General features: G+C 37.4%; 1 protein-coding gene across 3 annotated transcripts; it reads left to right on the top strand.

Moving 5' to 3' along the window:
- Nucleotides 1–16,536: 16,536 nt before the first annotated feature.
- Nucleotides 16,537–52,154, top strand: VRK1 (VRK serine/threonine kinase 1). Of its 3 annotated transcripts, none has more exons than XM_086748699.1 (13): nucleotides 16,537–16,603; nucleotides 23,036–23,197; nucleotides 24,731–24,786; nucleotides 29,910–29,979; nucleotides 30,370–30,457; nucleotides 31,520–31,628; nucleotides 31,774–31,866; nucleotides 32,866–32,998; nucleotides 34,331–34,451; nucleotides 35,481–35,539; nucleotides 36,730–36,908; nucleotides 41,494–41,587; nucleotides 50,767–52,154. In XM_086748699.1, the coding sequence occupies exons 2-13, from the start codon at nucleotides 23,041–23,043 to the stop codon at nucleotides 50,847–50,849; spliced, it is 1,242 nt and encodes a 413-aa protein (XP_086604825.1). In that variant the 5' UTR covers nucleotides 16,537–16,603; nucleotides 23,036–23,040; the 3' UTR covers nucleotides 50,850–52,154. The 3 variants fall into 3 exon arrangements, with proteins under 3 accessions (XP_086604825.1, XP_086604824.1, XP_086604826.1); XM_086748698.1 differs by lacking the exon at nucleotides 16,537–16,603 and adding an exon at nucleotides 20,821–20,837; XM_086748700.1 differs by lacking the exons at nucleotides 16,537–16,603; nucleotides 24,731–24,786; nucleotides 29,910–29,979 and adding an exon at nucleotides 20,821–20,837.
- Nucleotides 52,155–72,089: the final 19,935 nt, after the last annotated feature.

Genomic DNA, 72,089 nt, shown 5'->3' with positions numbered 1-72,089 from the left:
GTGCAGCCCCTTCTGCCCCGTGGAAACTCTTGTCAGAAACCTTCCCCTGGTTCATAATACAGCCAGAAACTTCATTTGGAAGCAACTCTCTTATCTCAGCCCTCGGAAGCCCTCTCCTGCAGAGGCACAGGAGGACAACTCCCCTGCACAGTCATAGCCCTCCGGGTTATTTGTTCCAGCAGCCCCAACGCAGCTGCACCAGCCCTTGCAGAAGGCGGGTGCCTCAGCCCTCATCTCAGATGCTGCAGCCCCAAGGAACAGTTGCCGATCCATGAATCTCCTCTGTGCAGCCACCTCTCCCACTGCTGGCACTAGTATCTGCTCTTTGACATGAGCAGATACTCAACAACCTTTTCCAAAATTGTTCTTTCTCATGCTGGAGGGAACCGGAAACCCTCTGATGTTTCACTTTAGATTGACATGGTCCACAGCTAACATTACCCCAGCATACTGCATGCTTTTTCAGTGTAGTTCACTGCAATACTATGAGTAATGCTTGGATTACACTAAAATGTGAAGTGCAGTTATGAAACTTGGAGACTCACTCAGGCCAGTTACATTAAGGTATTTTGGTAGGGAGAGACATAGAGGATGAAGGAAAATTGTTCAGTGAGTGGGGCACTATCACAAACGTAACGGACACTACAGACTTCGGCCCCAACCTGATGGAGGAGCCCAGGCCTCAGTTCATTTCCCATCTATAAAATGGAGATGATTTTGTCAGTTGTTGAATGATATGAATTCCAAAGATTATTAAAATAGGGGGATATGTGTCTAAGATAGATGAAAGGACAGTTTGCAGAATGGTTTGCAGTCTCATCCTGCCCACCTGCTGCAGAACACAGCTAAGCCTACTACAACTCTGTTGAATTACTTGCAAAGTACAGAAACTGCTGGTCCAACAAGGCTCCAGTGAAAAATGCACTGATACCAGTAACGAAGTTAGCTCACATATTTGCACAACAATTCATATTTCCAAGTAGCTAACAATTATTTGAGAAAGCGATAGTTCCGTTTATTTTTTGGTAAACTCAGCTAGCATGGCTCTTGAAACCCTGATGTGCTCTATGCCACTGCTGTCCTCCAAACTCTAGTTGCCTTGGTAAGAAAAAAACAGACGTCAGGACTATACATTGTGGCACGGAGCACACCTGCTCCATCATCTGGACATTGAATTGACTTGCTGCAGTTGCTCTAGAAAGGGAAACACTGTCCAGAGATTAGTTTGTTCCCAGAACAGAACTGTTGACTTTTCTTTTGTGCTTTTCATTCTTTATAAAACCCTAAATTAGCTGGATTCTGCAATAATCTGTCTGACAATATTGCACCAGTAGGGAGTTCCATGAGGTCTACAATGGTTCTTACTGTCTTTGACGTCCAGAGTTTACAGTGTTGTATATAGTGTTCATAGTGCTTTCCTAGATAACCTACAAGTTCTGGTCAGACAAAGTAGACACTAATGTTACTCAAAATTAGCTTTTTAAGGTAAAAGGTTTCCTTAAAATTGCTTACCACTGTGTTTTACAAGAAAATGCCTCCTTTCCATTATTCTGAAATTAGGTTTACCTTTCATTTTTTGAAAAAAAAAACAAGAAGTCTTGGGAAGACTTAAATAACGTCTCCTCAGAACAAATAAGCCAATGTATTTCAGGTGAAGCCAGTTGTGCTCTGATACTCCCTTTTACGAATGGGTAGACAAGTAACACGTGTTGTTGAGTCAAGGTGGACAGGCTATTCTGTAACCAGAGCTTTATCTTCTTTTAGACAAATTTTACTAGAATAATAGATGACTGTCATTGCTTTTGTGATCAATGAAGCATTTCCTTATTAACCAGGGATACCAGAGACTTTCAGACCTGCCCTTTGCTTAATGCAAAATATTGTTGCTTCACATATATTTTATATAAAGCCTTGCTATTGCTTCCAGTGCATCAGTGATGAGTTAAATATTGATGTTAACATTGTTTACTTTTTTTAGATGGTTTGTTGGGTTGCTGGAACCAGGAATATAATTTCTGACTATTATTCTGTTGTTATTCTTTCCCCTCAAAATTTAGGAAGAGGAATGTTGTTACAAACTCATGTTTATCAGTGAAAGCTAATGCATGTTGATGCTATGAAAAGGAGCTGATTTTATTTAGGCATTCAGAAACTGATATCTAATTAAATTTTGAAATGAAATGTTAAAACCAGTGGGTGACAGACTGTCTGTAGGCGTGTCCCCTGAGGTGCTCCCTGTTTTATTTGTTAATGATCTTTCTTCTTTGCCCATGCTAAGCCAAGCTGTACCCACTACTGCTATAGCACCATTATTCAGCATTTAATTTGCTCACAATCTTTTAAAACAAAAAAACCCCACGCACACTATACTTAATTATTGACTCATTTGAGCCCTCAATGGTTGGATCGCTGCTTCTGTGTATAGGTACTTATCTCTTCCTAGGTCAAATACTGAAGTATTGTTTTGTAGTCACAAGACTTTAGCGTTCACAAAAGTGAGAAGATCTGGGATAAATTAACTTAAGTCAAACCATTATGACAAGAATTTGCAGGAGGTGAAAAACTGAATCTGATGTTAACCACTGCACATAGAAAAGTACGTATGTGCAAAGAGATGAGTTAAGGGCAGATGTGCAGAAGAAACACTGAATTTGAAACTTACTTTTTTCAAATTTTCTGTTGTTTTCTTTTTTCTTCACCGCTCTTCTCTCTTGAATCAATGTTGAGAGACCACTTCTCTCTGACCTTAAATGATTAGAAATGTTAATCAGCTTCAGTTCTGTCTGCAATAATCACTAAACAGATGTTTTATCGCTTTTTTTTTTGGTAGTCATTACTATATATCTCATATAAGGAAAGGGACTGTAGAAATGTATTAACAAGTACATGTAGTAGTTTGTTTCAGCCTGTGCCACTGGATGGCTCAATGTGTCATAAAAGAAGTCTCTGTTAGCAGTATAAGTTAAATTCACTCTGTGAGGAAACTATTCCTCAAGGAGGATCTCACCATATTCTCCTATAGGTATGAGAATCACAGTGGCCATGATGGTTGTCTGAGAATTGTGAGGTATTCTCTGGCTACAATTCTGTAACAGCACTTTCAAAGCCTCCTGTAAAAGATGGAAATAAATTCTTTCCAGTGGGGAGCAGAAAAGGCTTTGGGCAGCCGAGTTTGTTTCTTGATACTAAGGAATCGAGAACAGTAGGGAAACATTAACTTAGTCATTGCCAAAATTTGCTTGCTCGTGAACTTGTTAAGAAACAATTACACATTGTTGTGGCTACTTCTTACCATCAGCCTAAACAGACCAGGACCAAGGTAGGTGTATGCTGGAGAATGTGTCTCCGCATGAAACTGAACCAGAAAGTAGGTAGATGCTTCAGAATAGTTCTCTGCTTAAATAAGCTCTAAGCCTTTGCTGCTATTCAGTCTACAATGATGATGCCAAAACTGTACCATGTTTTTCTGTAGGAATTGCATTGAGATAACAAAACTATTTGCAGTTGCTTACATAAGTTGGCAACCATTGATTTCTTACTCGTCTTGATATAGGTCAATAGATCAAATCCAGCCTATGATTAGAAAGGAAAATTATCCATGCTTCAGGTCCCTGAGCTGTCCAGTCCTGTGTATTTTGGATAGTAATAATGACAGTAAAAAGAAACCAAGCTTCACCCTCTTGTGTCCTCCCACATGGACCTTGAAAAACATGATACAGCTTGCTAATAATGCAACCCTTTATTTAAGATGTATTTATGTGTACCCACCTGAAATTTCTACCTGCTCATTGAATGATGATATATCAAATTATCTGCATTATAAATATGCTTTTGGAGTTGCTCTGTTTTGTGTTGATTGCTGTGTTGGATTCTGAGTCATAAAGGTTATAAAACCAATATAATAGACTGTATTCTGCCACAGAGGTGGCATAGTTCAGCATGACTGAGTCACTGCTCTGAAGTAAGGCAGCACTGAAATTTTATACAAGTCAACCTTGAAGTCATTGTCAGAGCTGCACAGTAGCAGGCAAAAAGCTGCTCTTCAGTAAATATCTGATTTTACTTGTACAATTCACTTTTTGCAGATTCACTGTTTCATCATTCTACTCTACACATTGGGTGAAAATGTCCCAGGATCATTTCAGCCAGTGAAAAGAGAACTAGCAAAATTCTGAACCATTGCAAATGGTCAGCTTGGCAAGTGCCACATGTAGCATGTGTGGCCACGCTAAACAAACTTGGCTGGGAATCTGAAGTTGGCAAGTATCTTCTACCTGCTGCCTTCTCTGCTTCAGTTCCCTCCTTCCTCAGCTGGAAAATGCTTACTTACTAGAGTTGTGGAAGACCTTTGGGATAGATATGTCTTCTTTTTCCTCCTTCTCCCTCTGCTTGTTCTTTTCTTTCCTAATCAGAGCTGATTTGAAAAGATTTTCCAGTTGGCCAGGTCTTCTCTCCAGTAACTCCAGCTCAGTTCTCCTTGCCCTGTTCTGTCTGGACTCTCTGCCCTCCTTCTGCTTTACCTGCTTCCCAACAACTTTTGTGCCCAGAAACACCAGGTGCAATTCTTTTCTTTCTGCCACCAGACCAAACCCTTCAGCTGCCCACTCCTACCTGCTGTCATCTCTGTCACTCATCTGTTAAATCCCCAGGCTTCCTTTATTCCTAGGCAAATGTCCCTTCTGGTTCTTTCTTGGAACGTCTACTGTGGGGTTTGTGAATGCTTCTGTCGGTATATTTTTTGTGATGGTTTTGATTTTTTTCATGTTATTTCCTCTGTTTGTATACAGTAGGAAGCAAGACTATTTTAATATTCTGACTATTGTGTTTATTAGTACCCTGAAAGTTTTTGCAGCTTATTATTGATGTAAGATAGAAATTCAAAAGGAATCAAAGGTGAATAAAACACTACTAGATCACACCTTTAATGACTCATATTCACTCCAGGATCACATTGCGTTGGTAAAAATGACCACAAAATGGCAGACAGGTTGATTTTTACTATGCTATGTTGTTAATTTGAGAAAAACCATCTAAAAATGGTGTTTTGCAAAGAACTTTCCAGATGCTTTATAATAACCTGCATTCCTTATCTTATGTTTAGCTTTCCATTGAGGGAAAAATAAACCAACAACCTTGGGGCTGTGAATTAAATATGTCATTTTACTAAGAAAAGTCTCCATATGTCCTTGCTGTCTTTTATGCTTTCCATCTTTTGAGGTTTTGGTAACTACAGATTATTACACCTAACAAATTAGGATCTTGATAACTAATAAAACTTCAGATATTTCTACCCAAGTATGGCCTACCTGTTAGGTGGATTAATTGTTCACAACTTCTGGCTTTTTGAAAGACCAGGTAGAAATGTTGTTCAGCATATCCCTGGGAAGGTACACACACACTTCTTCCTTCCATGCACTTCTATGATTCTAAGATGTCACAATTGATTCAATATTTCCAACAGAAGCTCTGGCAGTCTACAGATGTGACAAACAACATTTGCAGGAAAAGGTTATGTATCTTATCTGACCAACTGCATACAGAACTGACAAACTTCCATGCATCTGAATTCTTCTTTTGATTCTTTTTATAAGAGAAAATTTTATTGCACCTCGCTGTGAGCATTCTCAAATGTAGCCCTTTTCTCTTTCATATGACACATAAAGTGGTCACTAAACAATTGCATTTAGAGCTTAATCCACACTCCAGCACAAAGATATCAGTACTGAAGTGGAGGAAAGTGTATCTGTAGCTGCTTATATAGGATATATTTTCACATTTAGGTTTTTTTTTTGTGGTTTTTTGGGCCTGGAGTGTGTGTGCTGGTCCTCCATGCTGAGTACCATGCTATGGGGTCTTGATTAAGAATTACAGACAATGTAGCATCTATTTTGAACAGGCACATAGTGATTGCTGACTAGAGGGAGGGAGCTTTTGATCCCAGAATGAATGCTTGAATAGCAGTCTGTACGAGGAAGAGAGAGTGCGCTGGCGTGTGCACTTCGGGCTAGTGCAGGTCTCTCTGCATGCAGGGTCGAGCAAACAGGCCCGATGATTGCATGCCTGAGCCAGGCAGAGCCGTCCCTCTGCCTAGAAGGCTGTCTTTTGCGCAAACAATGTAAATCCAAGTAAACAGCAAACGCTTAGGAAACATTTTCTACTTTAAAGAAATAACTTAATAAAAAGTGTAAAACACCTGATCAGGCAATCTAATCCTTTTGAAAGTACTTGTACCCTCTCGAGTTTTCTGAACTAGAAACGCAGGCAAAGCAAGCTCTATTTTGGGGCTCTGCAGATAAATTATGTATTAAAAATATGCTATTACTTTAATGATCATTCTCAAAAGACACTTTGAAAATGAAAGCAAAGTTTACATTGGTCAAGGAGACAGGACACAATTCTAAGAAATATTCAAGAATAAGTTATACAAAATTCATGAAACTGGAAGATCATCAATTTTGGCCCAGCTCAGTTACTTTCCTCAGAAGAGATGGAATGCTTTATACTTACAGCCTTTCTAGCAGTCAATGTAGCATTGACTGTATTGCAGCCAATGTAGCCAGTGTGGTGATGAGATACTGTAGTTTTCACAAGCTTTCATTAGGTTTGCTGTGAAATACCATATTCTCATATTAGTCATCCTCCCTGCTTTATATCTTAGAAAATGCATTTCAAACTGTTTTAAAGTACATTATTATTCAGCTGTTCACCAGAATAGACCAGTATACATTATAATATGTTTACGAGGTGGCAGTCTTACAATTCAACTATTTAAAACTTACATTCCATCTGAGATAGCTACAAAATTGTTTCAAATGGCTGTGCTTACTTTTTGGAGCAAGTAGTTCTAAATGAAAAGGTTGATGGATGCAATTTGATTATTAGCAAGTAAAAGAACACAGATAGATAGAAATATTGCAGTCAGTATGTTGATATTCCATAGAGAATGAAAAATGTTTAGTGGACAGTTTAGAATATTGTCGGTATATGGTGTCATAAAAATGCTGAACTCGCTTCTTTATTTATATCATTGAGGTGGATTTAATACCACTTAACTATCTTCAAAGCCATGTCTTTACTGAAAAAAATTAGCTGTTTCAACAACAGAGAGTAAATACTTGCCTCCTAGCATGCTTCAATTGACTATGAGCTATATGCAACTGGGGACAGACAAAGCTTGGCACCTCCTGTCAAAAGCAGCCAGTCTGCAGGGAATGCAGAACTCATCACCTCCACCATAAGGTGTGCAAGGTCGCCTTTGGTATTGTGGATGGAGCCAGATTCAAGTCTGTGAAGGGAAAGTAGGAAGTGATGGCATGGAAGGAAAAGGAATAAATTTAACCTGTTCCCCAAGAAAAAAAAAAAATCATAAAATTGAGAGCCCATCAGATTCTATTCATCTTCTCTCAGTGCACTGGTAAGTTCACTGTGGCAGAGGACAAAGCTGATTAATCGTGTTTCCTTAGTTGCTACTACTACATTAATTAATTTAGTGCTTTCCTTAGATGTCTGCATGAAAATACAGCAACTCAACTAGAAAAAAAACAGATCCCATAAACAGAGGTCTTAGAAGCTGAGATAATACTCAAGTAAAAGAGTAGTTCTCTGAATAACAGGGCCAGTACCAGCGATAAGGAAAATAAGCAAATGAGACCCTGAGGACAGAATGAAGATGGAGAGAAGGAGCACAGACACAGTGCATCTCCTCAGGCTGAGGGTGAAAAGTGCTGGGACTGTGTGTGAAACTACATGTGTGTTTCCGTAACTTCTTAAAAGCCTTGCCTATCTCTCCAGAGAAAAATGTGTTTGCAGTTTTCCTCACCTGCCATTGGAAAGAAAAATTAATTATGAATTTGCTATTGGACAAGAATTGTCTTAAGTTATCCAAACACATTTACATCAAGCTATTGTAGTAGAATACCTGTCTAGAAATATCCAAACAAGTGGCTTTGAAAGCAGAGAGCACTGGTGACACAGAAGATGCTTGAATTAATGATATTGCACACTGAAAACACAGCACTGTTAGTGGTATTGCAAACATCCCCTGTCTTCACCTGGCCCCTTGTAGCAAGGAGGACACTTTCCTGCCTCCCGTCCATTCATCCTGAGCCCGTGCTGCTGCCAGCATGTGTGACAACTATTGCCAATTGTGACAGTTGTTTCTGTGAAGGGGGACATCTGTCTACATAAAATCTGGCCGGGGTCTGAAAACTCATTCAAAGAGGCTATGAAATAGTCATCAGATGGTAAAATTTACCTTATTGGTTAAAAGACAAACTAGGGTCCCAAAAATTAAAGAGATCGTATCTGACTAACACTCACCTGTGCCAGGCTGAAGTTTGTATTATATTTGTTTGGGGGAACCCCTGTAATTGGTGGCAGATGAGTCTCCATCTAAAGCCTTTCACCTCTACATGCATCTCAAATGTTTTGCAGTGTTAACATAAAAAATACTCCCCCATGTCAATCACGAAAAAGCAGGAACATGAATTTTTTTAAAAAGATACCAATATGTACTGTGAGTGTCTCATCATGAGTGTTTGCAAACGCTAAGCAAACGGCCCAGTAGTTTTGTGGGGTTGTCTCGGAGGAGTTTCAACACGAGCCCAACTTTCTCCTTGGCATCCCATTTCTCCACTGATTGTTTCTCTAAATCTTTTTCTGTAAGCCTAAAAGCAAAAAAAAAGTCCTCCATATAGTTGGTTCTAGTTAATCAAATTAAGGCTATAGATTTTTAAACAAAAAGGACAACACTTAAGCATTTAAAGCATGACAAGAATGAGTATACTATTCAGTGAATGGCAGGCAGTTATACTAACTCTTGACATTCTACCTGATGCAACATACTTGCATGGTAAATGCATTCGTAGTTCACTGTTTTCTAATTTTTGCACAGAAGCATCAATTTTTTTTTGTCACATCACATTTTGTAACACAATATCAATCTTGCTATATCCACATTCTAGATGGGCTGCAGGGATTCTGCTGTAATATGTCAAAAAATGAAATATTTCAAAATCTGATTGATAGCTTGATTACAATAATGCATGTGAATAAGTTCAGGGTGTGCTGGTGTAACAAAGGGGGGAATGTCAGTGGTAATTAACTGTATTTTTGTTAAATTTTGCAGAGCATTTCTTGCTCTCAGGTTGGAGTATATTGAAACCAATGAGACACCTAGTGGTAGCATTTTTTTAGAAGTTCTTAATGCCATTTGGGACTTGGAGAAAACCAGTTCTTATGCAAATCATATATTTTGTTACGTGTCATGTAAATTTTATGTAGATTAGCATGGTCATGAACACCAAAACTGTGTGGTAGAGCAGCATGACAGGAAGGATCCCATGCTATGCTTGAGTACGGAAGAGCAGCAGTATTTTTCCCTCTCCAGACAGCTAGTTCTGGATAATAAAGCCTGCCAGAAGACAGAAAAGTGGTTTATTTTTAATTTTCATTGTATGTTATCTTCTCCTGAGGAAACAGTCGATGACTTCTGCCCTTTCTACTTCCTCAAAGAAAGTTTATATGAGACAATTAATCCACCAAAGACCTATTTATATGAACACAGATTAATTTTTGATATGAAAAATGATGTAATGTGTGTTGCTTTTCATTAGATTGGGTTTTTTTCTCTGAACAATAAGTTCCTTGGATAAAAACTGCTGTGTCCAATCTTATAAAAGATCTCAGGTATTTTAAGGTGTTGCTTGGAAATAAAAATGTTACCTAGATGATAAATTTTTAGTGCTCTCTCTCTGTAGTTCTGCTCTTCCTCGAAGCATTACTCAAACTGCTGGATAAAAGCAGAGATGAGGATCTATTATTTCCTAGATTCAAATAACTCAAGGTGCTTTGCCACACAATATAATAGAATCAAAACTGTATTCCTTCGCTGGTCTGCTGATATCTGCTAATCTTGATATTCTGCCTGCTATCTCTTCCATAAGTTTTACTGTCCTCTCAAATGTCTCCCTTACAACTGGAACATCCACTCCAGACCAGTACTCCTCCCCGACCCAGATTTTATTCCCTCTTAAAAGCCTGTAACTGCTGGCTTGTCAGAAACCAGGTTACCTATATTCTTTCTATTTTTGGGAGTGAGGGGACAGGGTAGAACAACTAAAAGAAAGCTTTGTAATTTATTTGGTATTTACTGACTATAATCTTTTTCAACAAATGTTATGTTTTCCTCTCTATCTGAGTAATACTCAGTAAACTTTGCTTCCTAGCAAGATATAGATGGTAAAAATACATAAATAAAATGCAGCATAATATAATAAAGTGAAATATAAATATATAAACCTGACATCCTAATTTATTTTCTGCAAAAGGAAACTCCAAAGAGATTGCTAGAGAAAATAACAAATAAATGGTGATTCTCTATTTTTCCCACCACATAAGCACAGTTTCATAAAGTGGGAGGAAAGATGTTTTTTTTGGCTATTTACAAGCAAAAGAGTTAATGCTGCATTGTTTAAAAATCCACTGTGGAAAACCTGCAGCAGCCTGGTGACCTTGGAAGTGATGATGAAGGGTTTTAGCAGAGGGAAACCTGGAATTGTAAATAGGGAGTAACTATACAAGGTCTTAGAAAGCATGGAGCTCTGCCTGTTTGTATCAAAAGGAGGTTTAAAAATATATAACCTCATTCTGCCTTGCATTTTGATAGAGCCTAATCACCTTAAGAAATCACTATTTGGTCAGTAAGTCTATTGCTAAGGCTAAGGTCACCTCATTCAAGAGATCTATATCCTGTGAGCTACAAAGGACAGTAAGTATATAGATTCCTGGTTTCTTATTTAAATAGCATGTAGTGATAACACCAATACTACTTAGCAGAGAAGTGTTTGGAGGTATGCTAATGACCACAAGAAAATTTTAAACCTCCATAATGTGCTTTAATCACCAGCTGGAGATCAAAAGCCACCATGTGATTTTATACAGCATGGGCAGCTTCCAGAACTGCCTTACATGGAGAGAGATCAATAGTAAAATTGGTAGATACAGCAAAGCTTTTGCAATAAAAGCATTTTATGTATCTTGTTCAAAGAATGTAAGTGCCTTTTAGATCACTGATTGAACCATAGACATTATAAAGTGGAACCTTTTAATACCAAAATAAATTTGCAGAGTAAAATTCCATTATAGGAAAAAGCATTGGACTGCAACAGGACAGATAATAATTCTTTCACATGTAATGGGATATGTGAAATGTTTGATGATAAACAGAAGTTCTTTGTATGATTATAGTTAGACTCCATGTACTGTTGTTTCTGTGTATGTGAATGTATCTACAGCATAGGATATACAGTGCTCCTCAGATAAAATGTATGCGTACCTACAAATATAGCTCCTAACTAAGATGGGTGAAGACACCTCACATCCAAGACGGTCCAGTCGTTTAAGCAGAAAAAACTGCCCATGCATATGAGTTTGGACCTTGACCAAAGAAAACATACAAACCCTTTAGAAACTCATGGAAGTCCTTTAATTTGGATTAATTTAATGCACTTCAAACAAACTCTAGTCTTAGAAGCTTCCAGTTATTTAAAATTATTCCCTTTAACAGCTTCAAATCACATGTCTGTCAGTATCACAAAACTTCCAGAAAAAGTGAAACTTCCAGTGGATCTGAATCTGTCGCTTTTGTTCCACAGCATTTTCATTAATTCTTCTAATACTCCATCTCCTTTCCATTAAATTATTGGGTACTCTATAGAGTTTGGACCCCTTCTTCCCCACATTCCATTCCTTCATCTAACTATTTAACTGCTTAACTTGGGAAATTAATACAGAGGATATTTTCAAAGAGCTGCAAGATTTACAAAAGACCTTTCCTGCTTCAGCATCTTAATTCTGAATTTATTGTTTTGAACAGTACAATTAATAATGGTTTTGCAATTCATAATATAGAAAAAGGAGTCAAGAAATCCAAGTCTTACTTTGACATTTATTACAAATTTCTTTAATCACATCAAGCTAAACAAACTTCACTCAGCATCTCTGTGTCTGATTCTTCATTTGTAAAAAGGGGTGAATATTTATTTGCTGAAGTGATTTTTTTTTATTAACTTCTTTAAGAACTTGATCCTATTATGAAACAATTTTACTCCCTCCTTTGATGAGAACTTAGATGACAGCCTTATCTCATGTAATTTTCTAGACAGATGTGCAATAACTTTATAGAGAAAAAAAATTGTCTCACTAAATGGACTGAATATTCAAAATAATATTTGATTCTCTCTAGTTTCTTATTCACTGCATTCTGAAACATTTAATAAACAAAAATTCAAATTCCTATCTAATCAAATACAAAAAATTAGTCTAAATTGTAAAGACACCTGGAAAGATCTTAAACACATGGCAAAACCAATTTTGTTCCTAGGTTCCTTTTAACAGCACTCAGATACAGCAGGATATTGTACTGGTCTCCTAAAATACACACAAGCTCTGAGGTTACCAGGCAGATCTTCTTAAATACTCTTAGAATGTATATTAATGGATGAACAAAGACAACTCCGGAGCACCATACTGCTATTTTTAGAGAATAGTGATTACCCTTTTAAAGTTTAATAAAAGTACACTAGAGGAAAAAACCCGCACTCTTCCTTTAATTTACACGTATCTTTCCACTGAGGAAAATAGTGTGAAATGTGAATGAGAGGAAAAAAAGAAAGCAAATCTGCAGTAACCACATTTTTTTCCTAGTGTCAGTATACCCACATTGCAGAAGGACACATAGATGTGATGGGAAGCATAATTCTTTGTACACCACAGTAGGTGCACTGTGGGCGGATGGTAATACAAGGCTACCGAGTAAAGAACTGATTCTTGGAATGTGAGCATACCACTGTTCCTTCTCAGAGTGTTTATGGCCTCTGACCACCAGGTTTTCAGCAAAACTATTTTGGTCCAGCACTTCAAGAGGACTGCAATTTGAAGCAAATACTGTGGTGATTTTTAGGAATAGTAATTTCTAATTTCTACTCCCATCTGTGGTCCTCAAACCCCAGTTAGGACAGCCGAGTGCAGTGCACATGTACTCTTTCATCAGGTATTTGTGGCGGCACAGTCTCCTCCTTCATTTTGGAATTGTCTGTTGATTTTTTAAATTTTTTTTAATTTTTTTTTCTTTTTCTTTTTTTTTTCTTTTTTAAAGCATTGTGTGCAGTATGGCAAGGTGTTTGTGAAATGTTTAAGGACTTTTCTAATTTCGCAAAGTAGAAAAATAAAAAAAAGACTGCAGGAAGAAAATACATGCTGGAGTTCTGAGCCATTTAATTCTATAATTTTTGGAACAGTGGAAATGTGAAGAATATCATGTGAAAATACCACTGCGTCATTTAAATCCAAACTTTTAAAATCCAAAGGTCATTTAATCTTTATAAAGAAATAAGTAACAATCTTGTGAAGTTTTATGGCTATAATTTTCTAGAGAAAAAAAAGCTTAAGGGAAATGTATTACTTTTACATTTCTAGATTGTTGCTTGCTTGCTTACATCTGTATGTGGAAAAGCATGTGTGCATCTTTTGCTCCAGTATTCCCTTCTCATATCTTGCAGCCCTTTAGTCCATGAATCACAGCCTGAAAAACACTATGCTAAAGCAGAAGTCAGCCCCACTAAAGTATAACAAAGAATCTCACTACCTGCAGACATTTGGCATTCTCCTATTTGGTATTTTTACTGGAACCCTTGCATTCATGTATTCTGGTGTTGCATTCTACCCAGCCTTGTGAGGAAACAAGTGAACCTGCTTAAGAGATTTGGGCTACATTTTTGATCTTGCCTAATAATCCCTGAAGACCTTAAGCAAATATTTTAATATATGCCTCAGTTTTCTTACTGTAGAATAAAATTGTGAGGCTAAATAATTTTGAACATTTCACTTTTTTCCTTTCTTTTTTTTTTTTTTCCCCCTGAGGTAGGAGGATTAAAATGTTCTTTGTGCTATTGCTATTTTGAGTCTTTTGATGAACATTCTTAATATTCTCCTAGTAATGAGGATGTAACTAACTTGCTTGTCTTCTGGAATTGATGAGTACATGTAGCTCTCCTGAAATAATACCTATTTGTGAAATGGCTATTCTCCACTTACTCTGAAGATTCACCAGTCTTCTGAAAATTTTCAAGGTTAATCTAGGTTATTTTATGAGATGCTGGTTTAGAAGAAACCATACTGTAGTTTGATGACTATTTCTTCAGGTGTTCCTATCAATCACAGCATTATAGAATCACTACAGTTGGAAAAGACCTCTAAGATCATCTCCAACCATCAAGCCACATTGAAAATATTGTACTTCTTATCCTCATTGCTAAATTGAAAGTATGTAATTGCTTTTATACTACAGTATAGTATATATTGCAGAGTTACTACTATTTAAAAGTAGCATTTTTACTCTTAACAGCTGTATCTGTAGCTCATACATAGATTGGATTGCCCATTTCATTTAAGATTAGAGAACTTTTAAGGAAAATGTATGAAGTCATTTCTCTGGAGATGAATCAAACACAATTATCAAATCTAAAATAAGTCTCAAGCATACTTGAAACTTGTAGTCAGCACATTCCAAGAATCCTTTTACAGTGGAGGAAGATAATGAGAAAGCTATCCTATGATTTTCATTGTTTGGTCATCAGTTGCTTTTCTGAGATCTAGTCAAACAATTGACAGTATATAGGGAACATCTAAGAAAAGTTGTGGCCACTTTGGATTTGGTTAACACTTGAAGAATCTCCAGCTGTAGCAGTATTAAAGCAAATGCATCCAGACAGGCTAAACAAAACCCCGGGCTTTTAGTGTATGGAAACATAATAGATAAAAGTCTCTACCCTGATACTTTATAGGCAGAATCTTATGTTTGTGTTAATAAGAAGTAGGATGGGTATATTGAAACTACACCTTTTGCTTAAACAGAACTGATTATTCTGGCTCAACAGAGGAAAATGAGAGGCAGAATGATATACAGGTTTCTCTCTTCACGCAAGAAAGATAATATTTTTGGCCAAACTTTTAGATAGGACGGCAGAATTTACTTTAGATCTCTATGGCCTCATTGTTATGACTGTTTTCAGACTGACAGCCTGAAGATCAGCTTTTCAGTAAAGGAATGAATGGAATATCTACTAAATTTTTCATTTTATTTTCTATAGCAGCACCTCAAAATGTTTTCATGATTCCAGACTGGATATTAAAGACAATGGTACTTCACGTGAAATGGTATCATGTGTGGTAGTGTGCTCCACTTCTTTCAGACAATCTTTTGGTCTTTCCTACGAGCTGTAATATTCTAGAACATTCAAAAGAGTTCAGATTGTTGAACATCTGTAGGAGCACCTAAGATTTCTATTATACATATCTATTATTCCTAATGTACCCCAAGTTTTCAAGGAAATAGTCTATATAAGTACTGTAATGATGAACATACCATGGAATGATAGTGCTTTGCTTTAAACTATTTAGTATCTAAAACTGCAGCATATGAAGATGGTGGCCATGAAAATAGAATGTTTTTTTTTTTTAAAGTTTAAAACCTCCAACAAATTAACCACACAAAAACATTGTCATTTTATTTTCCTGCCTCATCCCCTAAATTGTCTGTTTTGGCATGTCTTTAATCTTCCATGCCTGTCTCCCACTTCACAGCTCTGCAGAAGCAAGTGTGGGTGTGCATGCGTTTGTACCTGACAACAAAAGGAGGAGATGTAGTGATACCAGATGACAAATGGATCAGACCTGCTAGGTGAACCAATGCTCTATGATTTGACTTGGACCTGAAGAAAAGGAGATTGGGATAAGGAGGAAAGAGAATCAGAAGAGGAAAGAGGAAATGCTGACCCTTTGAAGGCATGGGTTCTTTTTCATAAAACTTTGCAATTATTATTAATTTTGCAAAATGTTCTTGTGCACTGAAAACAATTTAAGTATCACAGAACCTGTTTAAAAAAAAAACCCAAACCAGTCAGGACTAAATAAACACAGGCTTTGTCAAAGCAGAGATAAAAATCTTCCCTCGAGTAGTGAGAAGCTCTGTTGCACAACTATGAGAGAATATAGTAGGTAAAATCAGAAAGTGTCTGACAGTTAAGTTAGGAAAATATGTGATGAGGTAATGTGCAACTGCAGCCTCTGGTGCTGGGGGTGACTGGAGGGCTCTGGTTTGGCCCGGCTATCAGCCACACAAGATGGAGAACCACTGTCTCCCAGAAACCTGGTGGCCTCTGTCTTGCCCTGTCTCCTGGACAGGGGTTATTGCCACATAGCATCAGCCTGACAAAGGCCTTTCCAAACTTATTTTCGTTTAAACCACAGAGATTTCGTACAACTACCCTGTAAAATACTTCACCTCTTGCCCCATCGCGGGCGCGAGACCTGCTGGGAAGTGTAGTCCGTGACCTCCGCCGCGGAGGCCATGGACTACACTTCCCAGCAGGCCTCGCGCCCAAAAGGCGGGCCGAGGGCGGGCGGCACTGGCTCGGCGGCCCAATGGGCACGGGCGATGGTGGGAGGTGAGCGCCGGGGCGGGCGGGCCGCCTCGGGGCCTCTCGCAGTGCGGGAATTTCGGACGGGGCGGAAGGAGCGGCGGCCGGGCCTTGGCACGGAGGAGGTATTTGAAGCCGGCGTCTGTTTTTGGGGTGAAATACTTTTTTTTTTTTTTTAGGAGGCGAGTTTTGAGGCGCTGTTTCGCCTCTCCTTCGGCCTGCCGTGCGTCCCCGGCCCTTCTGGCGGGTTGCGGCTGGGTTTTCCCGCTTCTCTCGCTAGGGAAGGAGGCTGGTGCTACCGCCAGGCCCACTCGGGCCCTGTTCCTCCCTCTCGTCTGCTAATGAGGGTAGAGAGGGCACCTTCCCTGCTCCCACCCAGTTTCAGCCCGTGACATCTCCCTAGGCCGGCAGGGAGGGAGAGAATGGGGGGAGTCGTGAGTACGAGCTCCCTCAGGTTCACTCCTGGGGGTCTGCTGGACCCCTCCTTCCCCCACTTTCCTGGGCTATCGGCTCTAAAGCTGCCTTAGTGGCAGCGGTCTTAGGTCTAAGTTGCTTTCTTTTTTTAAAAAAATTTTTTTTTAAATTTTTTTTTTTAGCACTAAGGCGAGGCGGGGGGCGACTCTGCCACTTAGAGATTTGTCACCTTCAGGAACGTCCCGATGTGGCTAACAAAGTATCCCCTTGGTTGGAAGTCATTCTTAAGTTTTACTTTAACATAAACTTTTCTTTTTAAATACAAACCTACAAATCACAAATAAAAATCTGCAATTTTCGGAACAGGATAGGCCTGTTGTGCAAGAACTGGGCTGAGCTGGTTTCTGCCTGTCAGTGGTTGTGGTTTTTTCTTCACTTCTTATTTCTCACCATTTGCCTTCCTTGTTTAAGACTTACGCGATTGTAGGCAGGGTGAATCCTGTTGTTTTCTTTGGTTTTGAATTTGTGCTTAAGGCTTTTATTGATTCATAGGGAATCTATAGGCCGTTTATTAGCAAAAACATAAAAACTAGTGTGAAGCTTCCTGTAGCTGTTACTGTGTTGGAAGACTTGTACCTTTCTTTGTAAGAATAAGCTGCCCACTTAATTCTTGGGGATAATCCCCAAATGAGGTAGGATTCCTGATGAATTTCAGAGCTGTTGATTCTTGTACAGTGTGCCAAACTATCAAAAAGCCTTTAATTGAAGTGTCTCACTGACATGCATAGGTACTTGCTGTTGGTTTGGTGGTGAGGTGATTTGGAATGACAGATGATTTGGCACCTTATAAAGCTCACTGGGTTCTTTATTGCAGTAACTGCTGAGTGATGCTCAGGATTTTCAGGAGAACCTTAAATACTCTTCAAAAGAAGAAAATGTATTTTTTGAGAAGGCAATTTAAAATTAGTTAGCGACATGGCAATTCCTCTTGTAAATGACTGTTTCTTATCTCTGAACAAGCTGCATTCTGGAATTTTAGAAAGCCTGCCGCACAGCAGTGTGTTTTCAAAAAAAAAAAAAAAAGTGTTCAGTTTGCCCAGTGCGGTACTGGTGTGATGAAATGCTTCTTATTAATTATGGTCCACCAATGCACAGTTATTCATGTCAAAAGACATTTTCTTATTTCTTGGGGAAAGAACCATAGTACCTCTTCCTCCGTAAGTACCTCAGATGTTTTAATCATCGGGAAATGAGATTATAGCGGTACTGAAAAATGTAACACAATGATAGACCAGTCACAGAATGTCCAACTTATACAAGGAAGTCTTTATTCACTATTTAGCTCACTTTGCATTACAAGTCACTGATACTTCAAGTATCAGTGTTTTCTTTTTTTGGTAGTCCCTTCTGTAAAACTGTTCTGCAGTATTCAGAAGCTTTAAAGTGTTATGTTCTTTCCCTTCTAATCCTTGAGCAAAAACTTGTTTTTGTTTTTTGCTTGTCTTTATTTCCTTTTTTGCAGGCAGACTTAGATGTCTTGCGATGAATGATGAACAGTATTAATGACGCATGGATTTCAGGTCTTGTAGGGACTACCTATTCCTGAAGGGAAGCACAGGTCACCAGCATGCCTTCTCTGTGTTGAGAATGAAAATAGGTCCTACTGAGATAAACAACCATAAAAATGACAATTTCCAGATAATAAAAGAGGAGGTTCGGGAAGAAACCAGTCTGACTTGCTGCATAACAGAAATACTTACTTCAAAATAAATTTGATTTCTATTAATTTAGGTGTTTTATTGAGAATGGATGCCAACACAAGTTTGAGAAGTGGCTATTCATATTTATTCTAAGAGTTCAAGTATTGCTAGAGTAGCAACCATCGCAAACAACATTTGTGAAGATAACACCACTAATAGCACTATTGATGCAAAATTGTCTGCATATCTCAAGTACAGTGTATTCAGTTTCTTCCCAGATGTTTTATTAGGGGGAAGCAGGAGAAATAGCCTTTGTAGTAGGTAAGAGGCTTTTGGAGAGAGTTTAGACAAATAGACTTCTGTTATTCATACTTGTTAGTAGCAAAATCTTTGTTTTGAACATATTGTAGCCACATAAAATGCTGCTTGTTTACAATCACACACCTTGAAAATTGTTCTTGTCAGAAACCTTAGCTAAGTAGGGTCAAGTCTGTTAAGATACTTGAATGATAGTATAGTACTTGACATCTATGGCACTCTGTTTCCAAGGACTTCAGCATGGTTGCAGGCACTAATGAATTAAGCTTCACAATACCTGTGGGGGAGTAGATACTACCGTTTAGTGATGGGGAAAGGTAACTGAGGTGCAGGAAAGTTAAAGTGTTTTTTTTTTTTTTTTAAAGGTGATTTTAGGGAGAAGTAGGTGACTTTATTACAGTTGTGCAATGTACAGTAGGCAACTCTACATCGTGCTTGCTGTTTCATTAGTTTCCTGACAAGCCCCTCCTGTTAGCTATATAGTGAGTTGAAAAGCACATAGAATGGTAGAATTTGCGCTAAAATGTAATTATCTTTTTTTCATAATTTTTTATCTTCTTTTTTTTTTTTCCCCCAGTTCTGTATTTTCATGTAGAAAATTTTTGCAGTCTCCAGGTGGTTTTGGTTTCCATCAATAGAAGATCCTTGAATGGATTTATTCAAATAAATGTGAAAGCATGTGCAGCCATTGCTTAAATATTTCCATGGATAACAGCTTTTTCGTAAAGGAGTGAGTGCTTAGTATTGTGCATGCTGCCCGTTGAAAGCGATCAGTGTTTGGCACCTATGGCCTACTGATAGTTTGACCAACTTGTAAGTGGGCGCAGTGCCATCTTAACAGATGGATATGAATATAGACAGCCAAGAAACCATGTATGTGTATCTAGTGTATTTGTTAAGGGCAGGGTTCCCAGCTGGGGACGTTCAAACTTATGTCCGTTTTGAATTTTTGCTTTTATAGATAAAGGGAAGTTGTCATTATTATTTATTTTTTTTTTTTACCTAAATACTTTCAGGCATACAATTATTGACCATGTTAAACAAAAAGGGGAAAAAAGTCGGGGGAGCATCAGCTCCTTCTTTAATACTCTTGAGGAGCTCTTTTAAATAAACTTAATTCCCTTTTAAGTGAGGCTGCTGTCAAAAGAATCGTTGTCTATGTCAAAGAGGTGAAGCATATCAATAGTTTTATTTTTATTGGCTTGCTAGCTTTATTGAAAAAGAGACCACAAATTTTTCTTTTGCTAGATAGCAATCTCTACAGCATTCAGGCACCTAAGTGCATCTGTAGAAGTCTCTCTGGAATAATTTGTAGTAACTCGGAGGTTAAGAGATGTGGCCCTTCAAGCCAGCCCTCTTCATGTCTCTTATATTGTTCTTAGCTTGAGGACAGTATGCTCATTTTGTATACGTTTTTGTACCCCTGAGATGACCGTGAGTGTGATCTTGTCCTACATCTGAGTCATTAGGCAACACTGCTGATTTTTGTGCTTTCTTTTTCTCCTTATCTGAGTCAGTCTTGGGGCTCCAGAGTTCTGGGTTTTTTTTTTTCCCATTATTTCTAATGGTTTCAGTCTGTGTTTTAATCCTTTTCCTGATCTGGGTGTCCTGAGAAGCTGCTTAAAGGTTTGATGTGATCTTTTTTGGCCTGCTATTGTAAGTTATATTAACACGTAGCCCTTCGTACCAGTCTCTGTTCCTTCTAGTGCTTTTAACACCATTATGTTCTCATTGGTATGGTCTTAGATGAGCTAGCTGGAAATACATTTGGTGCTTCGAAGTCTCATTTTTCTCCTTTAGAAAATCTGGAGGAAGAATCTTCTTGTAAGACAGGAAGTATGTATCACCTTGAAAATTTAAGAAAAAAAAAGATGAAGAGGTATAAAGAGAGGAGTTTCTTGAAGACAGGAAATGGAAAAAGCTGTAGGTAAAGTTAGTCTTAAAATTTAAGTGTAAAATGTCAAAGCTGTATCTTGATTCATATAGTATACCGGAGTAACCTCATCTGGTTGAAGATGTCCCTGTTCCTTGCAGGGAGGTTGGACTAGGTGACCTTTAAAGGTCCCTTCCAACCCAAACTACTCTATGATTCTTTGATTATGAGGAAGAATGTTACTGTTGTTGCAAATGGGAGTGATGCACTTTACTTGTAAGAGAGAAGCAACAATATACTTTATTGATACAAAACAGTGATTTATCAAAGTTTGATAGTAAATGGTAAAGGCGACAGTGATTTAACAAGATTCAATGGCAAAGTACAGTGGATTATTTATTGAATAGAGGACAAGCTCAGACAAAACTGTCAGGGAGATTCTCCTGTTAAGTCATGAGATACAGAAAGGACTCCCTTGCTTTCTAAACTCTTTCTCAGAGAGGAGTCTCAGTGCAGCTGGATCCAATCCTAGTCCCAAACTTGACCAATGGTTTATGTCTAAAGGATTATACGTGCAGAATCAACTCTTTATATGACTTAGCTAAGATTTCAAAGTTTAGCATGCTATTAGTCACTTACCGAGGATCTGTTGCGGTAAGGAACCTCTCAACCTCGAGGAGTAACCTTGAGAGGTGTCCCTACTCAAGGGGAGATCCTGACATGAAGCCCGCTGCCATGTAGGAGAGCTCAAAGGGTATTGGGCTGCTAACTATTTATGGAGTAAGATAATTGACTAATAGTCATGTTTGCATACTGCCGGTAGATGTTAGTTTCTGTAAAATTTGGCTTGAGTTGGGCATTAACCAGCACTGTGGTGTGTGTTTGGAGGTGCATCACCATCCCTTGACTATCTGTCGCTCTCAAATCCGCTTTGAGCCAGACGCTGCCCGTTACCATCAGCACGAGACACATCTGTTGCTGATGGTTATCCCTTGAGCGGCATTCTGGGAAAAGTGGTCAGGCTGGGGGGGAATTGAAGCACACTGTCACAACTGTATAGAAGTAAATGAAAATGTGGGAAAGTAGTGCAGAGTTAAAACATCCTGTTTTGTGATAATGAGGAAGTTTGCACAATGTAGATATTGCTAAATACCAGTTTATTCCTTTGATGTGGATATTTCATAATACTGTTTTGTTGAAGTTACTTATTTAACCTCAGTAGGTATTTAGATGTGGTTCTATGACACAGAAATACTTCTCAGACTAATAAGGACCCTGAATAAGAACGACTATTCTTTGGCATGGAATCATACACCTTCTCTTCTGTCTTTATTCCTATATTGAGTGACTCTAGTGTCTGCAGACTGCCTGCTGCCAGAGTTCAATACTCTCTGAGCAGGTTCTTTTAGATCTTCCATGAATGGAGGGCATAATATTTAATGTCAAGTTTACTTATTTGAAGATAGTTGATGTTATACGGGATTTAGATTTAGGGGAGTGGTACAAAGTATACTGAAAACAATGCAAATGTAAGCTACACTTAGCAAAGTACAGCAATTGCAATACAGTTTGGTCACAATACTGATGTGGTTCCCATTAGCGGTCTCTATAGGGTGCTCACTGTCACGATGCTGGCGTCTCCAGCCACTGGGAAGGAATACCTGGGCTGAAACCAGCTCAAGCCCATTGCTCTCCTCGAAATTCTTTTGCTAGTTGTTTAGTTTTTATACTCTTATGTTGGGCTAAGCCTCATATTCACTCCCCACTAGAGGTCTGGCTAACTCTGGAGACATTTACACCACCATTTGATCCGCTCAGCAATTTTAAGCACCACTCAGCTGTTTTTAGCTCTTTATCTAAAACAAAGGCCACTCACTGGTGCCCTTTGTGTTGAGCTAAATGAGCTTCTTTGAATTATAGACCTATGATTTGTTGTGATTGAGTGAGATTTTTCTAGCATGCATTGTACAAGGTCTCCTAATAGGTTTCTCTTGTGAAGATTTTTGCTGTTGAATTTTCTTTCTCATGCCTGGAAAAATTAGTTGTTTTTCACTTGGAATTCACGCCAATGAAACTACTTACTGTATTTCTTTTACAGTATCTTTGTAGTAACAAGTAGTAACAAATTTATACTTAAACTATCCATACATTTTCATGCTTTTAACAGATTTCTACATAAAATAAGTCTGGCCAGTAGGTAACCTATGTATGCTTTTTTAAAATTTTCCTTCCCTTCCCTCCTCTCCCTCCAGGGAAAATGCCACCTAATAAGATGACTGCTGGAAAAAGAGCTCCTGCAAAAAGGAAACTTGCTGAAGTGTTTGCTCTGGGGGAGGTTCTAGCAGATACATCAAGAAAAGAATGGAAATTAGGTGTCCCTATAGGGCAAGGAGGCTTTGGACGCCTATACCTTGGTAAGCGTAGCTATCTTTGATAATGCTTTAAAATAGAGAGCGATATCTTTATCCTTATTCAAAGCAATGAAAAATTGACCCTAAGTTACAAAATGCAGAGTGTCTTCAAGTGATCTTTTTTTTTTACTAGAACCTTAGCTTGGTTTGTGGTATTGGAAAAAAATTACAAGAGTGGACAAATGGTCGTTGTAAGAACTGTGGTTCTATGAGATTCTAGTGGTTGTTAATTTTTTTAAACCAAAATCTTTAATACTTTTAAGCAGTGAAAGGATAGGTTAGTATTCATTTAAATTTGAGTCTGACTGAAAGAATTGCTTTTTGCATGAGTGTCCTTATATCACAAATTCTGAACTGAAATTTTCTAAGCATATTCTATGGAGGTTACTGATGAGCCAATATTTTGTCTGGTTTTGACTTTGGGACTGATTTGGACTTTTTCATGCTGTATGAAATTCTTACTTAAGTCATATTTTTTTTATGTAACCAATGCTCAAAACAAATTGAAATCTTTGACTTTACAGTTTAAAGCATCAGCACAAATCTTGTTTTGCAATGCTGTTTATTGAATTAAAGGAAAAATTATTTTAGTGGATAGTGTTCTATACTTGGTGTCTCTGTTATTTGAACAGACGAACAGGTAAGAGGATACCTTGGGGAATTAAAAAGAATTGATTGCCCCTGGTCATTTTCCAAACAATTTTGAAGGGATGAAAGTTAATGTGATCATGATAATAAGGTTTTCTTTTGCTATGCATTTATGATCTTCCTTGTCTTGATGAAGAAGTTGCGCTGAATTCATACTGGGTTGAAAAAACCCTAATAATTTGTACTGCTTTCAAAATGAACAGACTGCAGCGTAAGTGGATTAAGAAGAAAAACAGGACTAGTGAGTGGCTTCTTGCCAAAGAAGTCCTCTACTACTTACTCAGCCTTGCTCAATGAGCTACTAAATTTACTGAGACTGGAGTTCCAGCTCACTCAAATTGTATAGTTATTTGTGTTAAGAATTCCTTCTTTGTTCAAGCCGAAGCTTGCGCTCTGTTTGCTTCCGTCATTTGCACAAAGCTGTGCCCCTGACTGTTCCTGTACTTTGTGCTTGCCTGACTTGATGTCCTTCATACCTGTATCTCTGTATGTCACAAATATCAACAGCTTAGTAGCAACAAAGAGTCACATTTGAATATGTGACATGGCAAAATAGTAGAGAGAATGTGTTTTTCATCTTTATGTCCGCAACTGCGTACGTTCATCACAGTCCTAGAAAAGGAAAGAAATGCTATTGACTAGGAAAAATTTATTGAATAATAAAGAACTCCTTCGTTGAGTAAACTGCCTGTTCTCTTCAAACAGAGGAAGAATGCAAGATCATATCCATACAGGATAGTCTTGCCATACCAACGTCAAAGGTACTGATATGTGTTCACATCGGTACTTAATTGCTTTGTCATTTGTTTGTACTGCTGCATGGCAAATAAGTGTATGTTTTGTGACAGCTTCCTCTCCTACTATTAATAAAAGCTTCCTTTTTAACAGCTGATGTTAATTCTTCAAAGTCGGTTGGCAGTGATGCATCTTATGTTGCAAAAGTGGTAAGAGAGCATTTGATTCTTTACTTCACAACTTAAAAATCTTTGTCCTAGAGTATCGTGTAACTTAAAACATCTTCTGACTGAAAAGAATGCAATTGCATAGTGCTGTTTAAAATAGAAGTAAATGTGATATAGAGGAATGCTGCTGAGAATTGGGACTCCTATGTATGAGGGTGGATAATGGAATGTCAGTGGAGTTGAAGAAGGTTCGTGAAATGGATCAGATTCTGTTTCATTTGGTGTTTCCTGTAACCAGCCCAAGTATCACAAAATGAATTAAATCTGTGTAGCTTTTGGAGAATTTCTGTGATTCAACAGTGAGTCTGTGTGAACTGTTGCTCACCACTGGATGTTGGTAAGCTGACAGATGGTTTGGGAGTAGGAACAGCAAAACTTTGATTCCCGAGATCCCCACAGATATAAAGTGCTTTAAATGTTTTATCATAAAACACATACGTATTCTAATTTCTGTTGAATTAAAATGGCATTGACACATAATTTTTTTTAACCTAATGATTAGAGAGAAGAAAAAGCATTGTGGATAGCTCATTTTTAGCCTATTGTAGCAAACCAGAAAATTCATTTTATTAGTTGATATTATTTTGTTTTTAATCATAAAATAAAATAGATTTATTTAACTTGATTTGGCTATAATGTTATCTTCCTAAGGTAAATGCAAAAAGTACTTCTTAAATTTTGCTAGATTATTTTGTATAGGTCCTACTGTTATATATGATTCCCTGGTGAAGTCTTAGTAAAAAACCTGTGAATATGGGAAATAGCCGTAGTAGATCCAGACCATTCATTATCTTGGTGGTACTTCTGGTCCAGTGACAAAAGCAAATACAAGAACTTCACAATGTAAAAAAAAATAGTTCTTCAGCACAATTCAGAACTGCAGTATTTTCATCTTTTATTTATTAAACTGTATGACAATACTGAAATGCTTTGCTGCAATAGCTGACCACTTATGTAAATACGTTAATACTTTTAACATTTGTTCCTGAAACTAAAAGATCAGGTTAATTTAGAATAAAATACATCTTAGTATGTGCCTTTAATCTTGATATTTATATCTGCTGACCACAGGGAAATTCTAGAGTACTGGTTTTGATACTGTTCAGACACCTCAAGATACTGTTGGTGATGACCTTCTTTCCAAAACATTGTCGCTTGCTCAAAAAAGCACTGCTTACGTTGCAAATGTCAAACTACCACACTTTCAATATCGGCATACTGCTGCTGCCTTAGGTGTTTGAAGGTAGGAATTCCACAGAGAGCAGGAACCCCAGCCTGCAGCTGTTGCATGGTGGCAACCTGCTTTTGCATGCCCAGCCTGCGCCATTGAGGGCAGGGGACGTCTGTAATGGAGGAACTGTAGCCTGTTTTAGAGGCAAATAACAGACATTCAAGTTATCAACAGTGGCTTGCCTGAGAGAGGCAGTGGCTTCTAATTCCCAACTCCTGATGAGTTTGGACTGATCAGGAAGCAGAAAGGCATTTGACTTTCATGGAACAATCCCATTTGACTTGCTTGGAAAATCGTTATATATGCATTAATTCATGCTGTGCATAATTGCTATCCTTCTCTTTCCCCAAGTTTGAAACCTGTCCATCTGATTCTCTTCTCCTCCACTTTGGGCTCTGAATACAGGAAGAGTTGTTGTAACTTTTGGGTTCCTTTTATGCTAGATTCACGTTGTTGCAGCCATTTGTGAATACCCCTATTCCTAATCTCCCAGATGAGTACTCACTTTTAACTTGCCTTTTACAATTTTGTCTTTGTGGCAGTAAAGAGTAGCCCCAGTCTTTGTGCTGCCCTCACAAATCACCAATAACACATTATGCCTCCACAGTCTAGTATAACGCAACTACAGATAAGGGCCTATTTTCTGGTGCCTGGGTGATTCCTAGTTGATCCAGCAGCTGAAGTAAAGTGGTTAACAGCTTTGAACAATTAATAGTGTTTAACAAAATATGTGCTTCTATAATAATGTTCTTCAAATTAAGCTATTAAAGCTGGATGGAAATTGGCTTAGTCTTTGACATATCCTCATAGTACTGATGTCTGAGCAGTATGAAATGAATCACAATTTTTATCTTAAAAAAAAAATGCTTTTTAACATGTGGACCTTTCAGATGTCATTGTTCAGGAGTGGATGCAGAGTTTAATAACACTTCATTAAATTGCTGACTGAAAAGTATCAGGATTCTTAAAATACTACTTGAAGAAATTTGTTGGTTTTCAACATGTACTCCGTAATCTTTTTCATTATGATATATTTTCTAATTGGACTTCACTTTCAGTTTTGCAAATCATGAGTTTAGAGTGACCCTGTGCAGAGACTTGTAGAAATTTGTGTTTGAAGTCTTTCTCGTTTTAGTCTATTATAAGATGACTAGTATGGCAAATATTGGACATCACTACATGAGCCTTTTTAACGTAGCGTATGCGTTTATTTGCTTGTATGTAGAATAAATGGTATTGTGGGGAAACAGCTTCATAGTCAACTATGAAGATCTGTTTTGTGGTTACATCATTTATTCATCCACCTTATGAAAAGATACCAGACTTGCAGGATTTGCTCTGACTAGAGAAAAACACGTCTTTTTTTTTTTTTTTTCAGCACTGAGACATAATTTTTTGTAGAATAATTTATTTAAAGATAAATATTTTAAGAATTTTTAACACCTACTGAACATTCTTCAAACCTATGTAAATTGAATCAAATAATATGTATAATTTATGTTCTAATTAAGTTAGTGTATTAATGGATTATGCTACACAGAAACAAATGAATAGGTCAAGTAACATTTGTTTGAGATAACTGCAGTATAATAATTCAGCTATTTAACCCTGTATATATAATGTATATAATCTCTGTATCACTAATTTGTTGTCCATAGTGATAAACAAACTAACTGAATGTGGATATGCATGTACCAAAGTTTATGTGCATTGATCAGTTGATCTAGTTGTGGAGTTCTTTTCAGGTTCGTGGCTGAAGTCTGAACATTGGTCTTACAAGGAGGGGGCCAGAAAACTGTTGTCCTGGCTCCATTGTTTATCAGGGCAATGCTGCTGGAGAAAGTGAGGTGGAGATAGGCGGTAGCTTTGTAATCAAGTATCCAGACCTAGGAGTGGTGCCTAAGCTGTTATCTGCTCTCATTCTCACTGGTCTTCCTAGTCTGCCTCTGAGCCAATACATCAGATGCACACTGAAGCCCGCCTTCAGCAGTGTGTTTGATCTCTTTATGTTGCTTTGTTAGTGTTGGACAGCAGTAAACCTCTATTAGCTGAGTGGTACAGTCTGGCCTTTAGCACTTTTCTGGATCACTACATCTGCATTTAAAAGTTACAGTTAAAACCATTTAAGATATTGATGTTTTATATCTTGGAACTTTTGCTAATATAATGTGATTGTATTCTTTCTGGGTTTCTTTGCCAGTAATCAGATACTTCTTTTTGGTTAGATTTTTAAATGTAGGATATTCCAAAACAGGTATTTTTCACTGAGGTAGAATGAACATTGCGTTCCTCGGGGGCTGGTATTGGGACTGGCCCTGTTCAACATCATTGTCAGTGACATGGACAGTGGGATAGAGTGCAGCCTCAGCGAGTTCACTGGAGACACCAAGCTGTGTGGTGCAGTCAACACACTGGAGGAAAGGGATGCCATCCAGAGGGACCTTGACAGATTGGCGAGGTGGGGCTGTGCAAACCTCATGAAGTTCAACCAGGCCAGGTGCAAGGTCCTGCACATGGGTCGGGGTAATCTCAAGCAGATACAGGCTGGGTGGAGAGTGGATGGAGAGCAGCCCTGAGGAGAAGGACTTGGGAGTGCTGGTGGACGAGAAGCTCAACGTGAGCTGACAATGCATGCTTGCAGCCCAGAAAGCCAACTACATCCTGGGCTGCATCAAAAGCAGAAGAGAAGGCTGTAGGTATACCTTATAGCAGCCTTCCAGTACCTAAAGGGGGCTTGTAAGAAAGATGAGGAGAAACTCTTTAGCAGGGCCTGTTGTGATAGGATGAGGGGCAATGGTTTTAAATAGAGGGAGGTTCAAACTGGATATAAGGAAAAAGAAATTTTTACAATGAAGGTGGTGGACCACTGGAACAGGCTGCCCAGAGAGGTGGTGGATGCCCCATCCCTGGAAATGTTCAAGGACAGGCTGGACGGGGCTCTGAGCAACCTGATCTGGTTGAAGATGTTCCTGCTTCTTGAAGGGGAGTTGGACTAAATGACCTTTAAAGGACCCTTCCAACTCTAACCATTCTATGATTCTAATGAGAATTACTAGACTAAAATAAATTGCTTAAGCTTCTCTCAAATTCAGTCACTTAAAAATTGCAGGAGTTGAAATAACTTTTCTGGGCTAAGTTCTGCAAGTGTAGAGTCAAGATACTTGCCTATTTGCAGTTCTTGAAGTATTTCAAAGCTTTGGTGTTTTCAAACCAATTTCTTTCTTGTGCTTTACTTGTAATATGTGATTACCATAGATTTGTCTGAAGAAAACGGAACTGTAATACCTTATGTTAGCTTAAATACAAGGTAGACTCTGAAGTCAAAAGAGGTCTAGTTCTTATAATTTAGTTTGAAAAATTGTGAAATCCTCTGTAATTTTTCCCTTGACCAACTAATGTGTGAAGGGAACAAAATATCTTAAATGTTCAGCAAGAATTTAACTTTTGTTAAGATTTTTCCATCAAATAATTTCAGATGTTATTTTAGGCTCACTAGTGGCTATTGCGACTGATGCAATCCAGCCTTAATCTGGAAAATCTGAGATAAATAATGGTATTTAATGTTCTCTGCTAAATTTTGCTGCCAATAATTGCTCATATTTCTATACATCTCAGTTAATTTGTTATTCTTTAATCTTTTGTTATGGGAAAGGATTCTTTGATACCCTTAATTTTAAGCAATTTATAATAAAAACAACTTTTTAGTGCCAACTTTATTTTATAAAAATAAGATACTCTGTTGAATTTATCAGCACTGGGTACAGCATTTGAGGGAGAATATGCTTTTATAGGTTGAATATTACATTGTATCAGCTTTTAATAATTATTAGACACTAACACAGCAGTTTTTAACTAATTTTAAATTGTTTTGAAGGAACCCAGCCAGAACGGACCTCTTTTTACTGAGTTAAAGTTCTACATGCGAGCTGCTAAGCCAGATGAAAGTAAGCAGTCTGTTAAAATATTTTTAATTAACTACCAGCATTTAGGAAAATACAGCCTACAGGAGTAACATCCAATTTTACTTTTTAGGTAATTTTTCAAAATAATTTTTCAATTATTGAAATCTAATTTGGACATATAGTAAAATTAGGGTTTTTTGGGTAAGATGGTCTTTATAATTGTTTTGATGTTATTGTCTACCTTGAAACTTTAGTTGCATTTCTGTCCCTATGACGAATCCATCATTAACTTTCCAGTATACTTTGTGTAAAAGTTTCCATGAAATAAGCAGCTCACATGTATGCAGAAACTGTAAGTGATGTGAGTACTCCCTTTTTATGTAAGTCTCTACTGATGTGAATTCATGAACTTATCTTTATTTGTATTTTCAGTTCAGAAGTGGACTAAGTCCCATAAACTGAAATATTTAGGTGTTCCAAGATACTGGGGTTCTGGCTTGCATGAAAAAAATGGAAACAGGTGACTATATCTTTTGCTGGCATATACTAGGATTTATGTAATCTACAACCATTATCCCTTTTAACTTGATTTACTTTGTAAGATATATTTTCCACTTATCTTCATGCTGTTCGTTTCTGCTACAAAGTTTCATGTTCATAACAGGGTGTATTTAAGGAATAGGTGAATAGATACACTTTATCTGTACTCTGTTACTCCTATTTGTGTTTTCATTTGTCTTGAACATTGCTGCAATACAGTGATGCTATTTATATGCATTTTAGATGCTTTTCATATTTGCATTAAAATAAAGTTGACTTCCAGTATATAAGTCCTTGAATAATATGACTATCTTTAGGCTTTTTCTTCTGGTGTTGTGTACACTTTAAAGAATATTTTAACTCACACACATAAAGAACTTAGTGCTCTCTCTGAATCTGTTTTATTTTCCTTAGAGATAGGTTGTTTTGGTTTTTTTTTTTTTTTTTTTCCCACTTAATCTGTGAGCTAGAATAATTACTAGTCTCATGTTAAATTTGTTTTAAGTCTAGGGATAGTTTTTAGCTACTACAAGCTCTTACAGTACTAGAACTAGTCTGGCTGTAGCAATGAATATCAGAACACCTTTGTCAAGTGAGATATTTGTTTTTAATAATAGATTTTAAAAAGTTGTAATAAATTTCAAGAAACTAACTTTTTTAAGTAACCATATTAAATCACTTACTCATGTATTTCAGTAACTAACTGATACTTGGTTTTACCCTCACTGTAGTGAGTTACAATACAGATATTTTCATCTGTAGGAGCTTATTATTGTATTGCATAACTAGCCAGGAATAAAGAACAGTTCTTCTCATGGATTAACTTTTGACCAGCTGATGTAAAAAAAGTTAAGAATTTATGTACAACATTAAAATAAAAGTCAGGCATTTGCCATATATTTGTTTTCTGTGTACAGGCAGTTTATCTTTTGAAAGAGATGTTTTCAATCAGTAATTTGTACAATTAACACATAGATACAATACTTTGCTAAGTACATTTTAGTAACTTTGCTGTTGTTTTTTTTTTTTCCCTTGAATTTAGTTACCGATTTATGATAATGGACCGATTTGATAGAGATCTTCAGAAGATATATGAAGAGAATGCAAAGCGATTTTCCCATAAAACTGTACTACAATTAGGCCTGAGAATAGTAAGTTTTAAAAATGTATTATATTTTTACAGTCTGGCTTCCCCATGTCTGTCTTTCGCTTAAACCACAGTTTTGTGCTGAGTACAGGTCCTCTGCTGGGTAGAGCTGGGTACTGCATTTATATGACTGTGTTTTGTTTTGTTAGCTTGATATTCTGGAATACGTCCATGAGCATGAATATGTGCATGGAGATATCAAGGCCTCAAACCTTCTTCTGAGTTACAAGAACCCTAATCAGGTATTTCCGATGCATTTTATTCCTCATGTTTTAAACTTTCTATTTGACAACACATGGAAGTGCTTTGAACCTGTGAAATCTAGCAGAAGCTCATTTTTAAGAATGTATATGGTAACATTATTTCTGCTTGACATTTATGTCTAGTTAATATTCTACTATTTTTTAATGCATTTTGCTGGACAGTTATCAAATTGACTATTTGCCCTAAATAATATTCTAGAGAAATTATCAAGATTAAAAAAAAATTACGCACAAATAGGTATTTGCAGGTGGAAGCTTAAAATTATATAGCACACTGGTAAATTATGTTTGCCTGTCTGCATTGTTACCTCATTTCTTTGTTCAAGAAATCCATCAGATAAGTGTTCTGTTACTTGGAAAAATTGGTCTTCAAAGTGATGATTGTTCCACTTGATTTACGGAAGTCTTTCATTTTTCTGCATTTTTAACTCTTTTTACTATTCAAACAATGCATATTAGAGTTTCAGAATTATGTATGTCTTCTTGCCCAAATGTTTGAGCTCGTGAAGTAAGAAAGATAATCTCAATTCTCTTAAAATAGTTGTGTTGTTAGTGAGAAGTAACAGTATGTGGTAGTGTGCACATGGGACAGCTGACTTAAAAGAGGGTAGGACAGTAAGTTTCTTTATAACTCTATGAACATTACGTGTTGTTATTTTGGTTTGTGGTGTGTTTTTTTTTTTTTCCTTGCATCTAACCTTACTGGTAATAACTGACTATTTTACTGTACTTGTCCTCTGCATCAGTGAGAAATTATTTTCAGATCAGACTGCTATATGGAATACAACAAAACCTATCTGACATGTTGTTTTCAAGTCATAATTTCAAAAAGCACTGAGAAAGGATTCTTTATGGTCAAAAAACTCACCATTTTTAGTACTTTTTAAGAAGTTCTGAGAGTGGTTGGGAGTTACATTTAGTATTTTTTTTTTGTGGTTATAGTTCTTTAATCTTATAGTTCTTTGTGAAAATTACTAGGTGTACTTGGTGGATTATGGACTTGCCTACAGATACTGTCCTGAAGGAGTTCACAAAGTATATAAAGAAGATCCTAAAAGGTGTCACGATGGAACTATTGAATATACCAGTATTGATGCACACAAGGGTGTGGGTAAGGATGTAAAACTTTGTTCTCAGCAAAAGGCATCTGTACATCCTTTCTATAAACACAAAATACTGTATTTGCTGCATTGGGTTTTGTAAACAACTAGGTTTCTGAATCTATACAAATATGTATTTTTTTCTTCTGCTGGCATTTTTCTTTTTTTCCATTTACTAACTTTTACTTGATATCAGTTTACTGTATTTTAATGTAACTTTAAATAGATTTCCTTAATTTATAAAGACTGTTAAGATGTTTAGTGTATTGCTTTTTATTAACTAAGTACAAATAGTGCTTATGAGATTTTGATAGAAAAACAGGCCCTGTTTTCAGGAGAAAAATAGTTTCTGTTATCAGTGTGAACATTGTTCCTTCATATTTGTCATAAATAAACAATATTCTTTATCTTGTTTATAGCTTAATATTTAGAAGATTTAAAAATGAAACTTCCTTTAATTATGCAATATTATTTCATAATTACGCCTATAGTCACTGAATATCAAAAGACAAGAAGTGAGAAAAGGTTGAACAGGAAAAGGATAGGTCTGTCTGATTAAACATTGAGGATTTACAGTGAACACCAATTTTATGTTACTCATTCTTAAATTTTATTTTATTAGCATAAAAGTGTGTCCTGCAAAAATATCAGTTGTTAAAAAGTATTTACTTCAGAATTGACTGTTGCACCTGTGCTTAAAACTGAACATGAACAAAGTTGACTTGATTTGCCCATTTATACTTCTAGTCTAGTCTCTGGTCAGTACATGAGTTTTGGTTTTTGGGTTTTTTTTTTTTTTTTGGCAAGGTTTAGAGATCTGATCTGTTATTGTCTCCAATTCAGTTTTCAGGCCACATACAATATTTCAGCATTGTGGAATATTTTCTCTTTTATTTATTTATTTATTTATTTATTTTTTTAAGGCAGGAGCTGGGGTTTTAGCACTATTACCTTTTTATAGAAGAAAAGCAGTAAAAACTGTTTTGGACAGAAAGTCCATCACTTGCTCTATTTTTTTCCACAATCGGAGTACTTAGAAAGCTTCCCAAATTGGGATAACTGCAGCATATTGTATCCTTGAATAGAAGAAAGAGATTGATAAAGGACTTGAAAATGAAGTTATCCTTCCAGATGTAGAAACAATACTTTTTTTTTCTTCCTTGTTTTCACGCTAAAATGAAGAAATAAGTAACAGACACGGTAACAGACACACTACTGTTACATTGTTAGCATTGACTTTCTAGTCTCTTAATATATTTACAAACTTTATTTGTTGTTAAACTATGTGTGCTTTATTAGCTGCTCTTACAGTTCTTTTTTTATGTGTATGTATATATATTTAGCACCATCAAGACGTGGTGATCTGGAGATCTTGGGTTACTGTATGATCCATTGGCTTAGTGGCCATCTACCATGGGAGGATAATTTGAAAGATCCAAATTTTGTCAGAGACTCAAAAATCAGGTGAGAAACTGGTTTTTTTCTCTTTTTAAATCGAAAATAGGAATGAAAATGTTTTAATGTAGAAATGCTTTGTACTTCCAGTATGTTCCCTTTTGCTCAGTAGGCTGTTGTTTTCTATACCCCTAGTTTTCCTTCATCGTGTCTCGTATATCCTTGACTTGTAATTAAGCTTTACTTGTACTGTTCTACTGTGTCTTCTTTTGCATATACAAGATGCTTATTTATCCACTGCGGTATTGTCACTTTAGAATACTACTGTGGTTAAGCCAAAAAGCACTCTTATCAGTATGCAGGTAACTATTAGTCCTGCTTTCCAGAAAGAGAACTGAAGCATGGAGTGTGAGTAGTCTTTGTAATACCATACCCTCAGGTCATTGGCAGAGATGAGAGCTAAAGGTGGATCTTAAATGTCTTTGAGCATCGTTACAGCTAGAGGGCTACTAATTTGGGATTTTTTAAATTGTTTTTTCGTTTCTCTCCCTCACTGTTACATTCCTTCATCTTCACCTTACTCCTGCTCAACCCTCTCTTGTCAGATATTTAATATGAAGAAAGCTGTCCAAACACAGCAGTTTCTGTCTCATGAACAAGTATTTGTTACCTGGCTTCCTTATCTCTACTTTTAACACTTCAGCCTCCATCAATGTTAGGGAAGCTCCACATCCTTCTCCCCATTTATTATTTTGACAGGGAATCTGTTCTGAATAATATCAGCTAGAGAAAGAGTCCTCTAGCAGGAAGAGGTGAGAGCATTGGTATGTGAGGTTTTCAAACAGACCATTCTTTTCCTTCAGTGTTCTACTTGCTTGCTTTTATAAGAATCAAAAACTGTTGAATGAAAGCTTACCATGTTTCAGATAACCTGTCTGGCATTTGACTCCTAGGAATGTCTGTACTAAGTCATACCGAAGGTTTATCTAGTAGTGTTACTTGTCTCTGACAGTGGCCCAAGCTTAGGAAGTTTATCAGAACAGGGCAAGATTCAAACTTTGAAAGAACCAATAGTGTTGAATAATTTTGTTTTTTCAGGTGTAGAGATAATATTTCAGTTTTGATGGACAAATGCTTTCCTGGGAAGAACAAACCAGGTAAGAGGAGGTATTTTAAATTAAAATACTTCGTTTTGTATCATGTGGTAAGCATTCTCTAATAATTTGTTTTAATGTCCTTTCTTTAAAAAAAAAAAAAAAAATGAAATCCATCAATCAGTTTGTGTGCCATCACCAAATTGTAGACAGCCTTAGACAATGGATAGAAGCTCTGAAATTCGTATTTTTGTGGGGCACATTGAATGTGTACAAGGAAAGGCTGTGCTACTCTGCCTTCAGATAAAAACACATCAGTTCAATTGCTGCAACAGGTGAGGAGTTGTCAGATTGTCAGCAGCTTTTTCCCTGAGAGATGTGTATTAGCCATTGTAGCCTAATCTGTTGCTTCTTTAAGTCTTCCTTGCTTACTGCAGTTTGTACCTATTTTTCTTCTTAGTTTTATCAGCAACAACGAAGTGGCATGAATTAGATTGTTGATTAGGAGAAGTTTAGCCTCTTCCTTTTGGTTGCAGTTATATGAACTGCAGACACTGTGGCTTTTAACTAAAGACAGCATTCAATATTTGCAAACATGAAATGTGTAAGTTGATTCCTCACAACTGAATTTTAGCGATTCAAAATATAATGTCAATTCAGAAGTCTAGATTGTTTCTATTTGGCATTGGTGATCTGGTTTGTTTTTTTTTTTTTGACATCTGAGTATTAGAAATACACTTTCTTGGGATCTTAAATGTAAATATTTATGTAAATATTTAGTTATTTCCAGCTACTCCTGGTGATCAGAAGACAGTTAACTGTTAAGTGTGACTTGTCTAGTTTTTCGGTGGTCAAATGTTTCATGTATTTTTTTAATATATGTTTCAGTCTTAAACTAATGAAGTTCTGAGATAACATTGAGTTTCCTTTTCAACATTTTAAAATATAGACATAAGAAGTATCATGTAAACAAGCATTCATTGGCGAAGATTAACCTATTACATTTTTTATGACTGACTGTTTTCTTCATTGCAATGAATCTGTAAAAAACAGTGATGCTGTCATCACTGGGTAATGAACCTTGGTATAATTTTTTTCTAAAACGTGTTGTAATGAAGTCATAATTATGAGTTTATAAATAACCATTTCAAAAAATAGCATAAGTAGTGCGTGTATAATTTCTGACTCTTTTGTGGTAAAAGTGAATGATTAAAATGTCAAATAGAAATTAATTGGAGGTACCATTTTTTTAGATGAAATAGCCAAATATATGGAAAAGGTGAAGCTACTGAGCTATGAAGAGAAACCTGTTTATCAACATTTCCAAGAAATACTTCTGCAAGGTCTCAAAGCCATTCGGCAAAAAGATGATGGAGTACTTGACTTTGGCTTGTCAGAGAATGGAGACTTGCAAACAAATCCCATGCAAAAGGTTTTTACTCTAAAAATTTATGTCAGATTTTAATGCATTTTTTTGAGCTAAATAGAGAGTTAAAGTGGTATTGGAAGTAGGTGTCATAACTACATCCAGTAGGAAATAAGCAAATAGTGAAATATTTGTTTACATCCTACTCTAATGCATTATTTCTTTAAATTAGCTTTAGTAATTGTTATTTAAACTTAATACAGAATGATGTTTATAGGTGTACTTTCATAGTAGATAATATCTTGGATAACAGAATGCGATATATAGTTTTAATAACATTTGAACAGATGAACATTCAGTCAATTTACTTATTTTCCTTAAATTGGTAAAACTCCAGATGGGTTGAAATACTTGTAAGGTGAAATAAGTCTAGTTTTTGTTTCATATTAGTTTCCCTTCCGTGACTAGTTCAAAGCTTAGTTTTAAGTATGCATCTTTATGCCAAGTATTTGGTTTGGAATTCACATATTGAATTCACTGAGATCTGATATGTTATTTATGACTCTCAACTATAGTGATAGGCTAGGAGTATTTTATTCCTTGTATTTAAGAAGCCTTAAACTCTAGGTTTGGACTCCCATTTGAATACAGTGCAAGAACTTTTCAAGCCTTAAGGAAATCGTATGTTAAAACAGTTTATAATAACAATTTTAAAATGGTTGAGTGATGGAACAATAAATCATAGAATTACAGAATGGTTTGGGTTGGAAGGGACCTTTAAAGGTCATCTTGTCTACCCCGTCTGCAAGGAGCAGGGACATCTTCAAGTAGATCAGAGCAGAGCCCCATCCAACCTGACCATGAATGTTTCCAGGGATGGGGTGTCCACCATCTCTCTGAGCAACCTGTTCCAGTGCTTCACCACCCTCATCGTAGAAAATTTCTTCCTTGTATCTAGTCTAAATCTGCCCTCTTTTAGTTTAAAACTATTACCCATTGTCTTATTGCTACAGGCCTATTATTATTAATATATTATTAATATCCTGTACCTCAAACTGCATTCATTACTTACTTGTATTTGTTAATAACAGGTGGGCAGTTTATTGGTTCCTTTAGCATGAACTGACAATTGTTATACAAGATAATATTACAAGAATTCTGCCTGCTTACTGACATGATCAACAGTGTGTTAAAGATGGACAAAAAGCACAAAAGAAAAAGAGCCGTAGGATTTTAAAGTCTACTGAGGATATATGTCCAGCTCTTCTTACTTCTTTTTGCCCAGTAGTACTTTGGCTAAAATCGTACAGCCATGGTCTTTATACTGATATTTTCTACTGAACTGAGTGTAAAGATCTGTCCAAAAGGAGAGTTCATTAGCATAAATTCTTCTGTTCCCCCTGTGGATCAACATGGCTTGAGACCTGTTTTTTAGGGGGAAAAAAAAAGTGTTTTTAATGGTTGGCTGGTTTCTTTGCTGAATAAGTTAGCCTGCTGCAGAGCCAACATCTGTGACCTTTAATGTCCTTGTCCAGCAGAGATGGCTGGTGCACATTTCCAATGGAATAAAACTTCCAGAGTCTTATTTCTGTAGCCAATATCAGTCAAGACCATTCCCGAAGGGTGGGATAATACTTTTCCATAGGTTCTTACCTACTAACATCAATTAGGAGTTAGCTTTTACATTGGCTTTTTTTGTTTGTTTGTTTTTTACTTCAAGGAATCATGTGCATGGTCAGCTTGCTCAATTGTCACAAATATGTTCAAGCACTTATATAAAACAATGACTGTTACTGGCCTGTTTGAATAAATGTTTTTAGCTGTTTGCTTCAAATTGCAGTGGACTTCTTGCTAACTACTTCATGCCAGCTACTGCAAGAGTGTCCAGACAGAATAAGATTGTTTGCTTGAAATCAGGATGATGTAGCCTGCTTGTTTTGATCAAATACCAGGACAAATTACTCTTCCTTCTGTGTTTTCTAGGCATTGTAATAGCTGTGGTATAGGATAAGCAAATTGATTGTGGCAGTCCTCTTTCCAAGGGCGTATTTTACACTTTTTTTTCAAGAATAAATGGAAAGAGGGTCTTCAGCAGGATGTCTCCCTTTCCATAATATATGTTTGGGAACTTAATGCTACTAGATTTTTCCAGAGAGTATTGGACATTAAAGAGAGGCTAGGAGCACAGGAGGATGATTTGTGCTAGTTGAGAATAGCTGGACACTTAGACACACAGAGAAAGAAAGACAGACTGTAGAAAGCTGATTAAAGTTAGATGTATTTTCAGCTGTGACAGGAAGCTCAGCTTAATGACTGAGTGTTTTAAAGATAAGCTCCGAATTCCAAACAGCTTTCCATAAAGATAATTTACCATTGATCAGTAGCATCTTGCCTCTGAAAACCAGTATCTTCTAGCACATGCTAAATTTATTTTGGCATGCTTAATGCCTAATTTAGAAAAGAAAAAGGCAGTCTGGCATCCACCTTTGAGAAGATGATGACCTTTCATACAGACTGTTTATGGCATTTTGGCTGTACTGATCTTTTAATCACATCAGATTTTAAGACACCTAGTCTTCAAATCTTTTGGGGCAGTAAACCATAATACTTTTTTAAACCAGTGTTATTTGGTGTTCTGAAGTTATGCTATTTCATAGGATACAATATTTCTAGCCTTTGTGTAAATAAATTCTTATAATGTAGGATTCTTCTGTGCTTTCAGCTCATACAGCTAATTGAGCCATGATGTGCATTATATGTTGCATATAAGCATGGTTGTTCTGGAATCTCAGTCATTCTCTAGTACTGGTATCTGGCTAAAACTCACAGATGTTTGCTATAATAAAAGTTAACATTTTATCTTCTCTATCATGACTCAAGCCTCCCCAGATGTATAAGTAAATGAAACACAGTCCATAGTTCTGCTGGATGGGTTTGGGTTTTTTTTTTGTTTGTTTTGGTTATTTGGGTTTTGGTTTTTTTTTTTCTTTTGTTTTGTTTTTCTGTATAGTAAATGCTTGTCGGTTTGTGTGTGTGCTATTGTACTAGTTCTAGCAAAACAAGAAGCTAACTGTACATGTGTTGAAGGACGTATCTGGAGCTTTTGACTAAATTATTTCGGGCAAGGACCACATCTTAGTTTTTTTTAGTGCTGAAATGTTGCTGGGAAATATTAGGAGTAAACTAAACTGGAAAAATATGGATCTTAGTGATTTGTGGTTCCTTCTAATGTTCAGCTTCAGGTGCGCAGGTGTTGCCTTTGTCAGATGAATGCTGCGTGATTTCTACTGCTATGTAATTCACCTGCACCAAGATTAAGAAACCACTTTTTATTAAATAAGCTTGGAAACAAGATAAATGTATTTTGCTTTTGTGTACTGTGTATTGGATATCTGTTTTTCTGATGAACGTTTTAAAATGTTTTCTAGTACAATTGGGAGGAATGCATTATCTCTCACATAAAAGCAGTACAGTGCTGAAATAGTCCTCCTTAATTTTGGTCAGAATGAACAAAAGTGTCTGTGTTTATTCCTACCTAATGCATCACAAATCTGCTGACATGCTAACCTTGGAGTCTTGGCTGGCGGTAATCAGGCCTGTGCACCGGCAGGAAAGATGTACCTAATGCACTCCATCAGTGCAGTTTACATATGGAAGTTCTCACAGGGGAGCTGCCCTGTGCCAGCTGAGGGTTACCTGCCCACTGCAGTTATTGTATGTAATTATCGAACCAATCTGTTCAGCCCAGCAGGGTTTAGATGGTAATCATGAAGCAACACTTTGGAAAGGGAAGATGTAATGCACTCTCCCCTTTTCTCATGAGCTATGTGAAGTTGTAGCCACTTTTAAAGCTGTGTTAGTAAAGCTCTAGTCTCACACGATTAAAAAAAAAAAAAGGAAAAGGTAAACTCTTCCATTGTTAATCAGTTATCATCTATGTCTGATACAGATCAACTCATCCTTTGCAAAAATCACCTGGCTTCAAAAAAAAAAAAAATCTTTCCACAAGCAACTTAAGAATATTTTGTAGTAGTAAGATTAATTGTAATACACAGATATAAAAGTTCTATCCATTTAGAGGTTTTAAGATAATGTACCTTGAATAGAGTTCAGATTTCTCCAGCACCTCTCTTTGGAACAGAACTCATAGTTGCTATTAGAAAAAAATAATTATGTACTGTCAGTGGGTGTTAGCTACTTTTAAGCTGTGTAAATAAAGCCTTAAGAAGCAAAGATCCAGACAAACTTGAATTTAATGAGGTGTAATTGCTTTTAAAAAAGCAAATAACATCAACTTTGGGTAAAATATTTTCCTGTGTTCTTTTAAGATTTTTCAAATTGCTCCTTCTGTAACAGTTATTCAATGTAAATTAAAAAACAGGTTTTGATCACAAAAACTTGTGTTTTCATACATTAAAATTTCAACTCCTCATGTGATCTGCAGATAGAAGAACTGAACTTTTAAATTGTCTGTTTCCTAGTACTAGTACTCTTGCATTAACAGATGAATAAATTTTCTGTACAACTGGAGATGTTTTATAATGTATGAAGTAATAATGCTTAAAATTGAGAAATACCTAGTCAGGATATTTTCTAGTTTGTGTGGTCTTTTCTGCTCTTGAGTTCAGTTACCCTTTTTTTTATTTGTCAGAAAAAAAGAAAGGCGGCAGCTGTATCCAATGAGAGCACTGAAGTAGAAACAGAAGATACAGGAAGTCCCAAGAAAAAGAAACCTACTTCTTCTAGTAAGTCAAAAGATTGTTTTCACAATGACATGTACTGGTGTGATAGATTAACCCTGGCTAAGGGCCAAACTCCCACCCAGCCACTCATTCCCTTCCTCAGTGGGACAGAAGGAGAAAATAGGATGAGAAAACTCATGTGTCAATACAAAGCTATGGAGATTGCTTACCACTTACTGTTGCAGGCAAAATAACTTAGGGAAATTAATTTAATTTAATTTATTGCAAATTAAAATAAATTTGGGTAGTGACAAAGACAAACATTAAAGCAACACCTTTCCTTCCTCTTCCTTCTCTCAAGTTCAACTTAACTTCTTCACGCTAGACTCTACCCCACTCTCTGAGCGGTGCAGGGGGCATGGAGGGGAAGCTTGTTATGGTCAGTGCATAGTTTTCTCTTTGCTGCTGCTTCCTCCTCATATTTTGCCTCTGCTGCAGTGTGGGCTGTTCATCATGGGCTACAGTCCTTCAGGGAAAAAAGTGTACTCTGGTTCATTCAGGAAATATCCATCTGCTCCAGTGTGGGCTCTCCCGCCAGTGTGGGCTCTCCCTGCCACATGGCCACTTATACCCAATACAATCATTTACCTTTAGCAGTTCAAGTGTTTTTAATCTTTCATAATTTCTTTTTGGATTAATAAAATTGAAATATTTAAATTTTCTGTGTAAGAAAAGTATACTGCCTAAAGCTGGTAGAAATGCTAGGTGATAAAAATTGGTGACTGCACCCTGTTCTTTTGCCATCATTCTCCTCCATTCTCATTTTTGTCCTTGTGTCTTGTCCAATTCACTGTCAGAATATGCTGACTCCTCGGGACTTGTTCATCACAGTGTGTTAAAGCCAGAGACTAGCAGCAGCAGCTTCTGAAAGTGCATGTGTTTAAAGTCAAGGAAAGGATCAGGTATAAGAGTAGAAAATGCTGAAGCTACATTTCAGATAATTTGGCATAGCTTCAGTGTTGTCTGGAAAAAGTCATGAACAGATAAAGTAGGATTATTTTAAGTCCAAGATGAGAAATCTTCAGTAGATCAGTATAGAGTAAGCTTATGGTAACTGTCTAGTCAAAGTGTTTTCTGGATCTAACCTTCTAACTCCTTCATGTAGATGTGAACTGAATTCAAGCAATTACAAAGATATTTTTCCTAAATAATTTCTGCTTCAGATTTTTTAAGTAAAGACCAGATGTTGTCTATGGTCAAGTAGTCTAAAAATAATAAAGCAGTAGCACTGGAGCCTATGCCAAAACAAATCCGCTTGTTTAAAATAAGTTTGATGAAGGAGTATGGCAGGATAGAAAAATGTAACATTTCAAAGACAGTAATATTATTGGTAAGTTTACCCTAGGATATTTACTCAAAAAGTATGGTACAAAGTACAAGTAATTAAGCTTATGTTATTGCAGAAGGTGACACTGCTCTGTTCATTTTCAGTTGTTCACATTACAGAATTCTGATCATTAAAATCAGTGAGTGTTTCTCTTAGTTGAATGCCATTTGAATTATTGACTTCAGTTTATTATGAATTTTCTAGGCTGTCAGTGGCTGAAAAAATGTTAATTATATTATACTTTCTTTCAAGGAAATACAATTATTTGATATGATGCTGATGTTTATTCATAGTTTTAGCATTTTAGATTTTAAGACTGTATAACAAAATATTTAATACAGCTGGCTGTTTTCTTGTTGTGATTTGATGCACATGAACAGAATATACTTTCATTTTATATTATATATTCTAATTCTTTTTTCCTGGAACTGTAGATTGAAATTCTTACAGATAGAGATGAAAAAGAATTGAAGAATTGCAATCCAAGTGGTAGCAGCAGCTTTTTGTAAATGCTAAGTTTTTTTTCAGAGAGAAAAGCAAAGGAGCAGATTATGACTAGTCAATTGAAGGCACAAATTCTTCTAAAAGGAAAGGTTATCCCTTTTTTTTTTTTTTTTTTTTTTTTTTCAGAGACTAAGTAAAGTGTTTGGGAGGCTATATATATTTTCAGCATCCAGTGGTTAAAATGAGTGATGGACATGAGCTTAAATTTAAACCCTCTCTTGCCATTTAGGTAAATGGCAAGGTAAAATGGTTCTAATTTCACCTTTTTATACTACCCAATTTAATGAATACCAAGTACGGGGAGTATATCAAATTATTTCAGGTGAAAAGTGATACAATACTAACTCATTTTGTTCTCTCCAAATTTGGAATTAAAAACTTTACTACTTATTACATGATTCATAAGTCTATGTTGAAGGAAAGGGCAACTGTTTCATAATCTTATGATTTTGATGCTTCTGATAAATTGAAAATTGCTGATTACTTAAACCCGTGTTTCCAAATCTAACTAGTTTTATATTGCCACAAATTTCTCTTATGTGATTAGTCCTGTGACTAAAAAAAAAAAAAAAATCCTAAAGTTTACTGTCCAGAAAAATGGATAACTTATTGATACCTCTTAATTGTAGAAATCGAAGTTCAATTGTACAGGAACACCTTGAAAGTTTTTGAAATGCTATTTTATTGGATTCTAAAAGGAGATAAATATGGCCAGACAGGGTTACTCTTCAGGTGTTCAAACAACATCTCATGAGTATTTGGACTTAAAACAGTGGCAAGAATACCCATGCAACCTTTTATTGTTCAACTAATCAGCATTAACCCATCTAATCCAAAAGATTAGTTGGCCCAAGAAGGTCCTGATCAGTTGTGCAGTAGTTTGAGTACTCAGTGGCTACGGGGACTCTGCCAGTAACAAAATCTGCTGAGGCTGGGGAGCCCCTAGGCTTGGCGGAGGAGGAAGGAAGAAGGGCACTGAGAAAGCACAGGTATCTAGAAATTCTTGCGTCTTCCGTCTGCTCCCCCTGGTTATTCTTGGCGTAGGAGTGGCCACTTCGGATGAGTTTAGTAAAGGCTTTCTCCATCATGTCAGCCATCAGTGTTTCTGGAGCTGTCAAGCAAGAGTGTTAGACTCCTCTTTTTAGAAACACAATTTCAGAAAGCCGTCAAGAAACAAGCTATGTTGTACCTCCAAAGTAAGATGCACAAAATTTTGTGGAATTCTTAAATTGCTTTTATTTAAATTAGCATGTTATTAGTTTCCTCTTTTATTTTTTCTTTTTTTTTTCTGTGATAACTGGAACCCGTATGCTTTCCTGAAAGCTGGAATTTTAATAGGTATCCTTTTTAACATAATGTGGATGATGTTGAAGTATTATATTAGTCAATGTCTCTCTACCAGGAAAAAAGCTATCAGAAGAGATAATTTCTATTTAAACAAAAAGGTTTTTTTACACTCAGTTACAGCTCCATTTTCAGTATTGACTGCCTTCGTGTATGATAATAAAATATGCAGGCCTATAAGTGATGATATTGTTAAAACAGAATACCAGACTTTGTCATACACATATCCATTAATGCTTCTGCAGAGTTGTACTGCGTAATATTGATAGGACTGACATGTATGTTCAATTTGTATGGAACAGGCAGCTAGAATGGGGAACTTTGGTGAAAATGGCATAAATGCTGGAAAAATATGAGTTTCTTGAGAATTTGTAAATAATCCTAGGTTCAAAGCTAGCAGTAGAGATAAAATCTCTACCACTCGCAGTTTTCTTTAATCTTGAGGTTGATGAAGATTGCATTATAGAAATAATACATTTTTTAGAATAGAATTTTTTTTACACAAGCCTTTTTAAATTTTCTGTTGTGAATTTTTTAAAAATAATTTTGAAGTTTATTATTTCAGATAGTATAGAGAGTAATGCTGAAGTAGATATGACAATGAAACTACTGTGTTTTTTTAATAGTCAGTGCTGCTAGGGGTAGGAGTTGTGCATGTCTGTATTACTGCATAGGCATCTAGCATGGTAAGGCCTTAACTGAGGTCTTTGGTTACTTTTGCAGTATAAAGAATGAACTATGTGAACAGCTCTGATATGAAAGCAGTCATACTGATGGATTGGTTAGAAGCCATTCCAAAATGGAGGTTTAATAGTATTTGTCAATTAATAGGTACTTAGCTTTATGTTTATTTACATTGCATGGCTTTGCATAAATCAGTTTCTGGGTTATTGTCTTAGGAATCTTTTTTTTTTTCTTTATTCAAGCAAGATTTATTACTTAATATTGGATTAAATCTACGTTTAGGCTCATTTTTCTATTTAGAGAATTATTGGCCCTATCATCAACCTTTACGAGAAAGCAAATCATACGTTTTTTTTGAGTTTGTTTATGATGCCACTTGTTACTTGTCTTTCTACTCCACACCAATGCCTGCATTATAGGTAGATTTTTACTTTGTAATTTTATACCCTAATACAAACTTTTTTTCAGTAAAAACTGTACTGTACAATAGTTCTAATTGTCTGTTATTCATTTGTTCCTTCTTGTGAAGGATTTGGTGTTGACTAGTATCTGTGACAAACTGTGAGAGCAAGTGGGTATTAGTCTTAAAACAGTGTGTCTGTCTCTGTGACTAGTCACCAAAAGAGCTGTCCCTTTCTTAGCCTTCCCTTACCTGTCTTAGGAACGTTGCAAGTTAAATGTTCTGGTATGACACTTGTGTGATCTGGTTTTAGAAGTTAAAAGCATGTGCTGCTATGTTGTATCTAGAAATTAACAGGAAGATTCAAGTTTTAGAGTAGAGACATCCTGCTCTCAGTTGTCAGAAATATTGACAAACTCGCCTCTGTATTTTGCATTAAGTATATTCAAACACAATATGAAGCGATCTGCCTTTTTATAGCCTGCCCCAAAATCGTTTGAGGATCTTCAAAAGCTATTTGAATTAAGAGGTATGGTAGGAGGTGATTTTTAAGTATAGAGATAATAATAGAGACACAATTACTGTCAAAGATGTAAAGTATGGGAGTGTTCCTGTTTACTCTTGTGTCTACTTGGAACACAGTTTTCTACTTAGTGTTCCTTTATATTTTAAGTTTATTTCTGTACAGTCTCTTCAGACCACTTCTAGCACTTAAACACATTTAAATGTAAAGTTCCTTTTTACACTTCATGGAACTTTCTTGTGTCTGCTGCTAATAAAAAGTATTAAATGAAAACAAAATAAAAAACCTTCTGAGGAAAATTTTCTGTGGGGTAAGATTTTGTATAATGACTTTACATGTAGAGCTAAGTCATTTAAGAATAAAAGTGATGTCTGATTTTTTTGTTGTCTTTCTGTGACCTGAAGATGTATTGCAGTATCCCGAACAAGTGCTGCAATTCAAACTCTCATAAAATTTGCAAGTGACATTTTTCTACAGGAAAGAAAAAAAAAAAACTTGTACTGGAAGACTCAGGCTTTTAGAGGGAACTAACCTTTTTAGATTGCAAGTATATTTGAATTACAGTGTTTAATTCACATTTTGTTAAATACTGATGCTAATAACTTTGCTAATACTGATACCTCATTTCATCTGCTCAATAGCCATGTTTTCATGCTCAGAATATCTCTTTTCCATCAACACAAGCATTTAAGTGGGAAACCTGGGGCTCTGGTGTCTGCTTATTTTTACCAAAGGAACCTCTGTAATTTTATGAAATTTCCATTTTGTGACTCAAGTACAGTTTTATTTCTCTTACTCATTAGACTTGTGTGTGTTTCTGAAACAGCGTATGTAGAATCGGAAAACAAGATGAGAAGGGACATCAAGAGGTGATCTGCCCTGTACACGAGCCTAAAGACAAGCTTATCTATGTACATCTGAGTTAATCTTGTTACATACCAATATTTTCTCTTGAAACCTCTATGACTAAGATCTAAAACATCCTTGGTCAACACCACTTGTGTAACTTAACTATTCTTACTACTAAAAAGGGTTTGATAAGACGGAGTATTTTCTTCTGATAGTTTTAGTACCTAGTACGAATTTCCCTTAAGCTTATTAGTTGTCCTGTCCACTGTGGACATGAAAATTGCTCTCATTTTATGCAGCAACCTTTTGCACATTTGATGAGTACAAAAGGCTGCACCATCACATTTCTTTTCCACTTTTTTCCTTTCTTCAGATAAACTAGTTAAATTATATTACTTTTTTTTTTTTTTTTTTTTTTCCAGAGAGCTAGAAATCACGATCACCACTCTTGTGGGTTTTTTTTTCCATTTTTTTCAGAACTTTCTTAAAGGATACAGCCCAAAACTCTACACAGTACTGTTAGTTTCTTTTGTAAAGTTGCTTTATAATACTGTTTACATGGAGGAGGATCAGATATCACAGTCAACTTGTCTAATAATTCCTCTAGAGCCTATGGGACTCTTTATGCCTCTGCTGAACTTCGTTCCAGTCTCAAAACAAGCTGTGCAGTGACACCATCTGGTTTATTTTTGCCTATATAATTCTTCCTCATTTAAATTGCTATTTCAACGTAATTCAGTTTAATCTGCTTTATAGCAACCTTCTCCTTTGGTTGTAGTAGCTTTGTTTGTGTCCTCATTTGGTGCTGTCTGCACAGGACTTTTTCTGTTTTCAGAAAGAGAATTGACATTTCTCCCACAAGAAAAGTTTGTGAGGAGGGGGCAATATACTCTATCAGGCTAATTTTGAAAATGCAGGCAAGCTTTTTGGTACAGAAGACCTTCACTTCTGAAACAGCTGCGAACTTTGAAGCTAAACTTGAGTTGAGAGCGGTCATTCTGATTTTCACATGATTAACTGAATGAGATAGTTTAAGAGAGTATTTCTGCTGCTTAATTTTGAAATTATGTAGAAAGGAACCATGACAAGGATTTTTTAGATTCTCAATGATCATAGTTTGTTTAGAAAAGCCTTGAAAAGAACTCATTAACGCAATAAAGATAAAGGAAAAATCAGAGACAGGGTAGATATCTTCTCCTTTTTGGTGTTCCAGCATAGGCAACTAGAAATGGGCAAGCTCTTACTGAATTAGGAGTTAGTAAGCTTCAGTTGTTTGTATTGTCTGTGACTACCATGAAATACCACTGAAATACAAACATGAAAATCTGATAACTAATTTTTTTCTCTACAAATGAACACCTGTAGTATTTTCTGACCTAAGGTCATAATTTTCATATTGTCAGTCTTTCTCATAATAGAACATGAACTTGACCTGTCTTTGCACCGTTTGATTATACAGTCTGTGAGTGGATGAGAAGAAAAATTGCAGTTACCTCAGTGAAAACTGATGAAGATTAATGAAAGGGAAAAAGATTAGGTTATTGTTTTTTCTTGAAGAGAAAACTTTGGTCATTATCTGCTTTCTGTTGCAATACAGAGATTCCAGGGAAAAATCTCAGAAGGGATGGAGAGAGGAAAACTGGTACAGTTTGTGCAGCTGATAGGATAACTTGGCCTACATGCCACTAAGACTACTAAATTTGACAAGCTGGAAGACACGTCTGTTGCTAGAATTCACAATTATAGTAGCTGAACTGTTCTGTGGCTCTGAAAAGTATAAATTAATTCTTGATGTTAAACCAGAATTTAGCTGGGAGAAGGAATGATGTACATAGTTAAATTACTACTTTAGTTTATGATACCTGCTTGTATTGCTTTTAGCTACCAGAATGGATTTGACTTTTACATCGTAGTTGGGGTAGGGGTGTGTCTGCTTTGGCAGAACAGATCTTTCATTGATAAAACTGCTCTGCTCAATGAGAGACTATCACCAGAGCTGTCTGTTGGGATTTTTTGTGGGGTTTTTTGTTTTTTTTTTTTTTTTGAAGTGATTTATTAATCGAAGATGTATTGTCTGACAAAATCTATTACAGTTTTATGCGGAATGCAGCAAGTGCTTTTGGACAAAGAAGGAACAAGAATTTTTTTTTTTTTCATTCTCCATTTCATTTTCAAGAATGGAAAAATTCTTCAAAGATAACTTTGGTATTTCTAATCTCAAATCAACATTTTAAGAGCAAATTAAGTTTGATAAAATTATGCAAACTCAAAAGCAAAACTGTTTGACTGTTTGCAATAGTTTGTTGCTTTTCTTGGTGTGGGTTTGGTTTTGGGTAAACGTAAGACTTGTGGTTTGGTTTGTACTGTTCTCTGCCTCTTTGCTTTCCTCCAGATTTACGCATAGAGCTTGAACGATCAGCGACTCATACTGCTCAAAGGCTGTTGTCTCATACAAGCAGCTTCTTAAGGACTTCCATGGAACTAAATTTTACTTTATTTTCTTTGCCAGTAGTGCAGGTTAAGAAGTTGACAGGAACTGTAGAGTTACGTATCATTTTACAAGCAAGAATAGTTAAGCGTACTGACTTCAAGGAGGAAGTCAGGATTAAAAGACCGAAACTAAACCAAAACAAAACAAACACCAAAAGTCCCCATGACTAGGAGATGAAAAACACTTCATTGTTACTGCATTTGTGAAAATGGTAGCAATTTTTATTATATGTAGTCTTTTTTTTCTCAAAGTGACTACAGTTGAATGTGATTCACAAAAATGAGCTGTGGTGGGGTTTTTTTTTTTTTTTTTTGTCGTTTTCTCTGCTAGTGGGCAGGAAAGAATCAAAGTGCAGGGAGTTTTTTATTGTTGCATTTAATTATGGTCTTTTTGAACAACTTGCCTGTCAGGTTTGTTAGGAACCTTACTTAGATGGCACTGTTTAATACGATATTGTCAAATAATAGCTTGAAATCTGCAGGTAAAGTTGTACTGATAGCTGAGCTGATTTAACAGCTTGACACTGACAAACAAAAATCTTCCTCTTTTCTACCTATGTGCCTTCCACCTCCCCTTGTATAAGGTCCATTCAGAACGCTCAAAGATGTTGCAACTCACTAAACTATGAGAACACTAAACAAAAAAAAAGTTATTTGCCAGGTTGCAGAGCTTAGCACAAGGTCCAAAGAGCACCAGAAATGGCTTAATGCTGGGAGGGATCATAGAACTGAAAGCTGGTGCATGGGGAGGAAGGAGGGGTTTAGGATTTGAAGAGGATCTGATTCTTCATCTTTTGGTGGAGTTGAGCTATTAAATTGGCTCAACTGTACATAGTGCTACTATTTGAGAAGTTGAATTGTTTTTCAGGAGAAAATTGGTGCCCAGAGATTGTGGTAAATTCTTCTGAGTCCATGTCATGTTTCCTCCCCCCCCCCATCAAAACTAACTGAATGATGTGAGTTGATCTATTCTCTTAAAGACTAAAAGTATTTTCTTATGATGCATTTCTGGTTTTTTATTTTATAGAAAGTCTTTTTTGTTGTTGTTATTTGAATTGCAGATGCAGTAGCTGGCAGAACCCGGAAGGTGACCTCACCAAAACCCAAGAAAGGCACAGCAACCAGAAAGAGAGTCCGGAAATAAATAATGGGGCAACAAATTAAGTTGCTCTTTGGCTCATCTCTGGGGTTTTTTCAGTTACTGTAGAACTGGAATATTATTTTTTTTTTTTCCTTTTTAGATGGTGAATCCTTTAAAAACATGGACTGCTGTTTGTACCTGTTTTTGAAGAATAAATGTTTTATTAAAATATTTGCATAATTTATGTGTACTGAAATACTAATGCAAAATTGTGCCAACTTTGAAGTGAAGATGCATTTTTATTCTTTATATACACATTCGTATCTTAAAGGCAAACTAAAAGAAAGTGCTTTTTTTTCTGCTTTATAAAGTAGAAATAAAGCCTCATTTAGTTTTGTTATGGTTACTTTATAAGAAACAGCAGTGTTGCATCTGATTTCTCCTAATTTTGAGTAAAGTCTTACTGGAGGTCACTTAGATGTACACTGACGTGAAGTCTGAAATGGTAGAGACATCTCTTAAATACTTCTCAACTATTTGAATGAAAAAAAAAAGATAACATAAGACAAAAATAATGTCCTTCCATTCTAGTTTATTATAAAATGTGTTTAAACAATTCTTTGGAGGACAAGTTGTGTTTTATTTTTGCATAGCATTTGTGTTTGTATCACTTTTCCAGTTATTCACAGTTTATGAGTTTTCAGAGTTTTCTCTGGGGAAAAAAGAGACCAGAATTTCAGAAACAGGGCCCAGGGCAAAGAAAAGAACCAACCAAAAACCAATGCCTATTCTCAGTGCCTCCTCCCCCCCCAGCCCTCAGTTTTTCTTTTTATGTTAGTGAAAAAGCTAGAAAAGTTATAATTGTGAAGAATAACTTTATAAAGTATCTAGTTCCAGTGGAAGCTTGACTCACATGTGCTTCTCATGACAAAATTATGATTTACCTTTTTTAATGATTGAAAAGCATGTAAACTTCCAAAACCTTTCTTAAAAGTACTATCTTGCTTAGCTTTGAGTCTTCTCTTCAGATTTGTAAATAAAAAAAATGCAGTGTTTAATTTTAGTGTGAAATACTGCTACTTTTCATTTAGATGCTGCCAAAATACATGTATTTTGTGCACGAACATAATTCTTATCAGGGAGACTGCTTTATGAAGTCTGGGAAACCGAAAGGAATCCAAATGAGCCAATAGGTAGTGTATTTGTGTGGATGTCCAGTGCTGCTCTTGCTCGATTGTGTAATGTTGGAGTAGCTACTTACTGAAATAAATATGTTGTAGCATAAAATGTTGAATGGATGATGAGATTATGTTTTGAAAACAAGGGAATGCATTGTTTCGAAATAAAACTGGAATAATATCTTTAAAAGATCTAGTGCCTTCTCATTTCTGTTCTTACTGCTATGCAGACTCATTTTCCTGGGTCTTGGCAAAGTGTAGCTGATGACTTTAAGCATAGCATTCTGTTTGTTTCAGATGTATAAATAAGATAGCTAAAGCCTCTCTCATGTTTAAAACTCCTCAAATCAAACTTCAAACTTAATGATTTCATTTAATCATTTTGTTCAAAAAGTATGTTGCACTGTTCTGAAGAACTATTGTCAGCAAAGCATATTGTCTTGTATACTCAAAGTTAATGTCATTCTATTGTACTTGAGTTGTTGAACATTTTAATTTTTTTAAACTTATTTACTGGTAAACTTCCTTTCTTTCCCAGTTTTCAAGGGGTGTGTTTTTCTTTTGACCAAAGCAAAATGCAACAAACACAGACATTTCCATACATTTGAAAATAATGTTTTGAGTTGTAGATTTCATAGGTCATCTCTACTTCTTCCTACCGCAAAAATATCCTGAAAAAAGTTTGTACTGGCAAGTGTTCTGCAAAGAAAAAGGATGCTTTCCATTCTAGGTGAATGTTGTTTCAGGCTTGTCTCTGTTCACAAGAGACTCTGCAAAACTGCAGTCTTCACAGGCATGAATGTTTCTGGCTCTCTGTAAACTGTGATGATGTTTGAAGTGTGAGATGGTCAGGATGAGCCAAGCGGAAGGCTGGGATAATACCTGCAGTACTACTGTATGGATTGCATACAGGATGTGCTTGCACGCATATGTTTTTGCTGTTTGGCAAAAGGGTGATGGGGAAATATACCACTTTTGTAAGAGGCAAAGAGTGTAGTAGGTTTTTGTTGACATCCCCATTTGAAAGTAAAGCCCCTAACACAAAAGAAGCAAGCTGCCTTTAGACTGCATTTACTGCTCTTGATGACTCCAGTTGTGTGTAAATATTAGAAAACAGCAGGGTCCTGCATTCCAAGAATCACTTGAGCAGTGCCATGAAGACAAGTGTCCTTACTGGTATTGTAGTCATACTCCCAAGCTCTCCTGCTGTTTCTAATCTGTGCGCACAGCCGTGAAAAAACTGGACTGACATTTACAGGCACAGCAGGGAGACACTTGAGTAGGGAATGTTAAAGACTCCGCTACCTATGTTTCAAAGTGGCCACCATACATGATAAATCTTCACAGGAGAACTAGTTGGCACTTCAGCTGATGGTGTAATGAGGATATTGATAATGAAGCACAGAATGCTTCTTTTAGTGCTTGAACATTTTGCAGACAGATTGTTTGTATTTTTTTCCCCTAATCTAAGATATCCGGAGAGAGAATCAAGTTCGGGGTGGGTATAAGATATTTTTTAGATGGTGCTGATTTTTACAGGAATATTTCCCAGTAAGTTAATATAAAATGGCAACATAATTCCCAATATCTGTTGCAGCTAGCATTAAGAAGGCGGGGGGGGGGCAGTTGCTTTTCTGAGTAGTTTGACAGACTTTACTCACTGTTTTGTCCCAGTGAGCTGCCAGATTTGGGATGCCATAATACCAGTAATGCAATTAGGTTTTCTGCACGTTGTCTGGTTGACTTCTCAGTTAAGAGTTTCTTTCCCTTTGGGAATAAGACTAGACAGACTGTCATTTGCTATTACTAATTCTGCTTAGCATTATCACAGGAGCTTTTTTGTAATTAGCTATCTTAGTTGGCTCTTAAATTTTAATAGCCAATTGAAGCTACATTTTAGCCAAGTTCCATATCTAAATTGCATTCAGTCCATTAACAAAGTTGGTTAAAAGGCTATTAAAACAAAAGCCAATATATGGTGGTTAGCACTTACATGTTTGCAGCAGTAGCAGTTCCAGCCTCCAATGAATATTCTCAAGAAATGGCACTTCCTCTAGCAAAGGAAGTGCACAAAGAATGACCAAAGTTTGTTTTGGGAACAAAGGCTGATTATACAGAATACTTGTAGGAAAAAAAAAAAAATTGAAGTGTGTATTTCCTGGAAGAAGGTGGGAGAGAAGGGGGGGGAGATGCAGAAGGGGGCAATTAATGGTTCTGCTCAGATTTGACAGGTTCTGGAAAAGCCAAATAAACGAAGTGATGTTTTTCTCCATTTCAGCTGATCAAAATTATTAGCAAAACCATCTGAAGCACCTTCTGGTGGAATTGTCATCTTGCTGAGTTTAGTTTGTAAAACATCCTGCCAGACATTAAAAAAACTGTAAGCATGCCAGCACATAGGCTCAGAGCACCGCTTCTCTAATTGATAGACCCTATAATTTTCTTTTTTACTGAAGACCATGGCTGGATACCTCAGCCTCCCAAGTAGTTTAACGTAGCATCAGTCTGTATTTTTTCCCTAGTAGCACTTATTTAAATTAGATTTTTCTCCTCTTTTCTTTCTTAAGGTGTAGACAGGAGATTAACAGCCTTTGGATCATCCTGTGACAAATAATGACTTTCTCAGACTTTTCTGCTTTTTTTAAAAAAAACATCTTTACTGTTGTGAAGACATCAGATATTAATACTACTACAGTTTTAATAGAGAGTCTACTGGTTGCTGATGAGTTGTTTCAAGGATGGTTTGCAGTGCCCTGTATGGGTGATGATAGATAAGTATCAGTAGCTTCATTGTAGGAGCTCTGTTGCAAGCCTGTGTCTGAATAACCAGTATATATATGCTTTTACCAGCATATACAGTGGGACATCTAAATTAGAGTTTCCAACGTGCACCAGTTCCATTGTTAAACAAGACGTAAAGCTGGTGCTCATTGAACGTGAGTTGGATGCCATTGCTTCTAGCTGCACTACAACATCAAACTGGTTGGAAAAGCTCTGTGGCAATAAGTGCCAATTCCTTCACCTCCCATACTGGGAGGATTTGGGGGTGCTGGGCTCTTTGCAATGATGCAGTTCTCAAAGGGAGAAGGAATATCTTTTATCTGTCTGAGGACTGATTTTCGCTGTGTCCTTTCTTATAGGCAGGTAGAAAGCAGGTGTGTGGTGGGATCAACTTCTTTGGAAATTCCTACAGTCCTAGTCAGATTCTCATGGATAGCTTTATGCAACTGCATGCTAACTCATGCATTTCGGTTTTCTTCCCTGATATTTTCAAGATTGAGCAGCTGAAGATTTAGAAAGGTGATTCCATGAATTCTTCACTTCAATTTAGGCTGCCTTTATCTCTGTGGATGATACCTCTATAGCAACAGTTTTGGTTTGTTTGTTTGGTTTTTTTTCTTTTCTCCTGAAGGGATAGATAGAAAAGGGAATATACTGTTTCTGTGAACTGAGTTTTGCCTGGGTGCAGAGTAAGCCAGACAGCTTAGAAAAATGTAACAGCTCTAACTGGATGCTACAGACTAGTGTTCTCTATGCTGATGTGCTATGTTTTAAAACATGACATCACGGGCAGTATTGCACTTGTATTTCTTTCTAGCAGTTGTGTATTTCATCTTGTCCCAACCAAAACCTGTCTTCTTTCAGACTACAACATATCCTGCCCATCTAGGCTTCCATGCCAGATTTTAATGCCCTTCCATTTAGGTCTACTGCATACAAACACCTGAAGTATTTTCAAATGGATCTCAAGCTCCACAACTGCCTAAGTTGTGGACAAGTGAATCCTGACAGCTTTTTCTTTGCCATTGTGAATGCTGCAACAAGCCAAAATTGAGGTTTTTCATTTTCTCAGGGATACCCCAAAGGGTAGAAGAGTTGTGGAGGAACTGTCACGTGATGGGAGAAAGATTGCCTCCCGTATTTGTACTCCTTGACTTGGAAGGTCAGCTTTCCAACCCTGCAGACCTTAGCTGCTGTGATGGGTTGTCACAGGTATACTCAAAAGAAAAGTGATGAGAACACCATGAAACAGCTGTGAAGAACACCATGAGACAGAAGTGAAAAGAAAATATACACTTTAATGAACTTTCCTGAACTAATTCCTTTTGCCAGACCACTCCAGATAGGATGAAGCTGGCACAGCGGTAATCTGCATCTGCAGCTTCTGAGAGAAGAAAAATGCTTCCTTGGCAAACAGAGCAAGAAACCTAGAAAATTAAGGATTAATATGTTCATTTATACAGAAGCAATGAGAACACAATAACATGAAATACAACCAAGGAGGATGCATTTAGAAGACAAAAGAGCCCTGGAAGGGAAGGTACTTGGCTTTGTTCAGGATGCAAACTATAACATGCAGTTCTGGGAATTGGTGAATTGCACAGCTGAATGTTAAGAGAAATTACTTCATACCACAAGAAATACACGATCTGTGCCTTGAAAACCTGAAGGTACTTTCCATTTCCTTTCTGCTAGGAGAGGAGTGGAATACTGGATCTACTTGAAAGTAAGTAACCCTCCAGCTAATTTTGTCTATCTGCTGCTAAACCTGAACAAAAATAGATTTACTAATAAACTGAATTCCTTTCTGAAAACAGATACCTCTATAAAAAATAAAAATGCTTTTATTCTTACGTTCTCACTAATCTCTCATTACGGAGCTGTTTCCTTTGGAATGGGGAGGGTAGATCTGCACTAGCAAATGTGCAATCCCTGACTAATAAAGCTTGGCGATAGCCGCAGTGCAAAGTATGCAGTAAACGGTACCATATTTAGAAGGCAATATAGTGCTGAAAATATCTGGACGTGGTCTACCAACTAGTTCTCTTTGTCACTGACAGAGCTGATCATCAGTAATTTATAGGCTTTGTTTTTTTAATCGGTGTTGTCAAAGCTGGCAGGAGGTGGAATTTAAAACTCATCTCTTATCCAGACCAGGTGACACTTGATACACCACTTTACAGACCAGCTACATTTTTTTCGCCTCTGTTATCTTCCTAGCTGGTTCCACGTGTGGCAGTGAGCTAGCTCACTGGTTGCTGGTTTCACTTCCTCAGGTCAAAACCCTCCTAAAAGCAATTTTGAGACTCATCAACCATTTCTGGTATAAGTGCAGCACAAGGTTTTCTCTAAATCTAACAAGAATATTTTTTTTTCCTCTGCATGGAAGCTATTCTGTTTTGGGGGTAAATTCCATTTGTTTATATGGAAAGTCTGACTTTTTTGAGGTGGTAGTGCCCAAAATGTCATCTGAAGCCAGTAAGATCTGCAGCTATCCAGTATCTCTGAACATAAAGTTCATGTTCCTCTAAAAATGTACCCTTTGCTTGCAAGAAAGATAATGATATTTTTGGCTGTTTACCACACTGCTGAATTATCCTTTAAGAGTAGTGACAGGAGCATGATCACAAGAGAGGCCCTAACAAGGAATGAGTAATTCTTAAGTGAAACTGCAAGCTGCAACCCAGTAAGTGTTAAGCTAACCCACAGAACTTATGCTCAAACTTGACGTTCCTTGATTAACTACGGGTACTGTGACTGAGGTAATGAGGAACCGCAGGAGTGAGAAACAAATGTATTGAAATGTGTTTGTGTTTTCGTTGTGTTCTTCACAGTTTTTGCACATTGGCTTTGTTTTAAGCTCTTCCAAGAGCTGGTTGTCTTCTTACCCATCTGCATAGCACCTGGTATACTAGAATGTGAGATGCTGCCTGCCTATGGTAAAATGCATTTTCTTTTATTAGTTATTTTTCTTACTTCATGTCAATATACTTCTTCCTTCTGCATTCCAAGGGAATTTTTGGGTTATTCCAACACGTACTTTAGCTTTATTAGACTAATTTTTTAGCCTCATTAGGCTAATTATTACCCTTATTGAAATTTACATTGCTCTGAGAAGCACGGAAAATGAGGAGAACCATAGCAGACCTGAGGCACTGGCAGGCGTTGGAGCGCGCCAGGGCACAATAGATCATTTTGCTTATAGCTGAGAAAATGTGATTGCTGTTCTGGACAGGCTCTCTGCTCCTTGCCTAGGGTTGAAGAGTCAAGGTGTGGACCTTCCCTACAACACTAGCTGCCTTGCTGCTTCCTCTTCATCATATCTGCTTGGCAAAACCATCTAGGGTCTTTCCTTCATCTGTCTCTTTCAGTCCTATTCCATCTGATTTCTTCCCCCTTAAGTGCAGACAACATTAATTGCTATTTGATTCTAATCAGAGCCATGCTTGCAACATTCAAAGCCCTGGGACCAGAAGTACGAGCCCTGCACAGGTACTGGGGGACCCACTAGGTCACTGCAGGTCAACTAGGTTTTGCAGCTTGGCAGCGGCTGTGATATTCCAGAGAGCCTTCAAGGGGACACAAATAGTGCAGAAGGGTTTGCCTTCCGCTCTCCGCTAAATTATCTCCTTTTATTCCTCTTTTCCATCATAGCATCTTCTCAGATCTTTACAGGATCTACAGACATTATTCTTTCTGGTCCATCCATTTTTCCTCTACTTCTCCCCTGCAAACACATCTGATGACTCATCAAAGACGCCTGCAGTTCATTGTGTTTCCACACTATGCTGTTGCCTTCGACAATCCTATTCGTTTTAGTGAAAGACCACCAACTGGGAACGACAAAATTGTACTGAATAAGTGATTTCTTCTGGAAAACAGTTTTATCCAAATGTATGATGTTAAACCACTTGGGCATTTCTTTACTTTCTAGGCATTATAGTTTTCTGTGTGTATGTATTGCCTTGGTATGGTTTCTCCTGAGTGTTTGAGTTTCTTAATATATTAATGGTCCCTAAAGGAGAGACAGCATAGATTATAAGTCCCGAATTATCTCATGAGTTCTCAAGTATCTAGATTGGAAGATGGACAAAGATTTTTTTTACATCATATCACATTCCACTGGGAGCTTGTTTACTGTGGAAACTTGCTTGAATGCAAGGATAGCCCATGTAGGTCAGCAGCAAGCAGTGGAGAGTGTCCAACTTCTTAAAACTGTAAGTTTTATTTCTAACTGCAAGACTTCTTTAGAGAAGTGCCAGGGCATACTATGTGCCTAACAGTTGATCAGTCTTGTAAAACACCAACCAAACAGGGATCTAAATCTGGTGGCAAAGAGACTTGCATCGCTATCTCTCTTAAGAATGATCTCTCTGCCTTTTCATGAAGTGGAGCTTTAACTGAGAAATAACCGTCATTAAACAGATTGTTCACAAGAAAAAAAAATGAATGTCTACTAATCTGTTTTCCTTCTTTTGTTGCCTTTGTCACAATCTGAAGAAGATATCTTTGTCTGAACTGGTAATTGTCAAACTCTGCCCTAATAGGTGCATTCCAGTTGTGAGCAAGCACACACCTGCCGTTGTAGCACAAGCAGTGACATGTTTCTAGTATATGATCTACTGGCAAGTTATTTAAGCCATCAGCCCACAGAAGACTATCAGACTTGCATACCTACATACCTCATAGCAGAATTTACAGGCATTGCCAGTTACTTATGTTTGTAGCAGCTATGGTGCAGATGTAATCTGTTCTTCCCCAGTTCCTGGTGACATCCCAATGTCTGAAGAAAACATTCATCAAGAGAAAGGGTAGGGAGCATCTGGTGGGTGGATGGGAAAGAGGAATTTCAGGATATCTGCTCCACAGACGCTTGTCTCCAGGAAGTCACAACTCCCAACAATTCCGTTTATGCTTGATAATCATCACCTCTGCCTTTAATAATAGTCCACTATTCAATTTACTGTCACCAGTACTGTCGCAGGATTCACTAGAGAGATTCAGTCCTGTCATAAGTTCTTCCAGATCTTATTACAGGATCTAGATTTCTTGCTTCGTGTTTCTCTGGAAGATTCAATGAAACACACATGATCACTGCCAAATTTTCAGCATTAGATTTTAGTGGTAGATTAATCCTGATAATTAATGAAGAACTATCAAATGTAGTAAGGAAGACTTTTCCAACCTTTCCAACAAGAAGACTGGAAAGAATTAGTGAATTTCTGAAGGCAGCACTTCCTTCCTCTCCAGAAGCCACTTTTTTTCTTTTCTTTTTTTTTTTTTTTCTTCTGTCTTTGTGGAGCATCAGTCCAGTCTAAGCACTGAAACAAGGAGGAGGAGTAAAACTTCAATATATCTTTGATAATTCAGGCTCTGCAGAAACTCAGGGCAAATCATTGCTGCTTCTTTCTGTTTTCAGAACAAGGCTTTTGTGCAGTCAAGTTCAGCAACTACTATTTTGGAAATTTAAACAGATCACTAAAATACATTCTTCTTTTTGCTTCCTCCTCATCAAAGTATTTGATTACCATTTGATGGCTGAAGGACATCACAGTCAGGAACCCTTTGCCTCTCACTGTTGTATCCTTTGTGAAGAAGCAGCTGAGTTCAAGACCCGCCCCAGAATTCATGCCTACTTTCTACCTCCTTTTTAGAGGTTGAGGGGTGCTGAGTTGTACATAGCTTAGAGAGGGCATACACATAACTGATACTAAATGGAACTGAACTATTTCTGAAATGTCTAAGAGTACCTCTGATGCGGAGCACAGTTCTTTTAACAATTAGGGCATGCTATTCCTCTACAGTTCTTTGCTATGGCAAAACCAGGCAAGTCAGTGGATTAATTACGTAAAACTTGTATTTAATTTTGCTTCACATTAATGATGAGAATTGCATGCATAGAAATTTATTTTTACATTCAGGATTTCTTACAGTTGGCCTATTTTACCAAAGTTAAGATTTGGACCATTCTCCATCTGATGTTTGTGTCCTTATCAACAATCCTGGCATTTTATTGATGAGATATGAGTATGAAAGGGAAGACTCTACAAGCTCAAACTCAGAAAAAGAGCTTTTTATTAAGACTTTTTTCACCCTTAAGCTGTTCTGTCTTCCCTGCCCTACAAAACATAAGCAAGCACTAGAAGAGAAGAATTAATCAACAGCAAACCAAATGATATAAAGAGAGACGTTATTTTTCACCTGTCCTTTTTAGAAGGGTAATTGAAAGAGACAGAAGTCAACTAAATTTAGTACACTAAAACAATGTACAGTACTGTGAGTTCCTCAATCTAATGGATCAAATATAGTTCTTTAAATCCTTCCCATTGCAAATCCAAGGAGAGAGAATAAAGAGTTGTTGTTCAGTTAACTGTAAAATAATTTCCAAAGATAGAAAGACGTCCTTAATGCTTTACACAATGTGGATTCAGGTTGCAATTTTTTTTGTTCTGCAAAAAGTTTTCATCATCAGAATCTCTTTCCTTCCTTGTTCAGGCATTTAAAACCCACATTCAGAGCTGTCAAGTCTTATACTTGGAGAATGAAACTCATTTGGTTGATTCCTGTCTCACACGTTTCTATAGGTAGGCTGGATATCAGTCAGAGAGTAGATTCACATTACAACTAAGCCAATCTAATGGGTACGTGGGGTCAGTAGCACAGTCCTGTTTCCTTTTGCTGCTCCCTAGTTATGTATTCCTGCCCCCTTTGCTGTGCCAGTATTGTTGCTCATTCGAGCCTGTAGTGAGCTCTCTAAACCTGCTGAGTGTAGACTCTTGTTAAAACAAGGGGTGGAGTTTTTTGTTTGTTTATTTGTTTTCAGAAGGAAATTGTCTATCCCCTTTTTATCTAAGAAGTAATTCTTTTCCCCTGTCTCTTAGTACTTTAATTTAACTAGCTGTTACTGGGCTAGATGTAAATCATTCAGGCACTGGCCAAAAGTAGATGTTGGTGAGCTATGAATACCTGTCCTGTCCTAAGAGTCCCACACCCCTTTCTTAGAAATTCCCTTCTGCCTTCAAACAGTGGAGAATTAGCCAAGTGTCTGATCAAGATGCACCATTGTGCCTCATCAGGAATATTTTCCTATTGAGAAATACACATAGAAAGTTGCATGCGGAAGTCAATTATGGAAAGCAAACTTTTGCAGGCCAAAAGAGGAAATGAAAAACTACCTCCATTTCCCAGCATTGCTTCTAGTAGTGGAGCCTCAAGCATCATGAGGCATTGTCACAGAATTAACTCTAGAATGTCCATTTCAAGCTATTAACTTTGTAATCAGAAGAAGTGTTGAGTTGAAATATGATGACCTGATGACCTGATTTAGAATAATTTCCAGGGCTGTAAAGATGCACGTGCTAGCCCTATGACTCCAAGATACATGCACTGGAAGCTGAATGATTGGAAGAGACAAGTTGGAACCAGCTTGCTCCTAGGCCACCCTGTACAGTTTCTTGTAGTATAATAAAGCTACGCTTGTACAGTAGGTGGATTTGATTTTTCATGAAATAGATTACTAGTAAGTCTATGAGGTGGTCATGACATTGTCTTTCGCTGTAGCATTGAAAAGAAACAAAATACACATCCTTTCACGTGAAGCGGTCATCCCCAGGAAAGTCTCTTTGTGCTGGAAGGATAATGAGAGCCTTCAAAATTTTAAGTCGTCACCTGAAATGTGCTTTGTATGCTGTAATTATGAAGGAAAGGCATTCTTCCCACAAGTATACTACCTGTTTGGGAGAAAGAGAAATTGCAAGGAATGTGGAGTGTAAAATCAGTCTTGATGTTTTAAATAGTATTGACTAGGGACTCTAAAGATTTCCATGGTCTGCTTGATAAAGTAGAAAGAGACAATAGAGAATTTTCTACATGATGGCTTTGCAGAAACATGTTCTATATTTGATTGTTTTATTGAGTGCAGCAACAGAGTATACAAAACATTTGGGATCAATAATGATTTTGTACATCTTTCTTCCAAAGATGCCAAGCTATTCTACAAACACTGAGCGTTGCAGCCTCAGTAGGAGGAGCTAATATCTAGGAAATAGGTGCCCTCTTCCTTTTAAAGATGGAAACAGGGGACCAGAAACACTGTTCAACTTGTTCAGCATCACATGCTAAGTCAGGTGCTAAACTGCATATAAAATCCCCAGCCAGCACATGTCACTTCATCTCCTGGTCCTTCATAAAAGTCCCGAAAAGCATTTGTTCTTGATCTACTGTCCAGCTAAATTATTTAGGTACAATGTTAAAGTCCTACAGAGGCCTTATGGAGTAAAACAGCCTCAGCCTATTCAGTCAGATCTAAGGAGCTATCTGTAATGCAAGTTATGCAGATTCCTCTCTAAACTCCTTTATCTACCACAAATGAAGAGTAGTGTGGGTATGTCCTGGGTTATATCTCTCAGTCAGGTGCTTTTAACCACCAGGAGTTGCACCGAACTCATCATCTGGCCTCTCCTGGACTGGGAATTACATTAATCACCTTAAGATGGCAAACGTATGTGCTGCACCAACCAAGGATTCACGTGGCTGCCAATTTCCCAAAGCCCTTTAACAGTTAAAATGTAATTACCTTGGCAGACACAAGATGGTTGACTGTCTAGGTTGTGTCATCACCTTCACTATAATGCTAGGATGCCGCTGCTGTTATGGAGGGCAGAAGTTAGCACATTTCTGTCTCTTTACCTGAGGGAAACTTCCTAATGCTTACAGCAGGGTGATGGGAATTGGCATGCTGCTGGGTTCAGTGTCTGTCTCTGTTGCTGAGACTGGATTAATTTTGGAGCCTTTCTTACCTCTCTTTAAGAAATGGGAAAAAGTCATAGTCTGATTCTGAGAAGTTCTTTGCACTTTATAGACAAAGAACCCTCTGCAGAAGCAAGTTCTGATTGCTTACTTATTTGTGACAATTAGTGCAATCCCTCCCACTGTATGCCTGAAACTTTCCACTTTGTATGAGTAGGGACATTGAACTAGTATATATTTTTTTTTGCATTTTGAGGATCTGGTCTTTTCAAAATCATAGCTATTACTTTATAGGAAGCTGCTAGTACATCATTAGTAAAAGATCATGTATATTTACCTTTTGAAATAATTATTTACAATTTGTCAGTTTTCTATTAATTCTATGATTGCAATCAGTTCATCAATTTGTGGGAAGAATTCTAAATATATTTTCATAGCGGGTGTTTTCTCAAAAAGGGAAATAACAATGCTCAGCATAATGTATAAAAGCAGTAAAAGTCTTCCTTTGTCTATACAAGTTTGGTTTAAATGGAAGCTGTTTTGCAATGCTAGTAAAAATAGCTGTGCTTCACTTTCTGAGGGTAGTGAGGGGAGACAAAACTGGTGCCTACATCTCCTGAAATTTCAAGGGAGAAATTAGATTGTCAGGAAATGGTTTGAAACAGATGCTCAGGTATTGTAAGGAATGCAAACTACAGTGTCCAGCATTCCTAGATCCAGCAGTGTTGAATACAGCCTCTCTGAGTAGACATCCCATGCTCTTTTGTATTAAGTGTAATTAGCTCATTACAGAAAAGTGTTCTGTCTTTATCTTCTCACTGCTTGCTATAGCAGCACAGAAAGAAGTTGACCCTTCATGTTACCTTCTGTTTTAATAGCTTTATATGCAGAATCTCCACTGCTTGTTGGATTGCAAGTTTCAGGGCTCTCCTGCCTGGTAGAGGAAGGCTGTGGCCATTGCACAGAAGGCACGCGGGAGGCTGGAGGGTGGGACAGGCCTGTAGCTCAAGTTTGTGGTCATGTGCAAAGCAGCATGGGCTACAGAGGGCCCAGGAGGGCTGAGGCTTGGGGTGGCACTGGGACATGACAGCCTGTGTGTCCATTCAGACAGCTGTGGGGCTCTGCAGGCCCCTGGGAGGAGTGCACTGCCTGGGATCTGGTGATTTAAGTGATTACAGTGAGGCTCAGTCAAGAATTTGTTGTTGCAGGAAAACTTTGTGTTTTACACACAGAAGAAATCCTCTTCACTTGGTTTACAGCTTCTACTTACCTCCACCAGCAAGTCCATAAAGACGCTTGAAACTTCCCAGTATTTTGATACTCAGCTCAGACCCCATAAAAATACACTAGACCTACATCACAGCTCCAGCTGAGAGACTGCCAAAGCTTTTAAAACTTTATAAAGTTATAAACATATATAAACTATATATGTACACTGGAAACAATCCAGATGTGAGAAGCATCTGAGAAGGCACGTGGCAAATATAAAATCGGTTACTTTTTTGTTATATAAAGGCTACAGATATACCTCAGAGCTCTGACCACTGTGAATTTGGGAAGTGGGCTGTCATGCCTTAAGCCAGACCTGTTTCGGTGCTAGAGAAGTGATTTCACAGGTATTTAGGGTATTTGAGGGAGAGGCAGAAGAGTATTCCCTGTTAGCTAAAAGTGGCTCCATGTATCTGGGCACCTTATGCAACCAACTTCACTAAGTGTACAAAATATGCGGTTATCATCCAGGGCACCGACTGGATCAGAGGAGAGTAAGTGGATTGCCATTTTTTCTTGCCGTACTAAATCTTTTATACATTTATATTCTGCAGCTGCTTGTAAATCCATGAGGTGTACCCAGTTCAAGCCTCCTTCTCCACAAAGGGCATTCACAAACATGTGGCCTTGGGCCTTTGTCCGCATAAAGTCATTTCAGATGTGAGTGCCTCTGTTGTTGCTGAACTACTTGCTGACCTTTTAGTTTTCTCTGCCACATTTCAGACAAGTAGTGTGTTTATTTAATAAATCTTCACGCATATTCAGGACTTAAAGCCAGATCCTACCAATGAACAACAGGCGTCAACTGACTGGAGTGGAGACTGGTAGTGTAATGGAAAGACATGTAGTGGAAATATGTTTTAGTAGGCTGAGAAAGCCCCAAAGGGGGCCATCAAGGGTGAGTGGTTGTATTGAAGGGAGTCCACACAAAGTTGTAGAGATGTGTGGTGAGCAAGGTCTGTGGCCAGCATTCCATAGACACTTGCAGCTCCTTCGTAGTGACAAAGAAGAGGAACTTTGCTAGTAAATGGGTAAGAAAAGAGCTAGAAATTGTTTTCAAAAGAAAAATAATCTTTACGCAAGAGAGGCTTACTTGTCCATCAGAAGGAAGAAGGCTCTGTACTGGGCTGGCCTAAGGACCCAAGTTGGTTTGCAGTGGACAAGGAGCACACAACTCTCATCAAGAGCTTCTTACAGACATGTACCTGTCATGATTTAAAGGTTTGTTTTCAAAAGAATGTCTGTGCTCTTAGTTAAACTTTTCGGCTTCTTGCTTCTCAGTTGCATTACCTCTGAAAAGGTTAACAGCGGAAGAGACTTCAGAGGGGAAGAGGGCCTGAAGGCTGGGAAGGGCTGCAGCCCAGGAAGAGGGCCTGGGCAGAGTATGGGGCTCTGCCAGCTGGATCAGTCACCTGGGAGCATGTGTCAGAGGCCTGGAGTCAGAAGGAGTAACTGATTGAGCTGATTGATTGTCAGGTACCCCCTCCTTTTGCCTTTTTGGTGGGGTAAGGGGGTGTTGAAGCATTTGAGACTAGGGGGTGTCAGGGCAGAAGTGAGTGGGCTGAGCAACATGCCATCGGAGGGCAGCATTGCTCAGGCATGAAGCCGGCTGCCTTGTGGCCTTGTCCTGCGTACATCCATGGAAGGGCTCCTTCTTCTCCCGGGACCTCTGTGCACTCCCTGTCTCATGGGGCCCTTCGCCCCTGCCATCGGCCTGGGACACTGTGTGGGAGAGCCAGTCTCATGAGGGAACCGCTGAGCCCACGGCCTGTGTTAGCTGGCCAGTCACTCAGCAAACTCTGCTGCCCTTGAGATAGTTGTTTTTGTTTGTTTGTTTGTTTGTTTTTTGTCTTCGAGTGTCTTCAAAAGATAATTACAAGGAGTTGGGGCCATTTGCTCAAGTTACTTTTAATCCCCACGGCGGTTGTAATGAAGTGTATACTGCACATCCATTTTACTAAAGTAGTGTATAAGGACACACTTGACTTGCGTTCCCTCTGCAGATGAGAAAGGACAGATCGTTAAGAAAACAGGTTTGCTACATTATTGGAGCCTTCAAATGGATCCCCCAGCCTGAATCCTTTGGAAAAGCTGGAAATAGAGTCTTTGAGACCTACCAAGATCTCTGGTAAAAGGGCTTTAAAATGCTTGTTTTCCCTCTAGTTTGGTGCTGATCCCAGCATCAGTGCAGGTTTTATCTCAAAGCAGACAGACTGCTTTGGTTACCTCCACAAGAACACCAGTAAAGGCATGCTAGGGAATGGGAGAAATGTCCATTAGAGAAAACAAGGTACAAACATCCCTTACTAATGAACAAACACATTCCTGAAGATTTCCACTCTGTAGTGCTGGCAGGTGCCATTTTCATGTTGAAATCCTCCTTTCCCGGCTCTCAACAGCACAGAAGTTGCAGAACATATGCAGATGCATGTTCATTTATTATTTCCTGAAAAACTGGCTCCTTGGAGCTGCTCTCCATAGAAGCACTGTCCTGCAGTCTTTCACAGGGAACCGACAACAGGGATTTAGATCAAGCCCTTCCCGTGTGTCAGAAGAGTACATAACTCTCCAGCCAGAGTGCTTTTTGAAGCTGAGATTACATTGCAGCTTTCAAGCTAGATATATTTTATATAAAGTAATTATGCAGTCTTGTGTTTATGATACCTACTCAAGTTTCAGTCTTTGACCTAGGTAATGCTTATTTCCCAAAATGGAACAATGTCAATAGAAGAGATTAATACCTCAAATAGCTTTATTGCTTCAGGGCTGGGTTACGGTCCTGGGAGGCTGAAAACAGGGCTGCTCCTTTCCAAGTGATCTACCTAAGCATTGCAATTTGTGAACAAAAGTCAGGAGTGGAAAGGGGGAAAGTTGAAATTAGCAGTTTTGTAACAATTTAGTCTTGCATTTTGTCTGCTTTTTTTTAAAAAAAGAAAAGTTACCAAAATGATTTGTTTCGACCCCAAAAAATGCAGGGGTTTTATCATTGTCACAGAAAATACAAAAAAATATTTTGTCTAGATCAATTTGATTTTTTTCCCTTTCTTCTTTTATTTTGGTTCACCTGGTAAATAATATTCTCAAATATGAGGGGTCTATGCAGAGATTCATTGAGCAGAAACCTGTTCACACTTTCACAAAGCTTTGGTCATTGGACTTAGAATTGTCTGTGAAAGCTTTGATTGATGTGACAACATTATGATGCATTTTTGTCCATGGTGGCTGATCCAACATCCTTTGCTAGGAGTGAAGGGAATTACTTTACTTTTTTGTATTTGGAGAGGGATATGGATACCAGGAAGGGATAGGGATAAATTCCTAATATTTGTAAGTCATTTGCCTTTGTGTTATCCTGCCATCCTTCATTTCTTTCCTCAAGTTTCTTAATGTCAGGACTCACTATGTTTAAAGTATTAGGTTAAAGCTAACTGGAGACTGAAGCTCTTGCTTATAGGATCAGGGGCATCACTTTAACATGAAAGCACCCCACCATCCCTTAAAAAATATTAACTGAATCTACTACTCTGAGTTAAAGAATGCCATTGCTGTATTAAGCATTGGGATGTCTTGCAAAAAAAACCCAAACCTTTGAACTTTTGATTATAATGAAAAGTTCATTCAGAAAAGAGCAAAATATTTAATTTTGCAGTGAGAGTAAAACATATTCTCTGAATTCCCCAAATAAGGTTTTCCACTGGTAAACTCAGACAGGTGGGATCTTAGGAGGAACAGTAAGCAGAGTGATTCCTGTGATGTTTAGACTTGCGGTTTGCTGCTTTGCAAAGTGCCACATAAACTGACTGACAAAAATGTTTATTTTCAATTAGGTGTCACTGATGAAGCATCTGCAGTTCTTTGAGAGCTTGCAGTGCACTCCAGTGCTGCATTGTTATGTTCTGCCATTGTTATTTCAGAATTCCGTGCTAATTTCTTCTCCACATTCCCCTATGGCAGCCTTAAATGCCTTTAATTTGCCATGACGCAAGATAGGTATCAGTCTATTTTCCTTCCTTTCTCACTGTATCTCAGCTTGAACTGAGCTTTTGGTGGGCTCACCCCATGCTTCCCTTCGTATCACATTTAAGGCATCCAGATGGGGTGACAGAATGGAATAAGACACCAGCTCTCCATCTGTTAAAAAAAAAAAAAAAGGAAAAAAAAAGAAATGAAATACAGGGTTTTATTGTTCTTTAAGTAAGAACAGATACAGTCTGCATGTCAAGGCCAAACTAGATGCTATTAAATCTATCCTTTGAAGTCTTCCATTGGGCTGACCAAGGACAGATGGTAAACTTATCATTTGATATGGGATTAGGTCAAGTCGAAGTTCAAGTTTGAAGGTAACAGTGAGAGTCTCAGTTCAGCTGTCAAATGTATTAGTTTATATAATGAATAGCACATAGTCAGCATCTTTGCTACTGTTCTGCTAGTTTAAAAATTGGGAGATTTATTTAGCCACAGATCTCCACACTCTTTAGAAGTCTAAAATGGCAACATGTATCTGTTCTAACTCAGTGGCCAAATATCAATGCAATCTTTATTCTTTTGGAGAAGAAAAGAGTTTAAGTCTAGGATGTATCAGCCTAAAACATAATGCAATTTCTTTTTTTTTTTTTTGTACCTCGTTCATACATTTTCAGAATTTGTCTTTGTTTCTATTTTCTTTGCGTAGGTACCAAAACCATAATATTTTCATTGGAGGAACTGATTACTAGTATCAGATGTAGGGAAGGCTGGAGCAGCATTTCATTTCTTACATTTTATTTTCACACCCAAATAATGAATAAAGACCATTGACCGTGAAGCTGAAATGCTGCATACATGTCAGACTGTCTATTCTTTAAATTTGGTAGAGGAAATGAAGTTGCCTAAAAAAAAAAGTCCAGCCAAACATGTTTAGAAACGGCTTTCACAGAACTGACTGATGTTTGCCATATGATACATGCAATGGACATTAGACATAATTTGGAAGTAAGCAAAGTAGTTAAGTGTATGCCAGTTGAAAAGCCGAGACAAAATTAACTTTCAAGATCTGGTCATAATCTTACACCATAATCCTGTGACAGCCTCGTGGTTTAATAATCCCTTGTGGGATGAACCTCTGCTGGCAAAGTTAGAGATAAAGATGCTTAAAAAACTTCCTAAAGAAGTTTTCTTCTTTATAGCTCTATCTCTTTTTTTTTTTTTTGTCATAAATTCCTCTAGAAGAAATTCAGTGAAAAGGAAACTCGTCTCTGTTAGATGTGTTGAGGCAGAAAAGAGGAGCAATAGTCATGAACCCTGACCGTCCAAGGTGCTGTACAGTCACAGAAGAAAAAGAGTCTTATTGTAGCCTAGGGATTGTATTTCAGGTATATGAGCCAAGAATTTAAAACAATCTAAGGTTTTTCTGATACTGTTCACTATATTATGGCTACACATTGATTTCTCTTCTCCATATGACATTTGTTCTTTTATGTACTTATTACATATGTTAATGTGTCATGTGAATAAGTAAATATTGCCAGAAGAAAAGGACTTTTGAAGTTGTGACACTTAGTGCTTCATCACTTGACATTCAACAGCTCTTTTTAATTTTTACAGTTGGGATGATGTGTAGCTGACTGTAGCGTTATACTGTGTTAGTAACACATCCAAACTAAAAAAAGAGACAACCCTAGAACTGTTTCTGGTTTACTCTTAGCTCAAAGAGGTTTCTGTATAAAGGCTTAGGACTCAATTCCCATTTGAACAGATTTTTAAGCTTGGCTGGAGGTGGTGGGAAAGTTGCTTCGTACTGTTTTGCCTGTCCCTAGACTTGGTCTGGCTGAAGCCACTGTTGTAAAAAGCCTGCAGTCCTCCACCTGTCAGAAGGAATGTCATCATCTCCCTGAATATTGCTGAACTTTGAGGCTCAAATGCAGCACTGTCTAGTCTGCTGCGTCCTTTGCTATGCTACTTTCTCCCCTTGCTGCCTGCTTCGCAGTGCTGAGCTAGCAAACCCTAGGCAGAGTGACAGGTGAGATCTGGCAGGCAGACAGCTACAGTGCAGGTGATGGACAAGGCATAACATGGCCCTGCATGCCTGATGCTTCTTTAGAGATCCACAATGCACTGCACTCTATCTGACCAATATCCTCACTAGTACAACAATTTTTTTTTTTAATTCAACCTTCAGTTTCAGGACTGGTAAATCTGGAAATGTCAGCTATGCAAACTGGCCTTTCCTTACCCACTCCTCCCAGGTAGCTGTATCCATGTCTGGGAATGGAAATAGATTGAATGCATCAGTATCACTTGGAGAAATATTCCTTGGAGAAGAGGCTTTAGGAACCTCTTGAGCATTTCTGTGAGCCGTTTCTCATCTCAGTATAAGCTTTATACAATTACCATAGACTGTAAAAATGGAAAGCTATGACATCAAGTGGAAAGAGGCTAGAATCTATTTTCTGACTATGTTTTAAAGTCACTCAGCAAAAGCAAAACATTTTCATTTCCGAATGTTGGTCTTTTCCACCTTCTTTTTGTTTAACTGTTTATAATGCTTACCTTCACTAAGACCTGTCTCTGTATCCTCTACTCAAACAGGAAGGAAGCTTGCATTATGCTTGGCAACACAAAGGACTGTTCAGTAATCAAAACCAAACTGCATTTGTTCAGTATATTTTGATATCCAAATGTATTCAAAATACACCAATCTATACACACGTTGAGGTCCTCCATGTGCATTCCTGTGGTCCTTTTGGTTTGCTTTTTTCCTCACTTTCCTCTCTCCTTATTCCTTTGAGAAAGGATCTACAGCTTCCTTGGTTTCAAAATTCTCTGGTGACTGCAACTTCCTTCGAGTCCAGTTTGCTCCTTGAAGTTTTAATTAGTATTCTTGGGGTTTGGGATAGATGACTGAATCCCCACAAGCACCAAGTTTCTCTTTGGGGATCCACCAGATTCTACACTCTTGAAGCTGGAAAGTTCTGGGGAGATTCTGAATTTACCTTCACTTCATTTTTGGCCCCAAGCTGACCTGACCTCCAGATCTGCATATAAAAAAAATTTGGGCATGCTCTGTATATCCACTTCTGCTTACAACATTTCTCTTAACTGTTCCTGTGACTTTTCAAGAGACCTGGACAATCCCTAGTGGGGCAGCCACAGGAAGGTATTGTCTCCTCAGAGTGCGAGGTGCCTGAGTCAGGAGCATAGAACACTCTGAAGCTGAAGAGTCTCTGTGTCTTTGGGGCATGTCTCTGTACTCTGTTCCACTCAATGTGGACTGTCCCTTGTATGGTTCCACCAGGACAGGAATAAGCAAATAATGAAGACAATATACCAAATCAGATTAGGGTTCATG

This window comes from Chlamydotis macqueenii, chromosome 5 (genome assembly GCF_036417535.1).
Source record: "Chlamydotis macqueenii isolate bChlMac1 chromosome 5, bChlMac1.mat, whole genome shotgun sequence".
Taxonomy (NCBI): Eukaryota; Metazoa; Chordata; class Aves; order Otidiformes; family Otididae; genus Chlamydotis; species Chlamydotis macqueenii.
Note: the sequence above shows the minus strand (reverse complement) of the source record. Positions and strands in the feature narration are given on the sequence as shown.

What these genes read in the sequence shown, in the direction of transcription:
- VRK1 (XM_086748698.1), top strand. An exon ending in CATCTTATGTTGCAAAAGTG is followed by an intron (nt 24,787 to 29,909) that starts GTAAGAGAGCAT and finishes ATTGTTTTGAAG; the next exon opens with GAACCCAGCCAGAACGGACC. An exon ending in CATGAAAAAAATGGAAACAG is followed by an intron (nt 30,458 to 31,519) that starts GTGACTATATCT and finishes CCTTGAATTTAG; the next exon opens with TTACCGATTTATGATAATGG.